At 41.0% G+C, this 72,089-nt stretch overlaps 5 long non-coding RNA genes across 6 annotated transcripts in view; 2 read left to right on the forward strand and 3 right to left on the reverse strand.

Annotated features, from left to right (window-relative positions):
* Positions 1-14,299: 14,299 nt before the first annotated feature.
* On the reverse strand, positions 14,300-24,866 carry LOC145553894 (uncharacterized). The gene is made up of 3 exons (XR_014089937.1): positions 24,072-24,866; positions 14,886-15,148; positions 14,300-14,645 (listed from the first exon to the last, which is right to left on the reverse strand). It is a non-coding gene; the product is annotated as an uncharacterized LOC145553894 (long non-coding RNA).
* Positions 24,867-41,906: 17,040 nt separating this feature from the next.
* On the forward strand, positions 41,907-46,608 carry LOC145553715 (uncharacterized). The gene is made up of 3 exons (XR_014089749.1): positions 41,907-43,537; positions 43,612-43,716; positions 43,820-46,608. It is a non-coding gene; the product is annotated as an uncharacterized LOC145553715 (long non-coding RNA).
* A 730-nt stretch (positions 46,609-47,338) lies between these two features.
* On the forward strand, positions 47,339-48,068 carry LOC145553891 (uncharacterized). The gene is made up of 2 exons (XR_014089934.1): positions 47,339-47,733; positions 47,856-48,068. It is a non-coding gene; the product is annotated as an uncharacterized LOC145553891 (long non-coding RNA).
* Positions 47,870-51,989, reverse strand: LOC145553890 (uncharacterized). Its single transcript, XR_014089933.1, has 4 exons — positions 50,740-51,989; positions 48,551-48,813; positions 48,061-48,309; positions 47,870-47,974 (listed from the first exon to the last, which is right to left on the reverse strand). It is a non-coding gene; the product is annotated as an uncharacterized LOC145553890 (long non-coding RNA).
* Positions 51,990-64,913: 12,924 nt separating this feature from the next.
* The window catches only part of LOC145553822 (uncharacterized), a 7,652-nt gene continuing 476 nt past the window's right edge, over positions 64,914-72,089 (reverse strand). The window contains exons 1-4 of one of the 2 annotated variants that reach the window (XR_014089869.1): positions 69,831-72,089; positions 67,184-67,446; positions 66,697-66,945; positions 64,914-66,610 (exon numbers count right to left, since the gene is read on the reverse strand). The exon at positions 69,831-72,089 is cut by the window's right edge and continues 476 nt beyond it. This is a non-coding gene — a long non-coding RNA (uncharacterized LOC145553822). Of the gene's footprint in view, positions 66,946-67,183; positions 67,447-69,830 lie in introns of both variants that reach the window. The other variant, XR_014089868.1, reaches the window with a different exon arrangement.

Consider the following 72,089-nt stretch of genomic DNA (forward strand, 5'->3'; position numbering starts at 1 on the left):
TCATGTTCTTCAACCCAGCTTGAAAATATGATATCATCTAAGAAGGCAACAACCTCCAACAATTTTTAATTGTTATCAACAAACATACGGTAAGTATTTGTTAAGCATAACAGTTATGTGTCACATCCAGGGTAGCTTGCTACCAAGTGAGCAGCTGGCGGGCTACCCTGGATGTGCTAACCAGCCCACTTGGTAGCAAGGTATCGTGGAGCAAACAGGTGTTTTCACACAGTTACGAATTCGAAAGTTTTCTGCTTTCAAAGTTACATTAACTCACCCATTGAATGGTAAAGTTGCACATTAAACCTGCTTCTATTCCAAACATCACATTTTACATTAAATAAAAACTTACTCTTCTGGTGAGTACATTTGTGGTGCCGCGACTCTGTTCTGCTGTCCGTGTCTGAGGAACTCCTGCTCCTCTCTCACCTCTTTTCAATTAACAGCTAATTTAATTGGACACAGGTGCGTGTGACGCAGGAAGTGGGAAGGACTTCACCTTCTCTCCGAGACTTCACAAGACTGATAAAGAAATACAGTAGGAAGTGATCATTATCCTATAATTATAAGGGTAAGAATAATTGGAAATGAGAATAAAAAGAGTGGGGAGAGATTAAACTTTAATAAGGCAGATTGGAGTAAGTTTAGATATTTGAGTGAAATGTATTTAGAAAAGGTAGATTTTAATATGCATATAAATAAAGTAAATGCAAGTATCTCAAAAATAATAATGGAAGTGTAACCAAAGAACAGAATTTACTCGGGTTCAGACAGCAGTTTACTATCAACCAGTTTATTTATTACAAATTACTGGACTGAAACACATCCAACTTTGTTTCAACACTTTGTCATAGTTTTCCTGGAAAACCCACAAAGATAAAAGAAAAACAAAACATTTAGGTCATAAGGAATCCTTTCAGGGTCCTTGGTAATAAATTAAATTAAAAGAAGCTCGCCAGCAAAAAAAAAAAACTTCATATAGAGCTCTATATTTGTGTGCGTGTCTGATGGGTACGAAACGATGAAAGAGGTTGTCCTGGCTGGGATGGCGACCCAGAATGACGATGGCAGCCGACGTCCACAGACACAGAAACCCCGCAGCCTCTCTCTCTTCCTCCGCAGGCACAGGAGCACCTTCCCAGTGTTCCCTTCCCCAATATCGGCCACAATAATGCACTAGCAGGAAAACATCATATATCAGGCATAAAAAAGTCAAGGCTATGCAGAAGGGCAGCAGAGACTAGCACGTCTCTGCTCCGCAGCAGCTCTGAAACTCTAAAGCCCGGGAGTTTCCCTAGTAACTGCAGTCGGAACGCTGCCGTAAAGTGATGTCGTACCTTGCTCTTAAAGGGACACTACCCATAAAGTAAAAACAATACAGAAAAGCAAATAACACAGAACAAACAAATAAAATACAGCTGGGTTACATCCTCCCCCACTTAAAATGTGACGTCCTCGTCACTACCAGTAGTCAGCGACTGAACTAACCCTGCAAGTTGTTGTTGCAAGGACACCAAAAAACTACAAACCAGTGTCTGCTGTGTCGGTGAACATGAACTGTGTGGTTGATAATGAACTTTAGAGCCGACCTGATAGTCACTAAGGTAGGCTGGTTGAACTCGCCGTCTTTGGGATCTTGAACGTGGACTAACTTCAGCCACTGACCCTGCCAAATCTGTTTGTCCTGAAATGAACTCAGAAGCATCGGGAATTCAGGGTATTTTGTGACTGTGGCATACTTTGCAAAGAAGTTCCTGCGACCTCCCCCTGTGGTTCCTGATCTGTATTCTCTACCACATTAGACATGTTGATCACACATTCCTCCTCCTAATTTGTCGCTGAAGAGTGAAGCAGGGGATTCGGGGCCACTCCGTCTCCAACATCTGGTCTCCAAGCTGCTGGTAGGAATCCGCAGGGGAGAAGCATGTCTCGATGCAGAACCCTCTCTCTGCCCTCTCCATCCTCCGGCGTGACTGGGATACTTTCGTCAGGCTGTTTGACAACAATATGAACAATGGCTTCCCACTTGTCAGAAATCTTGTGTTTCTTTCTTAGACTCAGATTCCTTATAAGAACTATGTCACCTATTTCCAAGGGCATGGCAGTCACTTTGGCATCCCAGCGCGTTTTGTTCAGCAACATTCTCTTCTCTGCATTTTTGGAGGCCAACTCATAAGCATGTTTAAGTCTTTTCTTTAGGTCTCTCACATACTGTGAATGCGTTTTGTGGTTGTAACCTTGAGGGTTGATGCCGAAACAAATGTCCATGGGGAGACGTGGTTCTCTGCCAAGCATGAAAAGAAAAGGAGCTTCTCCAGTCACATCATTCCTGGTGTGCACCAGAGGCCTGACATATTTTCTCCATTCTTCTTTCCTTTTTGTCCTCCAGTGTCCCCAAAAGATCGATCAGAGTTCTGTTAAATCTTTCTACTCGATTGCCTCTTGGATGGTAGGGTGTAGTTCGAGATTTGGAAATTCCAGCAAGTTTGCAGAGTACAGTCACAACTTCAGACTCAAAGCAGGCTCCCTGATCACTATGCAGCCTCCGGGGAAAACCATAGTGACTGATGAAGTTCCCCCACAACACTGCAGCAACAGTTTTTGCAGTCTGATCTCTGGTTGGATATGCCTGGGCATATTTGGTTTAGTGATCTGTTATCACCAAAATATTTCGAGTGTCTTTGGAGTCGGGTTCTAAAGATAAAAAATCCATGCAACAAGTTCAAGAGGACCACTGACTTTGATGTTTACTAATTTAGATGCTCTCTGCACCCTTGCCTTTCTTCTCACACACTTTCACAGATTTTACACTTTGCCTCGATATAACTTAGCCATTTTTGGCCAGAAAAATCTTGCTCTAGCAAGCTCGAGAGTTCTTTCTATGCCCATGTGCCCTGTCTCTGTATGGACACCTTCAAAAGCTCTTTCTCTGTGGCTGCTAGGCAGCACAAGCTGATTAAAAGCTTGACCTCTTTGGTTGCAAACTTTACGATACAGTACTCCTTCTACCAAAACTAGTTTTGACCTGACGCAGAAGTAAAGATACTTCTGACTCCTCAACCATGTTAGTGTCATAGTATCAGGTTCATTTTCTAGAAGATGGATAACTCTAGCCAAAGAATGATCCCTTCTCTGCAAATGATACCAGTCCTCTCTAGACATTTCAGGCAATGCAGAGAGACCTGGCCCTAAGACTGGGTCTTCCAGGTCCTCTGGACACACTTCATCGCACAAAAGTGGCTCAACTGCAGGTATCTCGCTATCCATTCCTGCCTATCCCTGCATCTGCAACATCGGTCACACCAAGGCACATGTACAAGCTGTCACTAGTTCTCTATCCAAAACCTAAACTCATGAGGATGGGCTGGCACGATCCAATAGGGTCGTGATTCTCCTGTCTATCTCTTGAGACTCATCATCATCTTGAGGTGGCTCGTGGGCCTCCTGGAGAGCCCGTCAGCATCAGCATTGTGTTGACCGGACTTGTAATGAATGTCAAAGTTGTACAGTGACAGTGCTGCAAGCCACCTATGGCTTGTGGCATCAAGCTTAGCACTGGTCAACACGTACGTTAGAGGATTATTATCTGTCAGTACTTTGAAACTAGCCCCATACAAATAGTCGTGGAACTTCTCACTGACCGCCCATTTAAGTGCGAGAAACTCTAACTTGTGCACAGGATAATTTCTTTCACTCTTAGAGAGACCACGACTCGCATAAGCTATCACTCTGATCTGACCATCCTGAACCTGATAAAGAGCTGCGCCTAAACCTGTCAAGCTAGCATCTGTATGAAGCAGATAAGGGAGAAGCCAGTTGGAAAAAGCAAGCACAGGAGCTGATGTTAGCTTTTCAATGATGAGCTCAAATGCAGTCTGACACATAGGGGCCCATCTGTCCCCAAGTGGATGTGACTGTTTGCGGGGCCAATAGCTGGAATTTTTATGCCTAGGGCTCCAGTCTCCTTTCAACAAATCATTCAGAGGTCTAACCACTTTGGCATAATCCCTAACAAAGCGTCGGTAATAGCCAGTGAAACCTAAGAAAGACCGCAGCTCCTTAACTGTTTGAGGTCGAGGCCATTCTTTTACAGCAGCTACCTTTTCTGGATCAGGTTCTATCCCCTGTGCAGATATCACATGCCCCAAATACTTCACAGAAGTCTGAAAGAATTTGCATTTAGAAGGGGACAGTTTGAGACCAAAATTAGCAATGCGTTGGAGGACCCTCATTAACCTCACCTCATGTTCTTCAACCGAGCTTGAAAATATGATATCATCTAAGAAGGCAACAACCTCCTGGAGGTTAATTCCTTCCATCACTTTCTCCATAGTTCGTTGAAATGTGGCTGGGGAGTTAGTTAAACCTTGTGGCATTCTGCGGAACTGCCAGGTACCAAAGGGCGTAGTAAACGCTGTCTTTGGTCGATCTGCAGGTTCAACATCCAGCTGATAATACCCACTCTTAAGATCCAGCACGGTGAACCACTTTGAACCTGACAACAGGGAAAATGTCTCCTCTATCCGAGGTAATGGCGTCTTTCTTAGTTAAATTGTTCAGTCTGTGGTAATCCACCACCATTCGCAACTCTCCTTTCTTTTTATGGACTAGAACAACAGGAGAGGCATAAGGACTATGAGATTCTTCTATCACACCCACAGCCAGAAGATCTTGAAGATGCCGTTTCAAGTCATTGAAGTCTGCAGGTGAGACACGTCTTGTCCTCTCTTTGAACGGCACATGTGGTTCTAGCTCAATATGGTGAGAGACACCTTCAATGATACCGACATCTAGATCATGCCTAGAAAAAGCACTAGCAGCTTCAGTGTTGATTCTACGTTGTATGTGTTCTTTTAATTGGGCTGGTATTGGGCTGTCACTAAAGTCAAGATTGAGAGTTTCAGTTGTTGGTGCTACTTTTACATCACTAGCTATCAAAAAGGAATGTGCCTGGGGAACTTCAGCATCTGATAAAATGTTTGGTTTGCTGGATGTGATAGGCACAACCCAGTCAATGGGAGAGCAATCAGCAATGAGAGTTTTTGGATACAAAGTTATGTCATGTTCTGAAATGTTTTTAACCGCTAGGCGGAATTTATTGTGGGATTCAGACTTTACTTCCACAATCTGGTCATAAACTATTAAGCCTCCTGGTATAGGGGCTTCCTCTGCACCACCCACCAGAGCTTGCAACTCACCCTTTTCCTGCTTAGAATGGCAGATACCCTTTAAAGTGTATAACTCACCACTCTTTAGGTGTACAGGTACTTTGCTGCTGAGTGTGACACGGAGAACTTTTGCACTCTTTGTTTGAAAATCTGTCAATTCACGACACTTGGCATAAGCCATTACCCAATTGGCCTGAATGGGCAAAGTTTCTAAAAATTTTGACCCACCTCTCTTCCTGCAATCTCGTGTCATTAGACACAAAACATTTGTACCAACAAGGAGAGGGTACTCGTTGTTGTAGGCCTGGTCTGGACTGACTAAAGCTAAGATGTGATAGCCTTGGCCTGTCCCACATGCATCTTTTGGGAACTGAACCTCCACCTCTACATATCCCACATAAGGGACCTTTTGCCCCGCTGCTCCTTCAATGTCGAGTGCCCCTTTAATAGAGAATAACTGTCGGTGGGAAAGGTAATGAGAGTAAAATGACTGAGATATTATGGTCACCTGTGACCCAGTGTCAATAATACATTTGCACTGAGCTCCATCCAACCATGCTTCACTGTCGCAGGGTTTCCTCACCAGTCCAACGGGGATCTGAGAGAGTTCTGTTACATGGGATGGCTCAGTAATACTCTGATTCAAAACAAGGGAACTAGTTTGACTTTGGGCCCCTGCCTGTTCCATAGCAGGAGCCCTTACTTGTTTAAAGCCATGTTTGGCAAAGACGTTTTGTGTTGTGGGTTTAGTGTGAGTTGATTCTGCCTGGTATGATGTTTCACACACAGTCTCTGTTGCACCAGGACAGCATTGGTTGGATTGGTGCATTGTGGCAATAAATGAGCGTCGTCTCCACAGTTATAACAAAACTTTCCAACTTTTGTAAGATTTCCTGCTGAAGTTGCTGGGGCTGCTGAAGTTGCAGGACTGCCTTTAGTTCTTTGGTGAAGCTTCCGTATGTTTCTCTTCTTTGGAAGGATGAGGGTGCTTAACAGGCAAGTTTCTCTGAAGTTCAGCTTCCAACTGCCTGGTCTTCTCTTCCAGTTGTTCTCTAGAATGGACATCTGGTCCTAGAGGAAAAGTGTTGCTACAGGGCTCTGAAGCGTCACTAGTGAAATGAGTCCTGGTATGGACTTTGGTTGAGCTTGCCCCCATATGTCGCTTCCTTCTCATTTCCTTTAAATGGCTCTCTTTTTCATATGTTCTTATTTTGAACAGTAGTTCTGAAAACGTCAAAATGGTATTTGGGCTATAATCTGACTCTTTCAGATGCAGTGCAGTTATTAAGGAATCATCCCAACAGCCTCGGAGGAACTGCTTTAACAACTGAGAGTCAAAGTTCTGCTTAGCCACACCACTGCTTTCTACAACTTCCTGCAGCAGAGTTTGAAGTCGACGGAGGTAGTCAGATGCCTTCTCCCCACTGTTCTGATGTGTCTCTAGAAACTGAATATACAGCTCCTCCCCTCCTGTAACATTACCATATGCTTTCTCTAATTCTTGAAGATAAGCACTTGGTGTGGCTTGAGCTCCAATGAAAAGAGCCACATTTAAAGCAGGGGTAAGTAAGCTATCAAGTATCATACGACGTTGCTGCCCTTCTGACAGGCTAATGTCATTTATCACTTGCTTAGCTCGAAGCCGCCATATGCTAAAATCTACTTCTGTTGGAGGTTTTGGAGAGTTGCCAGAGAAAAGCTTTAATTCTCTTGGAGGAGGCTGGTGCACTGGTGAGTCATGTTTTACAATATGTTCTACTATAACTTTTTGGACCTCAGCAGGCAGAGGGCTGATTAATATAGTCTCGTTTGCTGCCTGTGTATGATTTGATGTATGATTCTCATCATCTGCGACAGCTGGTCTTGAATGGGTGACCGGCTGGGTTTTGAGTGCAGATACTGGAGTTGATGATACAAGTTATTTTCATCATGTTTTCCACAAATGCGACTTGCAGCTACCTGACTTATTGTAGCAGGGTCCATTTTATATGTTAGGGCCAACTCGTGAACTTGTTCCTGAAAACTCATTGTCATGTTACCAATGGCACGTGCAAGAGGTATTACTTCCTGACAGAATGACTCACATTTAGGGGAACAGTAATCATCGATCTGTACAACCTCCATACTGATCAACAACTGAGTACTCACAGTCCAACAACATAGGAGTAATACCTTCGGCAAACTGGCACAGAATGGAATCAGGGAGACTGTCAATGAATTGCACTTTGATAACATCAAGCGCTGAAAAGGCCCTTTTTACATCATCCAGTTAAATTGTAGCTGGGACACCCTTAAGAATGACAATGCACTCAGGGTCAAAGTCATATATTTCACAAAGCTCCATTTTTTTTTTTTTACTCAGATGTTATCCTGGGAAAATATGGTTTGTTCAACCATATTAGAGACGAGATGAATGCCTTTCAAGTCCCTGTTCGGGCGCCAAATTTTCTCTATTACTTTGGATGTAACCAAAGAACAGAATTTACTCAGGTTCAGATAGCAGTTTACTATCAACCAGTTTATTTATTACAAATTACTGGACTGAAACACATCCAACTTTGTTTCAACACTTTGTCATAGTTTTCCTGGAAAACCCACAAAGAGAAAAGAAAAACAAAACATTTAGGTCATAAGGAATCCTTTCAGGGTCCTTGGTAAAAAATTTAATTAAATTAAAATAAGCTGGCCAGCAAAAAAAAACAAAAATCTTCATATAGAGCTCTATATTTGTGTGCAGAGACTGGCACGTCTCTGCTCCGCAGCAGCTCTGAAACTCTAAAGCCCGGGAGTTTCCCTAGTAACTAAGAGCAGTCAGCTCCATTTTAAAACAACACTTAAGATTTTTTATCAGGACTATAACTCCATAAAATAATAAGCACCTCATGAACATAGATGAAAATGAAATATTTCATTTAACACACAAACTCGACAGTCATTTTAACTCACAATACCCACGGAAAAACAGGAGTTTGGTTTCTAAAACATTACAGAATTAGCGACGACTTAGTACATAAAATTAGAACACATACATTACAAATCTCCTCTGAAAGCTCTGGAACTCTAAAGCCCGGGAGTTTCCCTAGTAACTGCAGTCGGAACGCTGCCGTAAAGTGATGTCGTACCTTGCTCTTAAAGGGACACTACCCATAAAGTAAAAACAATACAGAAAAGCAAATAACACAGAACAAACAAATAAAATACAGCTTGCTTCCCCCCTGACATTCCCTCTAACCGGCCGGACCCTCCTCATCGCTGGTGCCCCTGTTAAGGCGGACATTCGGAAGCACCCCAGAATTATTCCGTATGTCCAGCAGAGAGGGTCTCGATTAGGTCGAAGGAAGGAAGGACGCCAGCTGGCTGCTTATTGTCAATCACAACGTGGCTCATGTAGCTTTGCGGCTCACTTACAGGCTCATTTATTGGTCAGGAACAGCTAAGAGCGTCATCCCATTCGGCGGCAGCAATTTATTCCACGTGTCTCCTGCAGCTTGGTGGATTTTTAGCCTCCATCCATTTCGCCACTGCGAAATGGAGCCTTCTCCATCCATCCATCCATCCATCCATCCATCCATCCATCCATCCATCCATCCATCCATCCATCCATCCATCCATCCATGTGTAACGCTCTATTTAAATGTGCAGGTCTGACTGCAAGATTTAGTGTTGACCACTTTGTAGAATCAGAAGAAGGTACGGCATGGAGTCATGATTGGGTGGATAATTGATGCAGCTGATGCAAAGAGGTTTGTTTATATTGCCATTTATTGCAGTGGAAATAATGATAGTGACAATAATAATAACAGCAACAACTAAACAAATAAATTGTTCAAAAGAAACAAAGAAGGAAAAAACAAACCAATCAAATAATAATCAGTGATACTTCAAAACCAATTGTAGTTCAAAAGGAGTCCAAGAGCAAAGGGAGAATAGTCTTGTTCAGTAATAGTCGAGTTGGAGATTTTAGATTGTTTTATTAACAACCGACGCCACAACCAACAGTGAGCAGCAGAATAGTGGAAACCCAGAAATACACATGAGGATCCCAGAGGTTAAAGGGAAGGTGGGTTACACAAGCAACGTGTCATTTTTTTTTCACCAGCCCCCCAGCACGGACGGACGGCTTCTATAGTTTGGTGATTTTCTGACGTGGAGAGGAAGCTGCTGGTGGTGATGATGCTCCTCGCTGCTCCAAATCGCTTTCTATCAGCTGCTAGCAGCGCTATGAGCAAAGGTGACCCACTTGTGGCTCCAGTAGTCTTGTCTTTTAAGCTGCCCCGCATCGCAATGGATTGCAAGCCACGTTTGGCCCCCGCTTGCAGCGGATTTGTTGCAGCCATGTGGTTTGAGGTGGGTTGCCCCTCCACCCGACACAATTGCAGTGGATCGCAGCAGCCACGCATTCTTGGTGTTCGGTGGGGGGGTCTTCCCAATAATACCAGGGTTGCGTCGGCGAAGCTACCCGCATCCTCCGCTAAACCACAGCATCCACTGTGTGGTCGTGTACCGCAAAAAGCAGCGTTGGTACTGCTACTGCTCTTGGCATGTGCGTGCCGCAAAAAGCACCACGGGTACTTCTTCAGCGTGTGGGTGTGGAATTGAGCCGCAACAGGAAAAATAAATAAATAAATAAAAATAAAAGCGCTATCGTTTTTCACCACTGTGCTCCGGTAGTGCAGTTCCTCCGCTCTTTGGAGGTCGACGTGCGCAGAGCCAAAACATCCCCCATGGTTGGCCTCTCACACACACACACACCCACCCGCATCAGTTCACCCCACAAATACACCCTTTGGAAAATAACCAAAGGTCCATATGGCTAAACATGCTCCCTCACGGCCCCAGGACCCTCCCCTAACAACCCCGTAGAACCCCACGAGCCCACCGAGCCCAAATCCCCACTTGACGGGACCCGGGAAACACCATGACACCTCATGGCCGAAATAAACCCCAATGCTGAACCCAAAACCTCCCAGCAGCCCCACGCCGAAATCCAGATCGTCAAAAAGTAAGACAAGAGCTCCACTCGGTGGATTTTGCATGTTACTACACATGCCACCGCATGGCTCAAAACGCTCCCTCATTCCCCGTTCAAATGCCACGAAATGGCTGTTGACTCCCCCGAACCCTAATGTGTGGTTTGCTGAAGAACTTAAAACCTTTTACACTATGGTTTGTTGAATTACTTGGTGTACACAATGACATCAACCCAAAACAAAATAAATATCACTCTGTGAACTAAATAAAAAACTATATGAAGCAGTTTGTGAAGTCCATCCATCCATCCATTTTCTTGCACCCTTTTTCCCTCAGTGGGGTCGGGAGGGGTGCTGGTGCCCATCTCCAGCCAACGTTTCGGGCGAGAGGCGGGGTACACCCTGGACAGGTCGCCAGTCTGTCGCAGGGAGTTTGTGAAGTTATTTAAAGTAAAGAAAACATTTATTTTTTTCTTTTTAATTAGCTGGAACACATTCAGCTCACTGGGAGGTGAAAGTCTCACCTCCCAGTGAGACTTTCATTAGAGGGACAGTAAATTTGCCCTAAGGAGCATTTTCCGCCATGGCGTGGCATTTTACATTGAGTCGTGTTGAGACGCTTCACCAAGGTCGAGAAAGAGTCACACGTTAGACAAAGGCCCGTAGTAAAGAGTTACATGTTTGACTCTGTTAGACACTAAGGTCCATTTCTCACGAAAAAGAAACGTTTTCCCAGGCCACAGAGACATGGTGTGATTTCAGGGAGTGTCTTCAGTCCATATTATCAGCTACCCTCCTCTTCCTCCTCAGACGCTGCACAGACTTTTTTAGAAACTCTTCTCGGATGTAATGGTAAAAGCGTCTCCTTTCAGCGCTGAAAGTGAATAAAATAAGTAAAGTCTGAATGATTTTGGCTGATTTTATGCTCCGTGTGTCAATACAAATTATGATTCATTGATCGGGATTTCCATATAGAAGCTCTTACTAAATTAACAATTGGTTATATAAAATTGAATAGCTTCAATCAATATCTATTTATTTTCAGACTGATGAGTTTCCTGCATTGTTGCTCTGTGGCAGAACCTGCTGGAGTTTGATAAACAGAGGGTGGTATTTGCTGCAAGGCATCAAGAGAAATTGAACACTGGGAGGTTTTGGTCCCCCAAGAAGAGGCAGGAATTTACTCCTGGGGTTGAGAGTGTGAAGAGGCATGCTTTAACCACTCCAGCCCCATCTGCCCAATGGCCAGACAGCTGCCGCCTGGTGGAGACCATCTTTGTCCGGCTGTGCAATATCCGTCGTAGTCCAAAGAAAAGAGGGGCAGGCACAGTCTCCAGGTGGGATTTAATCCTTCAAGAGTAAAGGAAGATCAGGCAGCTCGTTCTGGCAAATGGAGCTGTGATGGGGCAGACAAACCTGCAGCTAGTGGATGTGAGCTACACCACCCTGGTTCAGTGGCATAACAGAAGGGTCAAAAGCAAGAAACCGCTGTGGTACTTCAAAGGTTAAACCTTCCAAGCCGCTTTTCTGTTCCTGCTGACCCACTTCTGCCTGCAAATATACGTCTGCATTACGGCGTACCACATTCAGGGCCACTGCATTCGTACAGGCTACCATCCAACACTGTGGGGCAGTCAAAATAAAAAAAAGCTACAATTCACTGATGGGACAAATCCATCAGGACAGCGGCAGCTTCTCCCTGCCCCACCCAAAAGGCCTCAGCTAGTGGCAATTACTCCAGTGGCACCACAGGGATCCGTTATCCTCACTACCCAACAGCAACAGAGTTTGTGGAGCCTCTCACCCCTCCTCCACATGCTTATGCTGTGGCCCCTGCTCTGGACACTGCTGTGGCCCATGCTCAACCTGGTAGAGAACCTTGAAAACTGACGTGCAAATTTTGCACAACACATGCAAAAAATGTGGGCAGTTTAGAATAGCTGAAACAGGACACAGCCAATATAGGGGGCAAATTTACTGTCCCTCTAATGAAAGTCTCACTTTCACCTCCCAGTGAGCTGAATTGTTCCAGCAGTGACTGGAACAAATTAAAAAGAAAAAAATAAATGTTTTCTTTACTTTAAATAACTTCACAAACTTTTCATATAGTTTTTATTTAGTTCACAGAGTGATATTTATTTTGTTTTAGGTTGATTGATGTCATTGTGTACACCAAGTAATTCAACAAACCATAGTGTAAAAGGTTTCAAGTCCTTCAGCAAACCACACATTTCTTGGTTAAGAAAGAAATGGGAGACTTCAATGGAAATGTGTTGCATCCAAATGCTACAATGTTTTTGGACTAACTAAAAATGTTTAATTCACCGTCTTAATTGTTGATGAATAAATATTTGGTTCTTTGAAATCGATGAGGTCTATGGTCTTTTACTGTGAGTAAATGTTAGCTGCTTCCAATTCTGAATTATTGGTAATAATTTTAAGCATACACTAGAAAAAAAATATTCACTTCACTCAAAAAGTACTTAAGGAAAGACACTTGAAAGAATATTTTAGTTTCAGTCATTGTTTAGCTGTGAAAAATGAAAATAAGCACTGGGTATGATTACGGACATTAAAATATACTGTATATAGCATACAGTATAATTTAACATCAATTTGACTATATTGGTAGAATAAAAAAAAATTAAGGAATTCATCAGTTTTAAAACGAAAGCCTTTTATTACAAAGTGTTGTGTTTTACTTTACAGTACTACACCATCTGTACAAAAAAGCATTTAAAATGTTCAAGATACAAAAAAACAAACAGTCATTACTTCATAACACTTAAACATTGATTGTGCGAAATCTTTTCACTAAAACATAGTATGGCGACTGGTAGGATCGAACTCACGACTCTGGGATCGGCCTCACTCTTCCCCTTCCTCAACCATTCAATGGGTGAGTTAATGTAACTTTGAAAGCAGAAAACCTTCGAATTTGTAACTGTGGAAACACCTGTTTGCTCCACGATACCTTGCTACCAAGTGGACTGGTTAGCACATCCAGGGTAGCCCGCCAGCTGCTCACTTGGTAGCAAGCTACCCTGGATGTGACACATAACTGTTATGCTTAACAAATACTTACAGTATGTTTGTTGATAACAATTAAAAATTGTTGGAGGTTGTTGCCTTCTTAGATGATATCATATTTTCAAGCTCGGTTGAAGAACATGAGGTGAGGTTAATGAGGGTCCTCCAACGCATTGCTAATTTTGGTCTCAAACTGTCCCCTTCTAAATGCAAATTCTTTCAGACTTCTGTGAAATATTTTAAGTATATCTGCACAGGGGATAATGGAACCTGATCCAGCTGCTGTACAAGAATGGCTACATTAAACAATTCTGTCAATTAAAAATTGATTTAATTTGTCATTGATTGATCAAATTCTTTTTCAAGAATGTCTCCCTATAGATGCCCGTTGTGTCATCACCTTACACCCAAACTGGCTGGGCATCTGAAAACGGCTCATGGTGTGGAGAACTTGGAGGAGAGGCGGATCCTCGTCAACTACGGGTCAGGGCGCGTTAACATCAGGGGACAGCCCTGTCCCGTAGAGTGGTGCAGCTATGCCGCATCCCGCCTTGACATCCACCTCTCCTCCAAGTTCCACTCGGAGTTGCCCACATTGCTGCTAAGCGATGTTCGTGAAGAAATTAAGAGGCACGTAACCATCATGCGCCTGGCGGTCCTCCGTGCCGCGACTCCTGCTGTGCCCTTGATGACCACCTGGGACATCGAAGCACTTGAGCTACATTACACTGAATGAAAGGTTCTGAGTCAGAAACTCTAGAAACTGACTGCATGTTTGTTTGGATCGACAGGAACGTGAAAAAAGACTTGACATGATCTAGTAATTATATTTAAATCCTATCTGTGCTAAATATTTAATATTTACATAATTAACTGGTGCCTGTGAAAAGTGTCCTTCCTGGTATGATGGAGGATAATGCTGTGTGAAGCCAGCTTTTCCACCAACCCGTTGACTGATCAGTGCCTCGCCTTCACTGTTTTCAGGTTCCTTAAACTCCATGCTTTTATGTCCGTGTTCCACAGGAATGGAGGGGAGCCGTCTCGCTTCTGGGAAGGAGGCGTCAGCCACGGACACCTTCGGAGGAAGTTTCACACCTTGGAGAAGAGAGTCCCTGTCTGTTCTCGTCTGCCGCTCATGTAGCCTGAAAGATAAAAACAGAAATTGTTTCCTTTCAAAGTCAAGCCATCTTTAAAGTGCAATATCTGTTGAAAATAAAGGACTTCTTACCAAGCACACACAGTGGTATTGTTGATGGTGACTAACAACAAGTTGGTCTCGTCCTGTATGGGCTGGGGGTCCTCAAGCAGTTGTTTAATGTGGCAGTATGTTTGAACAATAGACTGCGGGATGGGTAAAACCTTCCCCTTGGTGTCTTTTGGCCGGTTTCTTGCTTGCTGATATTCTTTCAACAGCTTAAGGCAAATGCACTCAGACACTCTGAGTCACAGGTCTCTGGGCAGCCTGGCCATGAAGAGTCTGTGTGACAAACGGGTCATTGAAATAGTAGAAAAACACTAAAGTTCATCAACACTGATTTGATTGGAGCAGCAATGAAGTGCAGTAGAAAAGTACTTCTCATTTTGATGAGCTCAGCAAACCCACATTAATCTCCTAAGCTTAAAACTTTACAACGCTGAGAAAAAAAAAAATGTATTTGGCTTCCATGAGTGAATATGCAAACAAGTTATCCATTGTGTCAAATATCAGACAGGTTACCTTTCAGCTGCTTGCTGACCAGGTGCAGAGCCACTTTGTTTCCGGGAAGCCCTCCATGGTCCTGGTAACGTGCTCTTCTTGTTTTTTAAGGTGTATTTGGGGGGCTGCTTGTCCATAGCATGCAGGTTAGAATACAGCTGCAAGACATTTTCTACCTCTGTTGTTGACAATGCAGTTATTGTTCTGTTGGGGCTCAAAAGGTTCTCTGCCAAGCTGTCAACTGCCTCCCATCCAGGAAAACCTCTGTAGTCACACCGGGTCTCCTTAAAAAATAAGAAATAAAAAAATTGGTACAGATATATACACAGTCATTTCTTTGTTATCTCAAAGAATTTCCTGGAACTTCTGGTTGATCGGACTGGATAATCCATATTTGTACCAAAGGAAAAGGCCAACATGCCACAGAAGAAAAAGAGAGAAATAACAGTCTAAACCAGTGGTTCCCAACAAGTGCTGCAGAAGCCTTTTAATCATTTAAGTAAGCTGTTTGCAAGCAGGACACTTAAAACATGCAGTGGAGGGGTACATGAGGACCAGACTAGGGAACTACTGGTTTAAATAAAGTAGATTAAAGTATAAAATCAAGTACCGTGTGATGGACCGAGCAGTAGAGGAACAGCCAGGCACCAGTTTTAAGTCAAAAATAATTGTTTTTTATTTAACCCAAACAACACTTGGGTAAATAATAGAAAAATGACAAAAATTGGGCCCATAAAAGAGGTCAAAGTAACAGACATCAACTCATAATAACTCAAACAAACAGACCTAACTAACACAGACAAAAGGGGAAACTTAAATACTGGCTGATCAGGCCACATACAACACACTAAGGGGAAAATACACAAAAACCTAACTGAAACTAACAGAAAAATCCCATTCCCCCCCTCTGGATGATGAGTAGTGGTATGAACCAATTTGCAGTCTCAGCTGGCTTGCTCCACCCCATCTCCACCTCTCTGCTCTCCTAAAGGATTGGAGCAGCCAGCCCTGAGGAAACTCAAAAACCAAACAAAGGTTAAATCAAGCATAACACAACAATGTAGACTAAAATGTGCGCACTTATTCTAGAATACAATGTGATGTGTTGCCTTCTAAACAAAAACCAGTTATTCTGTAAATTGAACCCTAGACTTAAAGAAACTCAAATAGAAGTGAGGTGAACCCATTTGTAGTGAGAGTGAATGTGAACCTGTTGCGTGTGGTGAAAGTGAATGTTACCACATTTGTGTGGCTGTCACGGCAGCCATCACACACTCCCCTCTTCAGATCTCTCGCTGGGACAGCGAGAGAGGCAGTCTGCGATGCAGTTGTCCTTGCCCGGGATATGGTGGATGGTGAATCGAAATGGTTGGATGGCAAGGTACCATCGCGTAATCCTTCCATTAGTATCTTTCATCTTCTCTATCCATTGGAGAGCTTTATGGTCGGTTTCTAAGGTAAACTCCCTGCCTAGAAGGTAGTACTTGAAGGAATCCAGGGCCCATTTAATGGCCAGTGCCTCTTTCTCAATGGTTGAGTATCGTACTTCCCTGGGAAACAGCTTGCGGCTAATAAAAGCCACTGGATGGCGCTCTCCAGGGGGTCCCTGCAACAGAACAGCTCCCAAACCTCTCTCAGAGGCATCAGTCTGTAGAATAAAAGATCTCTCAAAATCAGGGCTGTGGAGGACTGGACTCTTACTAAGAGATTGCCGTAGGTCCAGAAAAGCGGTTTTGGCCTCCTCTGTCCAGATGATCTTGATGGGGCTTCGGGAACCAGTGAGGTCCGTTAATAGCGCGGCCCTGGCTGAGAAATGAGGGATAAAACGATGATAGAACCCTGCCATACCCAGAAAGGATCTTAATTGTTTTCTGGTCTCCGGCAGAGGGCAGGCCTCTATAGCTGTAATTTTATTTATTTGAGGCTTTATCACTCCATTTCCTATAACAAACCCCAGGTACTCAGTTTCAGTTTTGGCAATCACACACTTGGCTGGATTAATAGTCAACCCTGCAGACTGGAGGCGCTCCAACACCTTCTCCAGACATTTCAGGTGATCTTCCCAGGTAGAACTGAAAATGACTATGTCATCAAGGTAGGCTGCAGCAAAATCAGACATGTCAGACAGTACCTGATCCATCAGTCTCTGGAATGTTGCCGGGGCACCATGTAGTCCAAAGGGCATGACTTTAAACTGGAACAGGCCCCACGGTGTCCGGAAAGCAGTAAGCTCTTTTGACCGTGCCGTCAGAGGTACCTGCCAATAACCCTTGCAGAGATCTATGGTTGTTAAATATCTGGCCTTCCCAATCCGCTCCACCATGTCATCAATGCGGGGAGCTGGATATGAATCAAATTGTGTTATTCCATTCAAATACCTGAAATCAATGCAGAAACGTATGCTGCCATCCTTCTTTGGCACCAAAACCACTGGATGGCACCACTCGCTTCTTGATGGCTCAATGATTCCGAGTGACAGCATCAGATCGACTTCCTCTTTCAGTGAAACCAACAGACGCTCAGGTATTCTGTAACTCAACCTTCTCACAGACGCTCCATCCTTTAATACTATGTCATGCTGGATAAGGTCTGTTTTACCAGGATTTCCCTGAAACATATTTGAGTTGCACAGATTTCTCACCTGAGCCTGCCTTTCTTCCGAGAGGTGGTCCAGAACCAGCAATTGAGGTGAGGGCTTTGGCAGGTACTGGTTATCCTCTTCCTCCTCCTCTGTCACATCTTGAATAAGAAAAACATCTGCCTTTGGCCTCTCCACCCATTCTTTAAGCAGGTTGACATGGAGCACTCTGGTGGAACGGGGCTGATCTGGAATGGCAATCTTGTAGGTTGTGTGCCCCAGTTTGCTCTGGATTTCATACGGACCTTGCCATTTCGCCAACAGTTTACTGTCGGCACTGGGAAGGAGCACCAGCACTTTCTGGCCAGGACTGAAAGACCTCTGGCGCGCCGACTGGTCATACCAGTTTTTCTGATGTTTCTGTGCTTCTTCCTTATGAGCTTGGGCCAACGCCATCATCTTTTCCAGTCGTTCCCGCATCTGAACAACATAAGAGACAACATTTACAGCTTGAGATCTTTCTTTGTCACCCTCCCACGTCTCCCTTAACAGAGATAGGGGACCCCGGACCTCATAGCCATACAGCAATTCAAAGGGTGAAAAACCAGTAGAGGCCTGCGGCACTTCTCTATATGCAAAGAGAAGGTAAGGTAGCCACTGGTCCCAGTCTGTACCGGTTTCATTGACAAACTTGCGCAACATTTGCTTCAAGGTCTGATTGAAGCGCTCCGTCAGGCCATCTGTCTGAGGATGGTATGGAGTGGTCTTCAAGCTCTTAATTCCAAGGAGTTGGTACACCTGCTTCAACAAAGTGGACAGAAAATTAGTTCCACAGTCAGTGAGAATTTCAGTTGGAAACCCAACTCGTGAGAAGAGCTGTATGAGACAGAAGGCAACTGCTTTAGCTTTTATTGATTTCAAAGGAAAAACCTCTGGATACTTTGTAGCATAATCCAGGATCACCAACATGTAACGATTACCTGATTTACTTCTTTCTAGGGGACCAACGATGTCCATTCCCAGCCGTTCAAACGGGGTGTTGATGATTGGTAAAGACTGGAGAGGAGCTCTGGGGGGAATTCTTAGGGAAGACTTTTGGCACTGAGGGCAGCTTTTGCAGAACAGAGCCACATCAGATCGTATTCCAGGCCAATCAAAATATTTTCTGATGCGGGCCATTGTCTTGTGCTGTCCAAGATGACCAGCCCATGGAATGGAATGTGCTAAAGACAGCACTACCTTCTGGACTGGTTCAGGAACCACCAACTGCACTGCTGACCCCTGCTGACGATATAGGATGCCATCGTTCAGAAAAAATTCCCCCAGGCCGTTCCAACCTCGTTCAGGACGTGCATTTCCCTCTGCTTTCTGAAATAAAGATGTCAGAGCTGGATCCCTGTGCTGCATTTCTCTGATGTCCGTGGGGATTTTAAACCCCAAAGGTAACTCAGGCTCAGAGCTAAAAGGTGATTTAACAACAGTGTGTTGAAATTTCTCTTGCCGTCGCTGTCTGCGGGACTTGCGAGACTTCCCGGGTGTGGTCTCCAGGTCCGCATCATAAAAAGGCAAGGCGCAGAGTGGTTGTATAAACTCCTCTCTCCTTTTAGCTTGAAATCTGGTTAATGCAACATTGCACATATTGCTGGAATTCAATAAATCACATAACACAGGCAGATCTTGACCCAGTACTGCAGGAAATGGCAGATTCTCAGCCACACCAATATTTAGAAGATAAAGTTGGTCTTGTACTTTAATATACAAGTCTGCTGTTTGATATGACAACTCATCCCCATGAATGCAGCGGACAGGAATTGTTTCCACATTAACTTTATTTGCTGGAACAAAGTCTCTGTGCACCAGGGTTTGGGTACTTCCTGAGTCAATGAGTGCCTTTAATCGTTTACCCTCAACTTCAATTGAGGTCGTCCTTAAACCAAACGCCACTTTAGAGTCCACACTTTGTCTGGGCACAAAACACATTTGTGTTATCTTTGTGGAGTTCTTCGGGCACATTGGTTTTGTGTGTCCTTCCATCCCACACAGATAACAAATCACCGTCTTGGCTGGGACTCTTAATGGTTCATTCAATGACTGGACCTTTAGAGGTTTACTCACCCCTGTCTTTTGGTAATAGGGAACAGGTCTTGCAACCTCCCTCATTTTCCATGCTTTTTGACTCCAGGGTTGTCCTTTTTTTCGTGCTGCCACAAACACGTCAGCCAGCTGTGCAGCCTCTGCAGCCGACTTTGGGTTATGTTCTTTAATCCATATCTGCAACTCAGGAGACAGCATTCTTAAGTATTGTTCCAAAATGATTATTTCACCAACCTCATGCACAGTTTTTTGTCTTGGCATCACCCACTTTCCATATAACTCCTTCAATCTTGCATACAATTCTTTTGGATTCTCCTCAGGTTTTACTTCCAATGATCGAAATCTCAATCTGTATGTTTCAGGATTAATGTACTTTTGAAGCACCGCTTCTTTAACTTTATCATACTCCAAAGAGTCATCCATGTGAACATACGCACCTCTTGCTTTGCCAGTGAGTAATGGAATCAGATAAAAAACCCAATCTGCTTTTTTCCACCGGCAAACTAGAGCCATTCGTCCAAACGTTGTTAGAAAATGTTCAATGTCATCCTCATCCATCAGTTTTTCAAGTCTCGGTTCATGAGAGTAAAACTGACCTGAGGGAGCATGCCTTTGCTCATTATTACAGCAGGTGGGCTCATCACCTTCATTTGATTCTACATCAGATTGTTGAGACTCATCCAATTGAAGCTCACGAGCAGGGTTGGTACGCGCTTGCACTTCCACCTGTAGCAGCTGAAATTGGTGTCGCAATGCTCTGAAGCACTGTTCCTGCCGATTAAACTCCTCCCTTCGTCTTGCTTCCTGGGCTTCCTGCTGGCCCATATGAGAACGAAGAATGGAAATCACTTCTGATATTGTGGGTTCCTTACCCTCATTACTATCCACCCCTCCAGAGGCTCCATTTTCCTCTCCAACTTGCTCCTCCATTCCGACAGGCTGGTTTTGAGGTTCTCCTTTTTGTCCTTTGGCACTCCTTCCTGCTCTTTGCATGGCTTGGTAAGGGGAGAGGGCTACAAAAAAAAAATAACTGGTGCCTTTAACTGCAAGATCCCACTTCTGACACCACTGTGATGGACCGAGCAGTAAAGGAACAGCCAGGCACCAGTTTTAAGTCAAAAATAATTGTTTTTTATTTAACCCAAACAACACTTGGGTAAATAATAGAAAAATGACAAAAATTGGGCCCATAAAAGAGGTCAAAGTAACAGACATCAACTCATAATAACTCAAACAAACAGACCTAACTAACACAGACAAAAGGGGAAACTTAAATACTGGCTGATCAGGCCACATACAACACACGAAGGGGAAAATACACAAAAACCTAACTGAAACTAACAGAAAAATCCCATTCCCCCCCCCTCTGGATGATGAGTAGTGGTATGAACCAATTTGCAGTCTCAGCTGGCTTGCTCCACCCCATCTCCACCTCTCTGCTCTCCTAAAGGATTGGAGCAGCCAGCCCTGAGGAAACTCAAAAACCAAACAAAGGTTAAATCAAGCATAACACAACAATGTAGACTAAAATGTGCGCACTTATTCTAGAATACAATGTGATGTGTTGCCTTCTAAACAAAAACCAGTTATTCTGTAAATTGAATCCTAGACTTAAAGAAACCCAAATATAAGTGAGGTGAACCCATTTGTAGTGAGAGTGAATGTGAACCTGTTGCGTGTGGTGAAAGTGAATGTTACCACATTTGTGTGGCTGTAACTGCAGCCATCACATACCGTTTCAGATTTATTAATTAAAAAAAACCGAGTACCGTGTGAAAGTCCTAGGCACATTCGAACCCTCAAAACCATGAAAGTCCGACTTATCCAGCCTTGCAAGAACAATAGGTGTCAGTGATCTTGTCCACAGCTATATTTATGCCGAGGGTGTGAGGATCTGCTATTTTCCTCATCGACCGGTAGCATTTGGCTGTGACACACAATGTTGGAGGCATCGCGTGGCCAAAACTCCTTGATGTCGTTCAAAAAAGATGACATGAACTTGTTGGTTCCCCTGTCCATTGTCGTGGCTGATATTTTGCGAACATGTGGCAGAAATGCTACACTAATCGACTCAGAAATTCTCTGCAGAGAGTCAGTCGAAATGAAAAATGCCATAGAAGCTTCTTCTTCTTCTTCTTCTTCTTGTATTATGGCGGTTGGCAAACAACTTATAGGTGCATTACAGCCACCTTCCAGACTGGAGTATAGATTAGATGGCCTATCGCTATAATCTTCCCATAATATCGGACTTCCTAAGAAAACCAAAAATGCTGTCAAATGCTACATCCCCAGACGATCTTTGCAGCAAATTTTTAATATCTAAATCATTTTTATTTCTATTTAACTCTCCAACACCTCTCTTTCCAGACTATACTTATTACATTCTAGAAAAATATGCTGCTCCGTTTCCGACTCTCCACAATAACTACACAAACCAGTACTGTGTTTATTAATTATTTTCAGAGTACTATTGAGCCCCGTATGCCCAAACCTTAATCTGGATATAATATCCTCTTTTATTCCCATTACCTTCCCTACATTCCCCTACTTTTTTGAATGCTATAATAAAACTTGCCTTTTCTTCTCTATCCCATAGTTCCTGCCATTTCTTTTTAATATATATTTTACTTATACTTTTCACCTCATTTCTGCTTATTTTGATATTTACCTCAACACTATCCCTTTTTGTTGCACTCTTAGCAAATTTATCCGCCAACTCATCCGACTATTCCAATATGAGCAGGAATCCAAATTAACTTAACCCTGGACCCATATTTTTTAATTCTAAAAATTAATATTCAATATGATATCTTGTCTCGTTTCTGAATTCTGTTCTAAAATACTTATTAATGCACTACTTGAATCTGAACAAATCAATATTTCTCTTTTTCTCGTTTCCTCACTCTATTCTAGAGGCATTAATATAGCCATTAGCTCACCTGTATAAACTGTCAATCTGTCTGTTATTCTTTTATTTTTCATAAGCATCTGTATATACTTGTAAATACTCAGCATATTCTTTATTTTTATACCTTTCCACCTCTTTTTTTCCATTTGTCTGCCTTTTTCCAATAAGCTTAAATCAAATTCAGGTTTTCCACTTAACCAAGATGGAGTATCGGGAATACTCACCACAGGACTAATTAAATAATGATTTATTCCCATCTTACTTATCTCATCGTTTATAATCCATCCAAAACTATTTGACATTTAAAACATCTAATTGGTCGTGGGACATACTCTCTTACATTGTAGGACAAATATCCTAAATAGACTTTTTCTGGGAGTTTTTCTTCATCAAACTCTATCAGGATACTTTCACTGTTGGTTTTTTCTCCATTTTAAAGGTTTGAAGCCTTCTTACATTTTTTTATTTTTCCTCCTTTGAGATTTGATTTGATTTCCTCATCTGACACCTCCACTGGGATCCCCCAAATCACTCCCTTCCTCCATTTACTTCCTTCTTGTACCACACTCTATATTTTCCCATTTCTCTCATCCTACATGCTCTGTCTTTTTGTTCCTCTGTATTACAACTTACCATTAAGTTTCCATCTCTTAGTACTTTTGCATTAGTGATATCCCCCACTTGATTCTTCAGAATCGTGGAAAGTTATGAGAGGCCCCAAGGGACAAAACCTACAAACTCTCTTTCATTCACTATCAAACTCTCTTTCATTCACTATCAAACTCTCTTTCATTCACTATCGTTTGATTGCAACGGAAGTTAACTTAAAATTTCAGTTTCTGATTGGACCCCAGGCAGAGTAGGCGGGTTTTCGCGGACAGGAAAATAGCTGAGCGGCAGCGACTCACAGAATGACATCGTTAGCGCTCCTACAGTAATGTCAGCAATATCAGAAGAGTTTTGAAGCCGACAGCCAGCATCAGAAACCCCATCTATCAGTGGGAAAAAGCTAGCCGCCACTTCGGAAATGGCAGTAAAGCCAGCCTGCACTTGATTTTAATGTGCGCGACAGCACAAGTTATGGCGCTCTCTTTTCAAAATAAAAGTGGATTTCCGGTTAATATTTGATTCACACGTCAAGTTTCTCTCCGGCGGCTATAAGAGGCTAAAACTTTGTGTTAATTTATTTGCAAAACGACATTATGTATCTGAAATTTTTTTATATATTGTGTAGGCAAAAAAATCCTGTAAAGCACATACGTACAACCTCAGTTAAAATTGGTCTTATAGGTGTCCCTGCGTCATCCTGAAGTGAAAGAATTATTGCTTATGTAATCCGAAAGATTTTTTGCATGTCAAATGTCAGCAATTTTGATAAAGGTAGAACATTTGTGGTTTACAGAATTTTTTACCCACATATTAATTTATTTTCAGATATATGATTTCCTTTAGCAAATCAACACAAAGTTTTACATTTTTAAAGCCGCAGGAGAGAAACATGAATCAAACATAAACCGCTCAGTGAAAGAGAGTTTGTAGGTTTTGTCCCTTGGAGCCTCTCATAGAAAGTTTAACTGGACTGATCTCCTCATTAACTCTAACAATCACTTTGAACTCTCTCACTTACCTCTCCATTTCCTCTTCAGACTCATCCCAGCTTTTCACTACTCTTCCCTTCTTTTCTCCACCTGCCGTTGCTGAAGAATTTCCTCTTTTTGAACTCATCCTTTCACTATTCGATGTTTCAGAACTCCCGTCTCTTTCACCATTTCCCCACTCTGGTCCACTCACAGCACAGCTGTGTCTACCCGCCGTAGTCTTCGTCCAAAGTTCGTTCACCAGTCCTCGGGATTTCCCGATAGAGTCTTGAACATTCCCCCGACGCCGACTTCCAGAAGTCCGAGGTATTCTTAACTCTTTATCTTCATCTTCTCCTTTTTCAGTTCTTGATTTCAACTTTTTAACCATCAATCAGCTACTTAGATTCCACCTGCTCAGACGGAACCTCCCACCTTCCTCCATAGAAGCTATTAGCTCTGCGAGGCTGTTAATGTGAGACATGAAGTCACGTGGGACTTTCGAGGGGCGTTTCTGGGCGGAGCTTGGTAAGGTCCATTTCACTGAATGAAAGGTTCTGAGTCAGAAACTCTAGAACAGTGTTTCTCAACCCTGGTCCTCAATGCCCCTGCTCTGCATGTTTTAGATGTGCCTCTATTCCAGAACAGCTGATTCAAATGATTGCATGACCATCAAGTGGTGCAGAAGCCTGTTAATCACCCAGAGATACAATTCAGGTGTGTGGCAGAAGGGAAATACCTAAGACATGCAGGACAGGGGGGCGCTGAGGACCAGGGTTGAGAAACACTGCTCTAGAAACTGACTGCATGTTTGTTTGGATTGACAGGAACGTGAAAAAAGATTTGAAATATCAAACAATTATTCCATCATCACATCAGTAATGCGTTACTCTAATTTGACCCCTTGTTTCAGTAACAAATATTCTACAATCCAATAATTGGATTAAAGTTATGCATAGTTTAATGACCATCATTCCAGGATGAACACTCACTAGAATGTTCCTCACAACTAGAAAGATAAATACTCTGGTAGCACAGACAGGCTACCGGATTCTGATATATCTTATTGGTCAAAAGACATTTGATTATTGGTCAAAATGCATTGATATAAATTGACTGGTAACTGAACTGGTTCTACCTCTTTCTAAAACCAAAGTAGAAAACAGCTAAAATAGGACTCGACAGTTTTAAACTCAATACATCAGTTTGACCAACAAAAATAAAATCTAAAAAACAAGTTTTGTTCTTCTTGAACATCTCTCTACATCAGTGCAACAGTTTGATCTACAAAATAAATTAAAATGATACTTTTCACGTCTAACAGACCTTTAGCTCCTCACTGTTAACTCAGTCTCACTTTCCAGCTCTGCATTCAGTAACTTACCAAACATGATCCATAAAAGCACTGATTCAAAAAACCAAAATGTTTTTGGTCCTGTCATTTTCAGCCGCAAACATTTAACTAAAATATCTACGGATACGTGTTTCTGTCTCTGCCTCCCTCTGACTCTCTGCAGCCTGATGTTCCTGCAGGGATTCATGGATTTACAACAGACACTACAGTAATGTACAGTGTCAGAATGTGAACTAAATATAAAAAGTATGGTTTTATCATACAGAATGAGAATTTAAACAACTTCCTTTTCAGATGTACATTATTATACATCTCAACTCTATTTACTGTGTAGCAAAAATTTTCACAAATTTATTTTTAAACCTCTCCTCCAGCACTTTTCTTATCGTCTCCTAACCATTACCCTTATAGTGTGGAAATAATGAAAACAAAAATTGAAACATTGAAAGAAATCAACCTGACATCAGTCTTCATCTGTTCTCCTTTCTGGTTTTATTGAAATTAATATAATTTTTATATCTTCACACTCTGAAACTCCACCTGGCTCTCCTATGTCTTCCCTGACCTGCTCCTCTCATAATAAAATAGTTTAGTTTATTTAAAAATTAAAAACAGTTAATACATATTTCAATAAACTAGATGAAGACCTCGCCAGAGCTTCATCACCTTTCTTCAACATCATTCTAGCTCTGCTGTTCTCCTAAATATCTAAATAATATAATATAATACAATATAAATACATGTTAAGTGGTCGAGTATGATCAGGTGTTGCTCACTTTAAATAATAAAAAGGCTAATTTTGCTGCTGTTTCAGTCTCATTCTAAATCATTGTGACTAGACTAGCTAACTTTTAAGCAGTAACATTTTGAACATGTGACTATTCCAGAATTAAAACCGCTTAACCAAAAAGATTTAGTTCTATATATAAAAGTAAACTGACAACAAGATGTTATAAACGAGCGATATTCATGGCAACATTCCTGACAGACAGTTTACTTCATTCAAACGGAGTTTCTGACTCCGTCTGCTGCTGCCTTTACTCTGAGCCGTTCAGAGGGGGGAGGGGGAGGAAGCGCTCTGCTGAATGCGCTGTTGTGCGCCTTCAAAATAAAAGCATGCGAGTGGAAGATTTTAAAATTCTTCGCAACTGCGGTGAAATTATTGGGGGGGACGAATGTGTCTCTGTCTCTCTCCAATATTTCGGGGGACATGTCCCCCCCGTCCCCCCCTCACCCGCTTCCTACGCCTATGATTGTCGGCCGATTCTCCAAACCTCTGTGACCACAGAGCTGATAAAAATACTATAGGTTCGATCGGTTCTTGTCTCCAGCCACATGGCAGGAGCAACACACCACACGAACCGATTCCAGTCACAAACATCCCGATTCCAGAAGAAAATCCACAAAACTCCCAACATAGCATACGGGGATTTAGAATAACCAAACACGGATGACGATGTAGAAGCAATAGTGACAGTTTGTTGAGTCATTTTAAGAGATAAAAGACGTAACAAAAAGAAAAGGCGGTGGATAAAAGACGACGGGAGCAGCCGCTCTAATAATGCACTATGATTTGGAGGTGACTGTTTTTTCATAGTTAACATTTTTAACTGAATAAACATAAACATATATAATAAGGACCTTTACATATAATAATAAACATTTCCACATATCTCCGATATCCACCGGACTCTCAGTTGCGCGATATGTCGATATGTCCGCTGTTAGGGATCCCCCTCTGTTCTTACGTCACCGCGCTTCCTGATTGGCTACCTGCAGGGGCGGATCTAGCGGGTGGCAACAGGGGTGGCAGTTGCCACCCCAAACGAGAGCCTCGCCACCCCTGTTGCCACCCCAGCTAGCGACAATGAATTTAATAAATAGTTATGATAAATCGGACATTAAGCGCATGAAACTCTTTTTTCCCCGACAACATTGAATGCAACACAATGTAACCTGACACCCACTGCTAAGTAGCGGGAAGTGCGAGAGAAGGACAGAGCGGGAGGCAGCAGCATTGATAGATGTATATGTTACTGGACTGGACATTATGTGATTTATCGTAAGTCACACATGATGCGCCATTGCTGTCCATTGAGTCAGGAATATTGGTGGTCAGGAAAATACTACAATCACGCAAAGAATCAGAACAATGGACGCAATGTTTAGTAGTTAATTCAGCCATAGATAATGGTAATAAGGGCTTCAGATTTCACAGGTGAGGAAAACTTTTAATTTAAAGAAAAGATTGAACAAGTGAGCAGTGGGTCAGTTATGCTAGCCTAACTGTTAGCCTGCTACTGACTTTGATAACCTTAACATGTGCTGCGCAGTTCAGTGTGTTTTGGTTCCGTTGGTACTAAAACAGGTCAACCCGCCCACCACGTCATCAGTAGAGCAGCTGTTTAAATCAGCTAATCAACCGCCGCTGTGCTCAGGCGAAAACTTATTAATAATCCAAATATAGACATTAAGTCTGACAGCATAGTGTAACAGACTGGATGCTCTGTTTTATTGTTTTTGCTACTCTTTTGTGTGGGAAATGTTTGTTCTTTGGTGTTGATTCCCCTGATCGGTAATCTCTGCTCTATGTGCCCGTTGAGCTGGTGTCTGTCGGTTGCCATGGCAACGGGTCCGTGTAAAGCGACACAGAGCGAGAAAAGGCAGAATAAAAGTTGTTGGAGCTATTTTTTCTTTATTTCTTTATCCATTTCAATTTTGTTACTTTATTCTTAAATTTCTATTTTTTGTATTATTTACAGAGTTTATTTGTAGGTTGATAATTGTTGATGTTATTTATTATTTTCTTATTTATTTTCTAAATGTAGACAGGAAGTAATCTGGGTCAGTCCACATAGATAAGTGCAGGAGCCTGGAGAAGGACCAGCAGGCATTTGGGTTTGGGGCTGATGGTTTTTAAGAGCGGTAGCATGAGAACAAATGAAAGTTTGATGTCTGTAATTGTTTGGTGAAAGAGGAAAATAAATCACCAAGAACAATCAATAAGTTTGGACATTGAACCTTGTTTTGCCCGTGTCTAGAATCATGACCCCAGTGCCTTAGTAGTGGCTTGGTGGAACTTTTATTGGATGTTTGGCTTTGCGAACAGTCAGAAGTGGTTCTGTTTGGTTCTTCACCTGTTTATCAGCTTTATTGTATGTACCTTTATTGTGGCGCCACTGCAGCCGCTGCAATTCCTAAAAACAAGCGACAAAAACTGAGCTAATCCCCTGTGTTCTCAAAACATGGTGATATTTATAACAGTTGTCAAACTACGGCTCCTACAGCATATTTAAAATAAAACCATTGACCTATATAAGTAGATATTCGCCCTTTCTTGCATCTTGACAGAACTAACAGAAACTAAACTGTTTATAGATTTGTATCATGGAGAATTTATCAAACATCAGTTTTCTAATCAGAACAAATGATGGCACTACTAATATTTTTGTGACAGATTTCTCCTTGTCCTGTGTTGGGATAAAATGGTTTTCTGGACACAATGCATGTCAATTGATATGCATATCAATTAGCAGGAGTACAAAAGATGTGAAAATAATTAATTATAATACATTAAGAAATTGTATTTAAGCCTCAGTGCTACATGAAGCTCATTTTGAAACAATGCAAGTTAAAAACTATGTACACTGCTCAAAAAAATAAAGGGAACACTTTAACATTTAAGTGAACACTGAAGTGTTCTCTTTATTTTTTTGAGCAGTATATATATATATATATATATATATATATATATATATATATATATGCTGCCACCCCTGAAAAAGTCCCTGCCACCATCTTGCCACCCCATAAATATTTTTCTAGATCCGCCCCTGGCTACCTGTCACATTCAGCAGGTCGTATTCTCGTTCCCAGTCAGGGAAAACCCCACAGGCTGCGATAAAATGTCCAAGACAACCCAAATTGGGTATTTTCAGGCTGTAGCGGGAACACCAACACCGCCTTATCTGACGGTTCGCCCCCTCCTGGGCCGCAGCAACATTTTCCAAGTCTTGACCGGTCCGCGGTAATAAAAAGGTTGGGGACCACTGCTCTAAAGCACTCGGCCGCTTTTGCCACGTCACTTACTGTTCGTTCAGCTTGTGAAGTCTCCGAGAGAGAGCAGGTGAAGTCCCTCCTACTTCCTGCGTGGCACGCACCTGTGTCCAATTAAATTAGCTGTTAATTGAAAACAGGTGGGAGAGGAACAGGAGTTTCTCAGAGCAGACAGACAGCAGGAGAGACACAGACGCGGTCCCACAAACAGGGTAAGTTTTATTTAATGTAAAATGTGATGTTTAGAATTGAAGCGGGTTTAATGTGCAACTTTACCATTCAATGGGTGAGTTAATATCACTTTGACAGCAGAAAACACGCTAGCTAGCTGCGCACGTGGTAGCAAGCTACGGTGGAGCCAACAGGTGTTTCTACACGGTTCCATATGATACTTGCCGATTAGTTTTGAATTTTATTTAACCGTGAGATGCTTATCCATGTAATTGCTCAGTTAATGTAAGCAGAAAGTCTTGGAAATTTTAACCGTCTTCTTCAGGGTAGCTTGGTAGAGCGAGCCTAGTCAGCACGGTAGCGCCCATCTCCCAGCAGCGGCCCCTGCTGGAAGATGGGCGCTACCGTGCTGGCTAGCGCCAGCTAGCCCGCCAGCTGCTCACTTGGTAGCAAGCTACCCTGGATGTGACACATAACTGTTATGCTTAACAAATACTTACCGTATGTATGTTGATAATTAAAAATTGATTTCATTTGTCATTGACAGATTCGTGTTAAGAACTTGGGAGAGGATTCCAGTAAACTACGGGTCAGGGCGAATAAATATAAGGGGACAGCCCTGTCCCGTAGAGGGGTGTGGCTATGCCGCATCTCGCCTTGACGTCCACCTCTCCAAGTTCCATTCAGAGTTGCCCAGTGTGCTGCTAAGCGATGTTTGTCAAAACGTTAAGAGGCACGTAACCATCATGCGCCTGGAGGTCCACCTCCCCTCAAAGCCCACTCCCAGGTGAGACTTGTGGATGCAAGTTGGCCCACTATGCAGCTGAAGGACTTGAACCACAACTTCAAGCAGTGGATCAGAATCTTGGAGCAGGTATGTAAAAATCGATGACCACATTCAATGACCTACCTGTGTTCTCCTTTCCTGCAGGACTGACCTGCTTCTGGTATTGACTCCTTCCCTTCCGGTAGTCTGGCTGCCATTCCCCGCTGGTTGAGTGGCTGACATCCGGGAGCGGTGGGTCCTGCTGGGGAATGGTCCCGGCAGGACCCGCCGCTCCCTGATGGAGGCGGTATCCCAGCGGGCGTGAGCGCTGGGAGACGGTAGCCATTAGGGAGCCGAGGGTCCTGCTGGGGAATGGTCCCCGCAGGACCCGCCTCTCCCTGTTGGCGGCCGTCTCCCAGCGAAGAATGGCAGCCAGACTACCAGAAGGGAACGAGTCAATACCAGACGTGGTTCAGAAACTACCACCAGGGTGACTGAGAGCTTGGAGCCCTGGGAGGTACCCACAGAGCCATGGGTCCAGGAGGGACCTGCCTCTGCTCCAGAGCCCGCCGTCCAGGAGGGACCTGCCGCAAAACTCATGTCCCCTCCTCCTGTCCGATGACTGCAGTCCGTTAGAACTTTTTTTGTCCAGCGTCAGCGACGACGGTAGACAGGAGGCGGAAGAGCACCTTGAAGTTCTATTTTAAGGAAGTAGAACTTCCTTGAACTTTATACGAGTGGCTTTTGTAACCATTTGTTTTTTTTTGTCATGTGAATTTCCCCTGCACTTTTTTTTTCTATTCCACTTATTAGGTTTGAAGTCTTTTTTTTTTTTTACGTTTTTGCACCTTATTTTCTTTAATATTTTGCACTTTATTATAGTCCATCGAGTCTTTGTGTGCGTTTTATTTTTTCATACAAGTACTTGCATTTCCTTTTTTGCACTTGTATTTTGAGTCTTTTTGTGTTTTTTTTAATACATGTACTTACCATGTCCTTTTTTTGCACTTTATTTATAAATAAAAAAATGTGTCAAAATCAAAACTCTTATCATTTAAAATGGCAACAATCCGGTAGCATTGTGTCGTGTTGGGTAAGTGGCATTCCTCTCCCAGCAGGTCTGTGGTGGGGACACATCCGCGTCATTTCGTGCTGTGGAAATCGCGGCAATGTCCCAGCAGGCGTCAGTGGTCGCATACGGCTGTCTGCCAAAAAAGTCTCAAAGTAAACTAAGTGCCTTCCTTTCCAAGACTTTTTTTTTGTACATGAAGGGTTCTCTACTCTTCAGCATGTGGACCTCGAACCGGGGAGTCGGGCTACTGGACCACTTTGCTGATGGGGTCGGTGCAAGATTGTTTAAGTGAACTTCAGTGTTCACTTAAATGTTAAAGTGTTCCCTTTATTTTTTTGAGCAGTGTATATAGTTTTTAACTTGCATTGGTTCAAAATGAGCTTCATGTAGCACTGAGGCTTGAATACAATTTCTTAATGTATTTTCATTATCAATGTTTTTGGCAGTTTTGGGGATAAATTTGATACAACTAGATTTATTAAATTATATAATTTTCAGGTTAGACCTTTCTGCATGACTTGGTTAAAAAGATTATTTTTATTTATAGCCAGAGAGAAGCAAACAATTTATTCCCTGTTTTAAACAACTCTATTTTGTAGAAATCTATTTGACACATGACATCATTGTTAATTTTAATGTATACAATTCAGAATATTCAGTATTACTTTGGAAACTCATTCGAATAGTTAAAACAAAAAAAGAAAAAAAAAGAGTATTTTTCCTAAGATTTGAAATGGATTCAAATAAACTTAAATCAAAACTTGAGATACTAGTCCTCATATTTGTAGCCACTGTAATTTGAGCCAAATAGATTTTAGACGATCCTTTTTTGTATTTGAAGTGTGGCTGGTTGTGCTTTTGTAAATCAGGAAATTAACAATTTTTACCGTACTTTTATCCTTTTTCAATCGTTGTCATGCTGGAGGAGAAAAACACATTAGCCAGATGTTGGACAATCAGTTATAATCATTCAGGCAAACAAAATATTTCTGTAACCTGCAGAGGGTTCTAACACCCTGCTGCATCGAGCCTTCACTTGTACCGTTAAACTTATCCTGGGGGTCAAACAGCAGAGGTCAGAGTGCAAAGACAGTAGACCATGAATGTGCTGTAAATGTTGAGGAATATAATTATGTTAATAGTTAAAAGTTGTGTTAATTCACATTAAGATATGTTTTACTGAAAAGGAATGTGTTATGTTGTGCTGGTTCAACACCAAATAAGGTGTTGTACGAGACATCCTAGCAGGCAAGGGACTCAGCCAGAGTCTCTGTTTGGACAGATAAGAACTAACAATCTGACTAATGGTCCTCCTGAGGGAGCAGATTTAACTTCCACGAGGTCGGCCCAGAATTCTCGGAACTTCCAACACACACTCAATGTAAAACAGAGCCAGAAGCAAGATTCAGAATGCCATTGGTCAGATGGTTTCCAATACACAACAGCAGACTGAAAGCGGTATAAATGCTCGAAGCCAGAAGTAGAAGACAAGACATTTTGGATTCTGAGACGATGAAATGAGATGATGAAAATGTAATATGTGATTCCGCAGATGTGCATTAAATGTCTTCCTGGTTGTCAGTGAGCCGGAGAGAATGGAGTTTTGTGTATCGTCTCTTAATTCATGAGTTTAGCACCTTTGAATTCCTCCATAAAGTGGTGACCCCGACGTGCCGATTGAACTGATTCAAGTTAAGGAGGATGGAAGGTGACTCTTCGGACTGGCTGCAGAACAGAACCGCGGGCCCAGACACAAAAAGAGGTGAGAATTTATCTCTTATCTCTTACTTATTAAATTGTAGAGTGGTTTCCTGTCTGCTGCCAGTTTGAAGAGCTAAAAAGAAATGAAGTTCTTTCCTGCTCATTGACAAACAGAACCTTGCGCAAGGTGGGGTTGTCACAAAACGTTAGACTCATAGGTATCTAGTACATTTTGGAAACACAGACAACCTAAAAAATAAGCACCTTAGTCAGTCTGGCACCGCCCGTTTGGCGATGGTAACATTTAGGAATTTTATTCCACGTTATAAGTTACCACATATCAGCAAGCCTGGTGTAGCTCTTCTGAGCAGGCACTTTCGCGAGCTGACTAATTAATAATATATCACGATTTGTTAGATACGGCAGGAGGCCGTGAGTTAATAGTATGGCAAGAAGCCATGAGTTCAAAAGTACGGCAAGAGGCCGTGAGTTAATACTAAGCCAGCTGAATCTGCGAAGAGAGATTGGGATCTCTGTGAAAAGCGCTATAGAAATAATAAGAGGCCAGGAGGGACGTTTATTCTGCTGTGTGAAAGCCATCGTGTCTCTCGGGAGAGAGAGACGGTGAGTTTTCCGTAGCGGAGGAGCGTGTGTTTTTTCCCTCCATGGAGTGACCAAAAAGCCTATTTTCCATTCATGACAGAGCAAAAGCCGTTTGGTGGAAGAGAAGCTGTAAAATCCTCCATGTAAGAATGAGTAGGCCTGAAGTTGAAAAATGAAAAATGAGAAGTTCAAGTGAATAAAATAGAGTTTTTACAGATTATTTTGTGAGTTAAACTGCAGTGATTGTTCTTTAATTTTTGTTTGAGATTTTGGTGAGGAGTTAAAGTATTTCTGTTAGCTAACTTAAGTTCTAATCTAATTAAATGTGTGCACACAAAACTTGGACAGTGGCTGGATCACAAGCAAACTACATTTATATACCTTTCATAAACGAGCATGCTAACAAATTGAGCTCATATTAACTAATTCCCCGGGGAAGAATGGAAGGCAGGGAGAAATAAAAATAAATAAATAAATGAATAAATGGCCTAAGCTGCAGTGAAATCTGAGATCTCTGAGTTAACTCAAATAAACAAAACTTGAAGTAATGATTTAATCAATTGTTCAAAAAGAAGAAAAATTTTCAATAATGTACATACACAAATTAGGGAATGAACTAAACTTCCATGAGACTAAATTATGTGGATGTGTGTGAGATTAGGCCTATGTGAATGATGTGGATGTGTGTGCGATGGGTGTATATTGAATATATGTATGAAAATATGTATGTCTGGATGAGTGTTTGATGAAATGTGGCTGCATATGATGTTTGCATGTTTTGACTCTAAGCACTAAGAGCTTCGCTTGACATATATCAGCAGAACAAGTTTGAGTGTGTGATCGCCTGCAGTTAGTGTGTGATGCATGAATATGGTAGACATGTGCATGCTTTGGCTTGGCTGCATGAATAGCGGGTTGTGAGACTCAACTATCTCCATGAAGGGTTAAACTTAAGCAGAGCATAATTAGGACAGGCAACGCATATACAAACTAAGACAGAAATGCACTGCCTCGCTCTGTCTCCATCTCAGGAATAAAAATAAGGCAGCCTGAGAGCAGCCGACGATTGGAATTTTTGCTCGCTCTCTTGCTGGAGCGTGTGCCATAACCTTACACACACACACACACACACACACACACCCTGCCACGACCATGATTATATGTGCGAAGCAGTGGGATGAGTGTGAGCGAGATTATTTATGATATTGTTTCCATGTCGTCTGTCTAAGTGTTGATTTGTTGTCATAAGTACACACTTACAAATACAAATACAAATACACTTACAAATATCTGTACAAACCTGTATAGTTGGTTATATTGCTGAGGTACAATTTCAATTTCACTTTGACGGATCCACATGAAACTACAATTTTAAATATGTTTCAAGGCCTTTAGTCATCCACACAGGCCTGATTTCGCAGTACTCAAAAGTCCGGACTGTAGAGCAGGTTGGCAGGACACCTTTAAGATTCTGCAATTGATCATTTCAAACCTGTATGAGTACTGGGTCGACAGAGTCAAATGTGTGGATCTAAATTGTTTCCTACTTCAATAATTATTATCAAGGTTTTGGGGAAAAATGGGCATAAAGCGTACGGAATGTGAAAGATGCTGTATATTGAGCTGTGAAAAATGCTGAATATTGAGCTGTATATTGAGCAAAGAGAATTATTTTATTTTTAAGATTTATGATCATGAGACCCAAATGTGTACATTTATATTTTCGCATTTTGGATGAGTCGAAAGTGTTTGTTATGTTGAGTTAATTGTCATGTGAAAGTGTAATGTGACTTATGAATTGTGTTTCAGTCTCTGCGCCTCTACGTCACACGAGGCAACAGGCCAGCAGCTGCACACAGGACGCAGCTCAGGCAGAGAGAGAAAAGCAGAGAAAGCAAGAAGGGGGGCTTAGCTCCAGCTGCATCACGGGCGATCCAAAGAAAAACAGGGCCCTCACCTACCCATTCAGTTTGAGTGAATCGGAATATAGATTCTTAATTATAAGAAATACAATCAACAATTTAAAACAACTAACTGGCAAATGACTGTTGATTACGTAGAAATTAGTTAATGGAACAGCATACACTATTAGGAATTTGTTGCTCATGATTACCATTACTCATTAATATACACAGGAAACACAGTGAATTATTGAGGAATTGAAGGGTGGCTACTCTCAAATATATAAGTAAGGAAATTAATACAGAGAGACGTAGTTCTTGCTGCTAGGCCATAGACTGCCAAGAGATTTATTACCCCCACGGAATCAGTTTTGTCAGTTCAACACATAAATGTTACATACCAAAAAATCTCTCCTAAGTCTCAAATTCAGCAGTCTTTTTCAACCAATAGGGAAAGGGTGCTGTTTCTGCCAACAGACTCTCAGCTTGTTTTTCTACAGTGGTTGTTGGCCGACCTTTAATACGAGTCCAAATAGGGACATAAGACCTCATGATTTCAACAGACCTAGTCATCTGCTCCTTCTCAGAAGTACCAAATAGACCAACTTGTTGATGCTATCCGTCGAGACCGCATTCCTTCCGAGTCCGTCTGTGCACTTTGTACACAATTGGAAGGAAGGGAGTTAGGTCAGTTTGAACTAGAGAATCCTTTCGCAAAAACAACTCCTTAGATGGTATTTCAGCTCCAACATAATCAGTGCAATAATAGCTAATAATAGGTTATGGAAAACATATTCTGGATAGAAAAATAAGACTTTCTGTAATAAACTACTCACTGCTTTTAAATTATAGTTAATATGAGGGTGAATTGTTTTGTTATGGGGACCTCTGCAGTTTGGAACATTAAGACACGGACAAAGCAACAATTATAATTGATCAAAATTAAGTGTGGCAGTGAATAAAATTTAATAAAACAATTAATTGATCACAGGTGGAATACAACAACTCAAATAGTTACAATATTACTCACTCATCACTAAGAGATGGAACTGTTGGCCATGATAGAGTTGCATATGGCAACTTTGACAACTTTGGCACTGGAGGAAAAGTGCCTATAAAGCTGCTGACTGGTGACATTGGCTCCTCACAGCATGTCAACACGGAGAACCAAAACTCCTCTCCACAGCAGAAACCTGCGTGGACCATGGAGCACTGGCACAACGCCTGCTCAAGGAGTGATGCTCAGGCCAGCAACAACAACGGCTGAGCACAGGAAACGGTCTCCACTGGTTGACGACAGCCTTGGACGAAGGAGCAGCAGCTCAAGAACCATCATACAACCCAGGCCAACAGACTGTCCATCAGGAATATCATAAAATTACCAATTAATTACATAAGTCTTCATTAATACCCTCTGAACCTTCCTTAACCTTAATTTGGCAATCTTGAAGTTAATTTAATAGATTATCACTTTGAGCATTCCAACAATAGAAATGAATCAAAAATAATTGAGAGGAAATTGAATCAATTTCACAAGTGGGCGTAAATGCTATTTTTATTCTAATAATTTTTCTCCCAATTCTAGTTCCAAGGTTGCTGGTTAACACTTTGTCTAAATTGTTCTAAACTAAACTGACATATTCTGTCAAAATTGGAGGTCATGAGTTCTCCCATGACTAAATAATTTATAACACTATACTCTGCTAAATAGGAGACAGATAGTGTTCCTTTAGGAGTGAAGGAAAAAGAATGAAGAAACAACTGGATAGTAAAGGAGTCAGATAATAATAATAATAAAAAAAAAAAGCTCAAGTGAACCTGACAAGGTTGAAGTTCCTATCTTAGAGCCAGGATTACTTTCAAGGGGGGTCAGCAGGTTAAAGGTTAGACCAAAATATATTTAATTCTAGGAACTGTGTCTCAATAGGGTTTTTACATTAAACAGTTGATGTTAGAGACAAAACAATTGGTAGAAACCCAGCTATATTCAGTCTTCAATATGGCAATACTACATAAACATCATACTCAAAACAATGCTAAGAGACACATAAATCAGAAATTGTTTTGGAAATTCATAATTTTATTTGAACTCTGCAGTAGGTGTTTCATTTGTACCCTTTCATCAACAGACAGAATGTACACTTCAGTTCATTTTTCTCTCTGTATTTTTATTTGAACTCATGTAGAGAACTTGAAATTTTACTCTAAGGTTAAAATATCAAGGGTTTCTGTTTGATTGGTCATAAATTTGTTTCTTTCACTATGAATAAGTTGTATCTGGCATCAATCTGATTTTGCTATATTTGTCAATTACAAACATTTTGTCAGCATTACATTATGGGAGAAGAAATGTTTCATATTCCGACCAGGACAACAGGTTCAGCCTTAGTATAGCAAAGTAAAGACAGGACCAGGGTTTGATTGCATGCTTTGTCTAATCAAAAGCACTAATTGTTTCTGCTTTTAGATCTGTGTTTCAGAAGCTGTAAATCTGTCCTATTCTAGCCGCCTTCTCCTGGTGGAAGACACCTAAATATCTCCAGAACAGGAGGAGTGAAATCTGGAGAGACGGTATGATGAAACACAAAGTGAAATATGGATAATGTTAATTCTTGATTTAGGTCATCAGAACCGCAGGGACCTAGAACAGATCTCTCCTGATGTTTGGTCATTAAAACTCAATATAACAGCTTTCTATTGAACCTATGCTATTGGACCGAACAAACATTGGAGTCACTTCTGACACACAGTGTACATTTAATATTATGACAGTTCTTCTTCAGATAGAAGAATTTTTAATAAATGGGTTGGCAATTAGGTAAGATTACTCTAGTGGAATTAATTTAAAGTTCTCAAGGTAATGTAATTTTAATTCACAAGCACCTTTTCAGCACAAAAGCAAATCCAGAGAGTTTAAGAAGGGTTAACATTTTCTAAGCTGGGGAGGCAAAACATTTCACAGAGGAACGAAATTCAACAAGCTTGCTGAGAGACTAGGTTGAAAATTTAAGAAGTAAACTTAAGTCAAAGCTTCTTTTACCTATGGCATAAAAACTACCATGACAACTGAAGTTAGAGACTATGTAAAAGAGTCAAATGTAGAATAAAACTGCAACAATCTTATTTAATTCCAAATCACAAACCAGTTAAATTTAAATCAATGGGTTTGACATAAGACCTGTATGCGATCAAATAGGAAACGAACTGCTGACAGGCTGAAGTACAACTTTTAGGACAAATTCCTTATATGGCCTTTAATAAATAAATGGACATATTATATTCTAAATGAGTAGCATAGTGTTGAATTGAAGGTGGAATCAGGAGAAGAGATTTTATGACAGTTATGTTATAAGATGTACAGGGAAAAGTTTCATCACATTTGTAAAACTAAATTGAGAACTATCAATAATTGACAGTTGTGGCACTAAAAATAAACTAAATAGTTGATGGATATTGATTTGGACACTTCAATTGATAATTTCCTTTTCCATAGTTGGGTAGTTATGGTCATGGGGGGTATTTTCACAATTTATACCTAGCCATTACATAAGCACTGTGTGGTAGAGATGGCTCATGTGATAATGTGAATAGTTAAGCTTCACAGCGCTGGATTGAACTAAAGGTACCCAGCATATCTGAACAAACTATGCTTCTACATACATACAAACAACTTAAATGTTTCTATATCCTTTGAGAGAAGATGGAGGTCTTCCAGAGGATAAGGGGGTTTCTGATTCTATCGCTGTTTACCTTTGCTTCTTTCCTTGTTCTTTCTCTTGCATGAAAACCCTGATCAATAAATTTAAATAATCCCATACATAATTCAATCCCATTTGATGTATGTTCCCATCAGAACTATGTTTCAGGAACTGCAATCAGAGTAGGGCTGTTTGCCAAGGACAATGGCTGAATCTGGGTACTGGCTGAGTGAGTTGAAGCAACAATATCCTTTGAGTTGAGAATTGATAATTCATAATTGTTACATCCTTCATGAAATGTTCCGTAAGGTTGTGATTGTTACTGTGACGTTGTTTTGAAAGGTTTTTTTATTGATGTGTTTATATTTTTCTTTTGTTATTTTACTTCTCGATGGAGTCGTGGTTCCTGGACAACCATGGGACAGAGGACAAGCGGATTGTGATAACTGGGGGAACTGACACCGTTAGGTTGCAAAGGTGATGTCATTATTATGCATCTAGATGGATAATTTGATTCTGTAGTGACATGATTCGGTTCAACCACATTGGATATTGTGTGAACTGTTTTCTTTTTATCAAATTCCCTTATTGTATTGTCACAGGTTGTCCAATTCTGATTTATGATGAACTTTCGCTGAGTGATGGTGGGGAGGAATGTTGAGGTGGTAATAATATGACTTGGACAATATGTTAAATGAAATGTATATGGAAGGTCATCATGCGCAGGTCACATGTGAGTTATTAATAGGACTTTAGAATCCAATAAGGAGCATCAAGGATTTCTCCATGCAAGCAATGAAGACCTTTAATTGGAACATGTTGTACTATAAGATACTGCTCAGTTTTCCTGTCTTCTCAGGGCAACCAGAGTGACTGGCGGTTCAGGGACCCTATGTGTGTTGGACTCAGAGACTCATGGACATGGGAATTTGTTGGAGCCCTGAACCGGGACAGTTAGAAGGCAGAGTAATAAAATCAAGGAAACATCAAACCGGAACAACAATTTGCATCTGCGACCGAGGACAGGAACTGTACTACACAACGCTGCACCACATCGCTGCTGAGAAGTCAAGCTTTACTACTACTTGGTTCAAACCAAGCCGATTGTCCTATGATGGTGTTTGAGCAGAAATTATTGTGGGTACCATGGTCATTGATTTCATTGGTGCCTGAGGGTGGTTGCCTAGAGGGCCATAGGATAATTTTTCCCTCGGATGAAAGGATTGTCATGAAGGGTTTTTTCGATCCTATATCAATGAAACCTATGACCATGGGAGAGCAATGCCATACGAATTAACTAGAAAATAAGTGTACTTATTTTAGGGGGGAATGTTGAGGAATATAATTATGTTAATAGTTAAAAGTTGTGTTAATTCACATTAAGATATGTTTTACTGAAAAGGAATGTGTTATGTTGTGCTGGTTCAACACCAAATAAGGTGTTGTACGAGACATTCCTGGCAGGCAAGGGACTCAGCCAGAGTCTCTGTTTGGACAGATAAGAACTAACAATCTGACTAATGGTCCTCTGAGGGAGCAGATTTAACTTCCACGAGGTCAGCCCAGAATTCTCGGAACTTCCAACACACACTCAATGTAAAACAGAGCCAGAAGCAAGATTCAGAATGCCATTGGTCAGATGGTTTCCAATACACAACAGCAGACTGAAAGCGGTATAAATGCTCGAAGCCAGAAGCAGAAGACAAGACATTTTGGATTCTGAGACGATGAAATGAGATGATGAAAATGTAATATGTGATTCCGCAGATGTGCATTAAATGTCTTCCTGGTTGTCAGTGAGCCGGAGAGAATGGAGTTTTGTGTATTGTCTCTTAATTCATGAGTTTAGCACCTTTGAATTCCTCAATAGATGCAGGAAACTCATCAGTCTGAAAATAAACATGGCATAGATATTGATTGAAGCTATTCAATTTTATATAACCAATTGTTAATTTAGTAAGAGCTTCTCTATAACTCTGTATTTCAGTCATGCAGGAAGGCCCAGTATAAGAGCTCATTAAATGAACTCACAATATAACAATATTAAATGAATACATTCATAATTAACCATATCTTTAAACCGAATAGTAATAAGAGTCTCTTTCTTCTCCACCCCCTGTTGACATAATTTAAATATTTGAAAGCGATTTTGCATTTACTTTTCTCCAAAACTAAAATTTTACAGGATTTCACAAGTTTTCCAAATCATCTATCTGGAATTGAAAGTAGACTATCAGATGTTTTAAATGTAAAGTTTTATCAGAAATGTTTTATGTTTATCTTTTACCATTTCCCCCTTTTTATTTTCTTATGTAAATAGAAAACAAACATTTCTGACAACATTTCTATTGTCCTCAGAAATATTTTTCAGAGATTCTTTTTCTGTACATATTTCTAAAATGTCCAACTGAAACTGTACTGCAAAGGCCAAAAGTTTTATTATTTTAAAGAGTTCAGATCAGAATTTGGATTGCTTTCCTAAAAGGCCGTGTCAATGTTTATTCTGAACTGACAAAAGAAAAATTGATCAGATTTTTCTTTTGTGGCAGAGGATAAAAAAAAATGTAGACAAATATTGTGCAGTACTGTAAGATGTCATTACGTTTCAAATCAAATGTTCTGTTGGACTTGAATTTATGCATCAATTCAATCAAAATTTAAGGCACAAAGTGCTGTGAGCCAGTTGTTGTCCAATCAGTTTGTTTTTACATAATCAATCATATCCACTTTAAACGTTTCATCATGTCCAATTTGTGCCTTTCTACCAAGACAAGCATGTGTTTCGAAAGCAGCAGTTAGTTAGTTAGTTAGTTAGTTAGTTAGTTAGTTAGTTAGTTTTGTTATTAGAAAATAAAAACAACAATATCAATAAAAATGAAAAGAAAATAAAACATGTCAAACTAAATGAAAAGTCTCGTAATAAATGCTGTCTGGATTTAAACCAAAGCTGAAATGTGATTACTCCTTTTCGAACATATTATTTCCCACTTTGAAGTAAGGTAACTGAATTATCTAGATCTATAATCATTAATTGTCTTTCAGACAAGAATATGTTGTAACCAATGTAATGAGCCATAATTGAATCTAGAGCTGTTTCATAATCACCCTTTGAATCAAACACATACTCATATTTATTTACCAATTCTGTTCCTTCTTTAGATATTTTAAGGTGATCAAGTTTCAAATGAAAAGAAATCTTGTTTTTGATAATAAGAGAGAAAAATATTGATTAATCCATGATAAAGTTCAAGTCTGCTATAAATCTCAATTTTTCAAGTTTCATTAAGTTTAAATTTAAACCTGTCTACAGCTAAGCCGAATCTCAAAAACTTCAACACATTAGATGTCACTTTATTTTGTTTATAATTTTGCTTGTTATGTAATTTAATTCATCTTTCATACAGTTAATTTTACCACATGTGAAAATAGTGAATTGTGCAGGATTATTTTAGTTTCAACCAGTTTTCCCTTAGCGTCATTTATTCCTTCCAGCCGGTATTTTCCCAAAGGCCGTCTGTTTAACAAGTCGCCTCCTTTCTTCTGCACCAGGTATTCTATCCTTTTTTGTTTTTCTCTTATTTTGATATTCATCATGCTCTGCCAAATAAGTTATTAGTGCTTCTATTTGCTCACTGAGCGTAATCCATGTCCTGGTGTCCCACTTTGGATCATATCTGTTTAGGCTCAAAATTTAGACTCAGAAATCACCTCTTCTCTCTTTTCTCTTTTTCTTTTTATTGCAGTTTCGCTCGCACGGCGGCAAAGAAACCAAACACAGGAGACAAAATCAAAAACCTCCCACAGATTATAATCTCCCAATGTTGACCATGGTTTTAAAACACATTGCAATAAACAGAAAAGAGTACATTTAAACACATAAGGTCTGCTCAGCGGCAGAAGCTTACACACACAGCTGACAGACACACACACACCTGACAGACACACAGAAATGGATCCACGCTTTCCAGCTCCTATGTTCTCTTTTTTCTCATATTTCACTTATTACTTCACTTATTACTCTTTAGAGGAACAGATCGCGATCAACCTTATCTCATTTTTCATCTCTTTTTTTTCCTATGGTGGACCCTCTCAACCCTTTTGTGTTTCTCGAGTAAGTCACAGATTGGCTAACGCGTTATTTTCCGAGGGCAGCACTCCCCGAGGATAAAACCGACAGAACCTAGCCTGTCAGAGGTGGGCATTCTTAGTAAGCTGTAGAATTGAAGAAAAATAAAATATAACTTCAAAATCTTTTGTTGTTTTCTCAGGGTTTAGATGAGGTCGGTGTACCAGGCCTGGACAAAGTTGACAGCTTGGCTGAGTATCTGGTGGAGCTAAGGAGCAAAACCTCACTGGTGCTGACCAACCAGGAGGTGAGTCACATGCGTTGTTGCTTGCTGCAGACATGCACACACCTTTCACCTCACTTGCATATTGCTGTGTCCTCATGCATAATTGTTTTATTTTCCTGTTTAGGTGAGCTGCATTGTTGCTCTGTGGCAGAACCTGCTGGAGTTTGATGAACAGAGGGTGGTATTTGCTGCAAGGCATCAAGAGAAATTGAACATTGGGAGGTTTAGGTCCCCCAAGAAGAGGCAGGAATTTACTCCTGGGGTTGAGAGTGTGAAGAGGCATGCTTTAACCACTCCAGCCCCATCTGCCCAATGGCCAGACTGCTGCCGCCTGGTGGAGACCATCTTTGTCCAGCTGTGCAATATCCGTCGTAGTCCAAAGAAAAGAGGGGCAGGCACAGTCTCCAGGTGGGATTTAATCCTTCAAGAGTAAAGGAAGATCAGGCAGCTCGTTCTGGCAAATGGAGCCGTGATGGGGCAGACAAACCTGCAGCTAGTGGATGTGAGCTACACCACCCTGGTTCAGTGGCATAACAGAAGGGTCAAAAGGCAAGAAACCGCTGTGGTACTTCAAGGGTTAAACCTTCCCAGCCGCTTTTCTGTTGCTGCTGACCCACTTCTGCCTGCAAATATACGTCCGCATTACGGCGTACCACATTCAGGGCCACTGCATTCGTACAGGCTACCATCCAACACTGTGGGGCAGTCAAAATAAAAAAAAGCTACAATTCACTGATGGGACAAATCCATCAGGACAGCGGCAGCTTCTCCCTGCCCCACCCAAAAGGCCTCAGCTAGTGGCAATTACTCCAGTGGCACCACAGGGATCCGTTATCCTCACTACCCAACAGCAACAGAGTTTGTGGAGCCTCTCCACCCCTCCTCCACATGCTTATGCTGTGGCCCCTGCTCTGGACTCTGCTGTGGCCCCTGCTCTGGACTCTGCTGTGGCCCCTGCTCAACCTGGTAGAGAACCTCGAAAACTGACGCGCAAAGTTTTGCACAACACATGCAAAAAATGCGGGCAGTTTAGAATAGCTGAAACAGGACACAGCCAATATAGGGGGCAAATTTACTGTCCCTCTAATGAAAGTCTCACTTTCACCTCCCAGTGAGCTGAATTTGTTCCAGCAGTGACTGGAACAAATTAAAAAGAAAAAAATAAATGTTTTCTTTACTTTAAATAACTTCACAAACTGTTTCATATAGTTTTTATTTAGTTCACAGAGTGATATTTATTTTGTTTTAGGTTGATTGATGTCATTGTGTACACCAAGTAATTCAACAAACCATAGTGTAAAAGGTTTCAAGTCCTTCAGCAAACCACACATTTCTTGGTTTAAGAAAGAAATGGGAGACTTCAATGGAAATGTGTTGCATCCAAATGCTACAATGTTTTTGGACTAACTAAAAATGTTTAATTCACCGTCTTAATTGTTGATGAATAAATATTTGGTTCTTTGAAATCGATGAGGTCTATGGTCTTTTACTGTGAGTAAATGTTAGCTGCTTCCAATTCTGAATTATTGGTAATAATTTTAAGCATACACTAGAAAAAAAATATTCACTTCACTCAAAAAGTACTTAAGGAAAGACACTTGAAAGAATATTTTAGTTTCAGTCATTGTTTAGCTGTGAAAAATGAAAATAAGCACTGGGTATGATTACGGACATTAAAATATACTGTATATAGCATACAGTATAATTTAACATCAATTTGACTATATTGGTAGAATAAAAAAAATTAAGGAATTCATCAGTTTTAAAACGAAAGCCTTTTATTACAAAGTGTTGTGTTTTACTTTACAGTACTACACCATCTGTACAAAAAAGCATTTAAAATGTTCAAGATACAAAAACACAAACAAACAGTCATTACTTCATAACACTTAAACATTGATTGTGCGAAATCTTTTCACTAAAACATAGTATGGCGACTGGTAGGATCGAACTCACGACTCTGGGATCGGCCTCACTCTTCCCCTTCCTCAACCATTCAATGGGTGAGTTAATGTAACTTTGAAAGCAGAAAACCTTCGAATTTGTAACTGTGGAAACAAACGTTTGCTCCACGATAGCTTGCTACCAAGTGGACTGGCTAGCACATCCAGGGTAGCCCGCCAGCTGCTCACTTGGTAGCAAGCTACCCTGGATGTGACACATAACTGTTATGCTTAACAAATACTTACAGTATGTTTGTTGATAACAATTAAAAATTGTTGGAGGTTGTTGCCTTCTTAGATGATATCATATTTTCAAGCTGGGTTGAAGAACATGAGGTGAGGTTAATGAGGGTCCTCCAACGCATTGCTAATTTTGGTCTCAAACTGTCCCCTTCTAAATGCAAATTCTTTCAGACTTCTGTGAAGTATTTGAAGTATATCTGCACAGGGGATAATAGAACCTGATCCAGCTGCTGTACAAGAATGTCTCCAAGATGCCCCATCTGCCAACGCCTAACCTGCAAACTGGCTCGCCATCTGAAAACGGCTCATGGTGTTGAGAACTTGGAGGAGAGGCGGATCCTCGTCAACTACGGGTCAGGGCGAGTAAACATCAGGGGACAGCCCTGTCCTGTAGAGGGGTGGGAGACAGGAGTTCCTCAGACACAGACAGCAGAATAGAGTCGCAGCACCACAAATATACTCACAAAAAGGGTTAATGAGGGTCCTCCAACGCATTGCTAATTTTCGTCTCAAACTGTCCCCTTCTAAATGCAAATTCTTTCAGACTTCTGTGAAATATTTGAAGTATATCTGCACAGGGGATAATAGAACCTGATCCAGCTGCTGTAAAAGAATGGCTACATTAAACAATTCTGTCAATTAAAAATTGATTTCATTTGTCATTGATTGATCAAATTCTTTTTCAAGAATGTCTCCATATAGATGCCCCATCTGCCATCACCGAACAACAAAACTGGCTCGCCATCTAAAAACGGACCATGGTGTTGAGAACTTGGAGGAGAGGATCCTAGTCAACTACGGGTCAGGGCGCGTTAACATCAGGGGACAGCCCTGTCCCGTAGAGGGGTGCAGCTATGCCGCATCCCGACTTGACATCCACCTCTCCTCCAAGTTCCACTCCGAGTTGCCCAGTGTGCTGCTTAGCGATGTTCGTGAAGAAATTAAGAGGCATTTTATTCAATGTAATGGACCTCAAGTGTGTCGATGTCCTAGGTGATCAGCAATGGCATTGTTAGAGATTTTTTGGTATTATCATTTTGTCATTACTTTAGTTCATATTCAGGTTAAAGTGTTCTCTTGTTTAAACTGTATGTGTGAACTGACCTGGAAGTCACAGCTGCCTGTTATCTTCATGTGAAACAGTTTGACCGAGATTTGAACCGGGCTCAGATCAGGGGCCAGATGTTAAATTGTTTTACGACCTTTGCTTTGTTTAGGTAAAATGTTTTACGACCTTTGCTGTTTTTCCTCTGCTGTCTATCTTGCCTATCCTCCCTCTTTGAAGTTTGAGAATAAAAGACAAGCTGTATCCAAAGAGAAGCAGAACGCTCTGTGAACAGCTCTGAGAAGCAGTTGACAGAGTCTTCTCCTTTTGCTTGCAGAAGTTTAGTCATAAATTCATATACGTTGTCTGTGGTTCTTTTATGTAGGTTCTAGGAAAATACCTATCAGGCACAGTAGGCCTGGCGGCACGGAGGACCGCCAGGCGCATGATGGTTACGTGTTCTGAGTCAGAAACTCTAGAAACTGACTGCATGTTTGTTTGGATCGACAGGAACGTGAAAAAAGATTTGACATGATCTAGTAATTATATTTAAATCCTATCTGTGCTAAATATTTAATATTTACATAATTAACGTTATGTTTTTGACTGTTGTTTGGGTAGGAATTGTCCTTGTCCAAATGAGGTCAAAACTGGAGCTGGTGGACCGTAGCAGAAACCCAAAGAAGTGGATGGCGCTTGTGGCACCTGGTTCTGCTCACAGTGGGACCAAGCAGATGATGGTGGCTGATCAGTCTGTGGATACAAGAAGCTGGCAGGAACTGGGGCCTGTGAAAAGTGTCCTTCCTGGTATGATGGAGGATAATGCTGTGTGAAGCCAGCTTTTCCACCAACCCGTTGACTGATCAGTGCCTCGCCTTCACTGTTTTCAGGTTCCTTAAACTCCATGCTTTTATGTCCGTGTTCCACAGGAATGGAGGGGAGCCGTCTCGCTTCTGGGAAGGAGGCGTCAGCCACGGACACCTTCGGAGGAAGTTTCACACCTTGGAGAAGAGAGTCCCTGTCTGTTCTCTTCTGCCGCTCATGTAGCCTGAAAGATAAAAACAGAAATTGTTTCCTTTCAAAGTCAAGCCATCTTTAAAGTGCAATATCTGTTGAAAATAAAGGACTTCTTACCAAGCACACACAGTGGTATTGTTGATGGTGACTAACAACAAGTTGGTCTCGTCCTGTATGGGCTGGGGGTCCTCAAGCAGTTGTTTAATGTGGCAGTATGTTTGAACAATAGACTGCGGGATGGGTAAAACCTTCCCCTTGGTGTCTTTTGGCCGGTTTCTTGCTTGCCGATATTCTTTCAACAGCTTAAGGCAAATGCACTCAGACACTCTGAGTCACAGGTTTCTGGGCAGCCTGGCCATGAAGAGTCTGTGTGACAAACGGGTCATTGAAATAGTAGAAAAACACTAAAGTTCATCAACACTGATTTGATTGGAGCAGCAATGAAGTGCAGTAGAAAAGTACTTCTCATTTTGATGAGCTCAGCAAACCCACATTAATCTCCTAAGCTTAAAACTTTACAACGCTGAGAAAAAAAAAAAATGTATTTGGCTTCCATGAGTGAATATGCAAACAAGTTATCCATTGTGTCAAATATCAGACAGGTTACCTTTCAGCTGCTTGCTGACCAGGTGCAGAGCCACTTTGTTTCCGGGAAGCCCTCCATGGTCCTGGTAACGTGCTCTTCTTGTTTTTTAAGGTGTATTTGGGGGGCTGCTTGTCCATAGCATGCAGGTTAGAATACAGCTGCAAGACATTTTCTACCTCTGTTGTTGACAATGCAGTTATTGTTCTGTTGGGGCTCAAAAGGTTCTCTGCCAAGCTGTCAACTGCCTCCCATCCAGGAAAACCTCTGTAGTCACACCGGGTCTCCTTAAAAAATAAGAAATAAAAAAAATTGGTACAGATATATACACAGTCATTTCTTTGTTATCTCAAAGAATTTCCTGGAACTTCTGGTTGATCGGACTGGATAATCCATATTTGTACCAAAGGAAAAGGCCAACATGCCACAGAAGAAAAAGAGAGAAATAACAGTCTAAACCAGTGGTTCCCAACAAGTGCTGCAGAAGCCTTTTAATCATTTAAGTAAGCTGTTTGCAAGCAGGACACTTAAAACATGCAGTGGAGGGGTACATGAGGACCAGACTAGGGAACTACTGGTTTAAATAAAGTAGATTAAAGTATAAAATCAAGTAACGTTTCAGATTTATTAATTAAAAAAACCAAGGACCATGTGAAAGTCCTAGGCACATTCGAACCCTCAAAACCATGAATGTCCGACTTATCCAGCCTTGCAAGAACAATAGGCGTCATGTTCTTTATTTATATACCTTTCCACCTCTTTTTTTCTATTTGTCTGCCTTTTTCCAATAAGCTTAAATCAAATTCAGGTTTTCCACTTAACCAAGATGGAGTATCGGGAATACTCACCACAGGACTAATTAAATAATGATTTATTCCCATCTTACTTATCTCATCGTTTATAATCCATCCAAAACTATTTGACATTTAAAACATCTAATTGGTCGTGGGACATACTCTCTTACATTGTAGGACAAATATCCTAAATAGACTTTTTCTGGGAGTTTTTCTTCATCAAACTCTATCAGGATACTTTCACTGTTGGTTTTTTCCTCCATTTTTAAAGGTCTGAAGCCTTCTTACATTTTTTATTTTTCCTCCTTTGAGATTTGATTTGCTCTCCTCATCTGACACCTCCACTGGGATCCCCCAAATCACTCCCTTCCTCCATTTACTTCCTTCTGGTACCACACTCTATATTTTCCCATTTCTCTCATCCTACATGCTCTGTCTTTTTGTTCCTCTGTATTACAACTTACCATTAAGTTTCCATCTCTTAGTACTTTTGCATTAGTGATATCCCCCACTTGATTCTTCAGAATCGTGGAAAGTTATGAGAGGCCCCAAGGGACAAAACCTACAAACTCTCTTTCATTCACTATCAAACTCTCTTTGATTCACTATCGTTTGATTGCAACGGAAGTTAACTTAAAATTTCAGTTTCTGATTGGACCCCAGGCAGAGTAGGCGGGTTTTCGCGGACAGGAAAATAGCTGAGCGGCAGCGACTCACAGAATGACATCGTTAGCGCTCCTACAGTAATGTCAGCAATATCAGAAGAGTTTTGAAGCCGACAGCCAGCATCAGAAACCCCATCTATCAGTGGGAAAAAGCTAGCCGCCACTTCGGAAATGGCAGTAAAGCCAGCCTGCACTTGATTTTAATGTGCGCGACAGCACAAGTTATGGCGCTCTCTTTTCAAAATAAAAGTGGATTTCCGGTTAATATTTGATTCACACGTCAAGTTTCTCTCCGGCGGCTATAAGAGGCTAAAACTTTGTGTTAATTTATTTGCAAAACGACATTATGTATCTGAAATTTTTTTGATATATTGTGTAGGCAAAAAAATCCTGTAAAGCACATACGTACAACCTCAGTTAAAATTGGTCATCCTGAAGTGAAAGAATTATTGCTTATGTAATCCGAAAGATTTTTTGCATGTCAAATGTCAGCAATTTTGATAAAGGTAGAACATTTGTGGTTTACAGAATTTTTTTACCCACATATTAATTTATTTTCAGATATATGATTTCCTTTAGCAAATCAACACAAAGTTTTACATTTTTAAAGCCGCAGGAGAGAAACATGAATCAAACATAAACCGCACAGTGAAAGAGAGTTTGTAGGTTTTGTCCCTTGGAGCCTCTCATAGAAAGTTTAACTGGACTGATCTCCTCATTAACTCTAACAATCACTTTGAACTCTCTCACTTACCTCTCCATTTCCTCTTCAGACTCATCCCAGCTTTTCACTACTCTTCCCTTCTTTTCTCCACCTGCCGTTGCTGAAGAATTTCCTCTTTTTGAACTCATCCTTTCACTATTCGATGTTTCAGAACTCCCGTCTCTTTCACCATTTCCCCACTCTGGTCCACTCACAGCACAGCTGTGTCTACCCGCCGTAGTCTTCGTCCAAAGTTCGTTCACCAGTCCTCGGGATTTCCCGATAGAGTCTTGAACATTCCCCCGACGCCGACTTCCAGAAGTCCGAGGTATTCTTAACTCTTTATCTTCATCTTCTCCTTTTTCAGTTCTTGATTTCAACTTTTTAACCATCAATCAGCTACTTAGATTCCACCTGCTCAGACGGAACCTCCCACCTTCCTCCATAGAAGCTATTAGCTCTGCCAGGCTGTTAATGTGAGACATGAAGTCACGTGGGACTTTCGAGGGGCGTTTCTGGGCGGAGCTTGGTAAGGTCCATTTCACTGAATGAAAGGTTCTGAGTCAGAAACTCTAGAACAGTGTTTCTCAACCCTGGTCCTCAATGCCCCTGCTCTGCATGTTTTAGATGTACCTCTATTCCAGAACAGCTGATTCAAATGATTGCATGACCATCAAGTGGTGCAGAAGCCTGTTAATCACCCAGAGATACAATTCAGGTGTGTGGCAGAAGGGAAATACCTAAGACATGCAGGACAGGGGGGCGCTGAGGACCAGGGTTGAGAAACACTGCTCTAGAAACTGACTGCATGTTTGTTTGGATTGACAGGAACGTGAAAAAAGATTTGACATGATCTAGTAATTATATTTAAATCCTATCTGTGCTAAATATTTAATATTTACATAATTAACGTTATGTTGTTTTTGACTATTTTTTATTTAGTTCACAGAGTGATATTTAGTTTGTTTTAGGTTGATTGATGTCATTGTGTACACCAAGTAATTCAACAAACCATAGTGTAAAAGGTTTCAAGTCCTTCAGCAAACCACACATTTCTTGGTTGAAGAAAGAAATGGGAGACTTCAATGGAAATGTGTTGCATCCAAATGCTACAATGTTTTTGGACCAACTAAAAATGTTTAATTCACCGTCTTAATTGTTGATGAATAAATATTTGGTTCTTTGAAATCGATGAGGTCTATGGTCTTTTACTGTGAGTAAATGTTAGCTGCTTCCAATTCTGAATTATTGGTAATAATTTTAAGCATACACTAGAAAAAAATATCATTCACTTCACTCAAAAAGTACTTAAGGAAAGACACTTGAAAGAATATGGCGACTGGTAGGATCGAACTCACGACTCTGGGATCGGCCTCACTCTTCCCCTTTCTTCTTCCCCCACCCCCTTCTTTCCCTTCCTTCCTTTCCTCCCCCCCAAGCAGACTATTGTTCCCCAGCTTTAGCTCAGACTAAATCACACTTTGCCACATCACCTACTGTTCGTACATCTTGTGAAGTCTTCTTCTTCTTGGTTTTTATTGGCGGTAGGCAACAAACTCAGTAGCATTACCGCCACTTACTGGTATGGAGTGTGGTTCGTGATGATCCATATACACTCTCACACACACACCTACTTATATAACTTTACTTTTATATAGCTTATATACCTCTCTTCATTGTTCTTTGCACATTCACAACCATCTTACTCTACTCAGATTCTATGAAATATCTTTGTTTTTTTTAAGAAACCGAATAATTATTTGAATATGTCTACTCCCCAAATCCCTCCTCAAAAATCTGATAAATTAAACCTTTCTTTAATACCTACACACTCTCTCAACATGCATCTTCTCTCATCTTCATATTTACAACGCTCTAAAATAACATGCTCTGTTGTTTCAAACTTCTCACAATAATCACACTTTCCAGTTTTATGCTTTCGTATTTTAAAAAGTGAATAATTAAGCCCTGTATGTCCAAACCTTAACCTTGTTATTATTCTTTCCTCCTTCCTGTTTCTTCTACACTTCCTTTTCCTTCCTACAAACGTTTGAATTTTATAAAAACCATCTTCCTGTTAAACCTTCATCCCACCTTCTCTGCCATATTTTCATCAGCTCCTCATGGATTTGACTTTTCCCTTCAGATTTACTTGTCCTAACAGTAAAACTAATAGAATTATGTATTGCCTTCTTTGCCGTTTTATCAGCCCTCTCGTTACCTACTACCCCTATATGTGCTGGAACCCATACAAAACAACTAATAACCCCATATTTTGTATTCTAAATAGAGTATGATATATTTCTAATAAGATGTCCATCCTACAATCCGTATTGTTATATTTTATGCTTATCAAAGCCAAGCTTGAATCGGAGCAAATTATTGCTTGCAGTGGTTTTACATCCTCTATCCATTGTAATGCTAATAGTATAGCTAATATTTCTCCTGTATAAATTGATAACCCATCCGTAATTCGCTTCCCTATTTTCAAATTGAATTCTGGGATTGCAAATGCTATTCCTATTTTTCCGGCTATTTTTGATGCATCTGTGTAAATTTGGACGTGTCGATAATACTGATTTAAATGTGATTGTGCTGAATATCTATCTACAACATTTGATTGGTCTTGTTTCTTTACCATTAATGATATATCTACTATTGTTTCTGGTAGAATCCAGGGTGATATAATTGATATTGGATCTGTTTACTAATTTCTAAAACATTCATTTTAAATTCCTTTACGTCCTTTTCAATTTTCCATCCATAACTTCTTATGTCTTTCTTTTCCTTTTCCCAACATGACTTTAACATTTCCCGAGTTGGATGATCACATTTATTACCCAATGTGGAAGTCAGCAGAAAAAGACGAAAAAGATTTGAGTCTTGTTTAATTCTCAATGTCTTCCAACATAAAACCAAAAATGGAATGAACCACAACCGTTGGTCACTTCACACCTCACCTTCTCTCCTTCAAAATAAAAGCATACATTCTGGTGTGAAATATATACATTGTATCCGCCACACCATCAAATTTAACCAATAATTAATTCCTAGTTTAGTTCTCCTTAGATCTAATGGCATTTCTCCCGTTTCTATTTCTAAGGCTGCTATAGGTGTTGTTTTGAATGCTCCAGTACACAATCTTAATGTTTGATGTTGAATATTGTCTAATTTATCCAGATGAGTTTTATCTGCTGAACTGTAAACTAAACAACCAAAATCAAAGTCAGATCTTACCATTCCTGTATAAATATGTTTTGGCGATTGTCTGTCTGCCCCCCATTCACTACCAGCCAAACACCTTAATATATTCAACTTTCTCTTACATTTATCAACAATTTTTTGAATGTGAATATTCCATTTTAATTTTTCATCAAACCACAAACCTAAAAATTTTATACTCTTTACCTGCTCTATTTTTTGATTATATAATTTTAATTCTATTACTGTTTGTTTTTATTATGAGAAAATATAATTACTTTTGTTTTATCCACTGAGAATTTAAATCCCCATTTCAGAGCCCACACCTCTATATCAATAATGACCTTTTGTAATTTCTTTACTATAAACTCAACATTTTTTCCTCTTTTCCAAAGTGCTCCATCATCTGCAAAGAGTGAACAACCCATGTCCTTTCCAATGTTTTTGAATACGTCATTTATCATAACCGAAAACAATAATGGACTTATAATACTAACCTGTGGCGTACCATTTTCCACTACATATTTATCTGAAACTACTTCTCCAATTCTTACCTGTAATTCCCTGTTTGTTAAAAGTCTTTAATCCATTCATATATTTTTCCTTTAATCCCCAATTTGTGTAACTTAATTAATAACCCCTCTACCCACATCATATTATATGCTTTTTCAATATCGAAAAATACTGCCACTGCACTTTCTTTGTTTACTTGAGCTCTTCTAACTTCATGCTCAAGACATAATTTTGAGTCATTAGTGCTACTCCCTTTACGAAAACCACTTTGATAATTAGAAATATATCCATTTGTATTTAAATAATAAACTAATCTATTATTAATCATTTTTCCATTATTTTACATAAGTTTGAAGTTAATTCTATTGGCCTATATCTTTCTGGTTTTGAATGATCTTTTCCTGGTTTAGCTATTGGTACAATAATAGATTCCTTCAATAACTCTGGTAATTTTCCCTCCTCCCATATTTTATTGAATAATTGTAATATTATAGCTTTTGACTTATCACTTAGTTGACTTATCATTCTATACCAAATTTTATCTTTACCTGGCGCTGTATTTTTGGTCTTTTTAAGCACACAATCTAATTCCACTTTGGTAAAATCAACATTCATAAAATTATTTGTATCTTCCTCACTCTGTATTAAATTTTTATACTTAAGAACAGTATTTTCTCTTCCTTTTCTTCCCTCTTCGCTAATGTTATTTGTGCTATGTATCTTACTAAATAATTTTGCCAATACCTCAGCTTTATCCTGATCTCTAATTATATCAACCTTCTCTACTTTTAATACAGGATAATCAAACTCTTTTTTAATACCATTCATTTTTTTAATTACTTTCCATATCTTCTCAATTTTTGTATCTCTCCCTATTGTACTACAAAAATTTCCCCAACAGTCTCTCTTAGCTTTCTTTATAATCCTCCTTACTACTGCTTGCTTCCTTTTATAATCAATTAAGTTCATATAAACTGGGTTATGTTTTAATACATTCAATGCTTTATTTCTTAATTTAATTGCTTCCTTACACTCACTTGTCCACCATGGCACCTTTTTCTTACCATTATTACTCCCTGACTTTTTAATAGAATTTTCTGCTGCTTCTGTAACCCAGCTGTATTTTATTTGTTTGTTCTGTGTTATTTGCTTTTCTGTATTGTTTTTACTTTATGGGTAGTGTCCCTTTAAGAGCAAGGTACGACATCACTTTACGGCAGCGTTCCGACTGCAGTTACTAGGGAAACTCCCGGGCTTTAGAGTTTCAGAGCTGCTGCGGAGCTGCTGCCCTTCTGCATAGCCTTGACTTTTTTATGCCTGATATGTTTTCCTGCTAGTGCATTATTGTGGCCGATATTGGGGAAGGGAACACTGGGAAGGTGCTCCTGTGCCTGCGGAGGAAGAGAGAGAGGCTGCGGGGTTTCTGTGTCTGTGGACGTCGGCTGCCATCGTCATTCTGGGTCGCCATCCCAGCCAGGACAACCTCTTTCATCGTTTCGTACCCATCAGACACGCACACAAATATAGAGCTCTATATGAAGTTTTTTTTTTTTTGCTGGCGAGCTTCTTTTAATTTTATTTAATTTTTTTACCAAGGACCCTGAAAGGATTCCTTATGACCTAAATGTTTTGTTTTTCTTTTCTCTTTGTGGGTTTTCCAGGAAAACTATGACAAAGTGTTGAAACAAAGTTGGATGTGTTTCAGTCCAGTAATTTGTAATAAATAAAGTGGTTGATAGTAAACTGCTGTCTGAACCCGAGTAAATTCTGTTCTTTGGTTACACTTCCATTATTATTTTTGAGATACTTGCATTTACTTTATTTATATGCATATTAAAATCTACCTTTTCTAAATACATTTCACTCAAATGTCTAAACTTACTCCAATCTGCCTTATTAAAGTTTAATCTCTCCCCACTCTTTTTATACTAATTTCCAATTATTCCTACCCTTATAATTATAGGATAATGATCACTTCCTACTGTATTTCTTTATCAGTCTCTGAGAGAAGGTGAAGTCCTTCCCACTTCCTGCGTCACACGCACCTGTGTCCAATTAAATTAGCTGTTAATTGAAAAGAGGTGGGAGAGGAGCAGGAGTTCCTCAGAGCAGACAGACAGTAGAACAGAGTCGTGGCACCACAAATATACTCACAAAAAGGGTAAGTTTTTCTTTAATGTAAAATGTGATGTGATGTTTAGAATAGAAGCAGGTTTAATGTGCAACTTTACCATTCAATGGGTGAGTTAATGTAACTTTGACAGCAGAAAACCTTCGAATTCGTAACCGTGTGGAAACACCTGTTTGCTCCACATAGCTTGCAACCACGTGTGCTGGCTAGCACGCTAGCTAGCTGCGCACGTGGTAGCAAGCTACGGTGGAGCCAACAGGTGTTTCTACACGGTTCCATATGATACTTGCCGATTAGTTTTGAATTTTATTTAATTGTGAGATGCTTATCCATGTAATTGCTCAGTTAATGTAAGCAGAAAGTCTTGGAAATTTTAACCGTCTTCTTCAGGGTAGCTTGGTAGAACGAGCGCTAGCTGGCGCTAGCCAGCACGGTAGCGCCCATCTCCCAGCAGCGGCCCCTGCTGGAAGATGGGCGCTACCGTGCTGGCTAGCGCCAGCTAGCCCGCCTGCTGCTCACTTGGTAGCAAGCTACCCTGGATGTGACGCATAACTGTTATGCTTAACAAATACTTGTATGTCTGTTAATTAAGAATTAATTTTATTTTGTCATTGACAGATTCGTGTTAAGAACTTGGAGAGGATTCCAGTAAACTACGGGACAGGGCGCGTTAACATCAGGGAACAGCCTTGTCCCGTAGAGGGGTGCGGCTATGCCGCATCCCGACTTGACATCCACCTCCCCTCAAAGCCCACTCCCAGGTGAGACTTGTGGATGCAAGTTGGCCCACTATGCAGCTGAAGGACTTGAACCACAACTTCAAGCGGTGGATCAGAATCTTGGAGCAGGTATGTAAAAATTGATGACCACATTCAATGACCTACCTGTGTTCTCCTTTCCTGCAGGACTGACCTGCTTCTGGTATTGACTCCTTCCGTTCCGGTAGTCTGGCTGCCATTCCCCGCTGGTTGAGTGGCTGACATCCGGGAGCGGTGGGTCCTGCTGGGGAATGGTCCCGGCAGGACCCGCCGCTCCCTGATGGAGGCGGTATCCCAGCGGGCGTGAGCGCTGGGAGACGGCAGCCATTAGGGAGCGGAGGGTCCTGCTGGGGAATGGTCCCGGCAGGACCCGCCTCTCCCTGTTGGCGGCCGTCTCCCAGCGAAGAATGGCAGCCAGACTACCAGAAGGGAACGAGTCAATACCAGAAGTGGTTCAGAAACTACCACCACGGTGACGGAGAGCTCGCAGCCATGGGAGGTACCCACAGAGCCATCGGTCCAGGAGGGACCTGCCTCTGCTCCAGAGCCCGCCGTCCAGGAGGGACCTGCCTCTGCTCCAGAGCCCGCCGTCCAGGAGGGACCTGCCTCTGCTTCAGAGCCCGCCGTCCAGGAGGGACCTGCCGCAAAACTCATGTCCCCTCCTCCTGTCCGATGACTGCAGTCCGTTAGAACTTTTTTGTCCAGCGTCAATGACGACGGTAGAGGAGGCGGAAGAGCACCTTGAAGTTCTACTTTAGGGAAGTAGAACTTCCTTGAACTTTGTACGAGTGGCTTTTGTAACCATTTGTTTTTGTTTTTTTATCATGTGAATTTCCTCTGCCCTTTTTTTCTATTCCACTTATTAGGTTTGAAGTCTTTTTTCTTTTTTACGTTTTTGCACCTTATTTTCTTTAATATTTTGCACTTTATTATAGTCCATCGAGTCTTTGTGTGCGTTTTATTTTTTCATACAAGTACTTGCATTTCCTTTTTTGCACTTGTATTTTGAGTCTTTGTGTTTTTTTTAATACATGTACTTACCATGTCCTTTTTTTTGCACTTTATAAATAAAAAAATGTGTCAAAATCAAAACTCTTATCATTTAAAATGGCAACAATCCGGTAGCATTGTGTCGTGTTGGGTAAGTGGCATTCCTCTCCCAGCAGGTCTGTGGTGGGGACACATCCGCGTCGTTTCGTGCTGTGGAAATCGCGGCAATGTCCCAGCAGGCGTCAGTGCTCGTGTACGGCTGTCTGCCAAAAGTCTCAAAGTAAACTAAGTGCCTTCCTTCCTTTCCAAGACTTTTTTTTTGTACATGAAGGGTTCTCTACTCTTCAGCATGTGGACCTCGAACCGGGGAGTCGGGCTACTGGACCACTTTGCTGATGGGGTCGGTGCAAGATTGTTTAAGTGAACTTCAGTGTTCACTTAAATGTTAAAGTGTTCCCTTTATTTTTTTTGAGCAGTGTATATAGTTTTTAACTTGCATTGGTTCAAAATGAGCTTCATGTAGCACTGAGGCTTGAATACAATTTCTTAATGTATTTTCATTATCAATGTTTTTGGCAGTTTTGGGGAGAAATTTGATACAACTAGATTTATTAAATTATATAATTTTCAGGTTAGACCTTTCTGCATGACTTGGTTGAACAGATTATTTTGAATTATAGCCAGAGAGAAGCAAACAATTTATTCCCTGTTTTAAACAACTCTATTTTGTAGAAATCTATTTGACACATGACATCATTGTTAATTTTAATGTATACAATTCAGGAATATTCAGTATTACTTTGGAAACTCATTCGAATAGTTAAAACATTTGTGAATTTTGATTTAACCTCTTTTATATTTTGCTGAAGCCCAAAACTGAAAACTTTCTCAATAGATCAGATTAACTCACAATTTGTAGATTAGATTAATTCCATGCATCTCCCCGTTTCTGTATTGAAACACTGTTTAAGTGTTTCAATACAGAAACTCCCAAGAAACCCACTCAAATCATTTAGCCCACATTTCTTTCATTGCTAACTATAACAGTTGGATTTAATTTGAACAGGGTGTTTACACCTCAGTGAAAGAATTGAATATTTGGTTGACAATATGTGCAGTAAACCCACAATTTGGTTCAGTAATTTTCTGAAGAGTATTTTTCCTAAGATTTGAAATGGATTCAAATAAACTTAAATCAAAACTTGAGATACTAGTCCTCATATTTGTAGCCACTGTAATTTGAGCCAAGTAGATTTTAGACGATCCTTTTTTGTATTTGAAGTGTGGCTGGTTGTGCTTTTGTAAATCAGGAAATTAACAATTTTTACCGTACTTTTATCCTTTTTCAATCGTTGTCATGCTGGAGGAGAAAAACACATTAGCCAGATGTTGGACAATCAGTTATAATCATTCAGGCAAACAAAATATTTCTGTAACCTGCAGAGGGTTCTAACACCCTGCTGCATCGAGCCTTCACTTGTACCGTTAAACTTATCCTGGGGGTCAAACAGCAGAGGTCAGAGTGCAAAGACAGGAGACCATGAATGTGCTGTAAATTAAACAAAGGTGAGAAAAAGTGGCATCAAAAATTCAAGAAAAACCTTTAAAAACTACCAAGTTTTGTTGGCAGCCATTTTGTCTCCAACCTGTAGACTGAGTGGAACCCCAGGGGCCCCGGAGCCCAGGTCACATGACCAGAGGCGTAGAACCAGGACCAACCAGGGCAACAGGCAAGCAGGACCGCCTCTGAGTCTCAGGATGACTTTACATGTGATGCTCCATTTGCCCCATCAGAAGCTGTTCAGGGCAGCATTCAGTCCTGCTGTGCAGAAAAATCTGGACAAAGTGTGTGGCCCTCCTTGAGAGAGCGAGGGAGAGACGGAGAGATACAGCATGTCATTGTTTTCAAACCTCCGTATCACGTCGGGCAGAATCCGATGGTCTTTTCTGCCATAGGAGACCCTCACAAATCACGCCTGGGTCTCGTCCTGTAGCCAGGTGTGTCCTCAGAGATCACAGTCAAACATCCAATGCGAGATCCTGTAAGCTGCAATCCGTCCTCATGTGACAACAGGAAAATCCAACCTCACTGACCTCTGTAGAAGCTGTAGGAATCGACCAATAGGTCTTTGCCCTCAAACAGCAGTCCAGCAGAAGATGCTACAATTCATAGGTGTAGAAAGTGCAAATGTCCAAATCAGCACGGCTAAGAACAGCAGAGGCCTTTCTCCTCACCTCCTCGCACGGCCCTGAACCCGTAAAACCCGCAAAACCCGGCCCCCATGGTCCCCGTCAGACCACAGGAAGCAGCTCTGCTAGAGTAAAACAAAAATTAAGAAAATAGCAGTGTGTGCCACCTTTTGCTCACATAATTATAAATTAACTGTCTTTTCTGTAGCTGGTGATGTAGATGAAGAGTTGCCTCTTTTTTGTTTGTTTCTTTTGTTTCAGCCAGGCTCAGGGTCACTGGAGCGGCTCAGATAACGTCCACTGCCTCAGACCCTGAGCTCCAAAGATAAAATAGAAATGCATTAAGATGATTCACCCTCAGATGTTTCAGAATTAACCGGTTGTGGAACCAACTCCTTTCAAAAATCAAACTTCAAGAAATTATTAAATTTTGTCAAAATGTTTAATATTTCCAGCTTCATACACTTTTCATCTATTGGTTATTCAAATGCATATGTAAAATAATGAATTCAATATTGTACAATTTTACACAAAACCATCCTTGTGATATTGCCACACTTTAAGACAACCAGTTAAATTTCCTTAATAGGACCTGAGAAACAGTACAATGGTGTATATGTCCTTACCTTTCATGTGGGCCCTACACCATAGTACTGTTCTGGAAAGTCTGCGCCTGAACGGCCAGTCCAATTTCTGCTCATGTGTCAACACAAAACCATCCTCTGCTCCCAACTGTCGGGAATGGAAATCCCGATCGATGAATCATAATTTGTATTGACACACGGAGCATAAAATCAGCCAAGAAAATCATTCAGACTTTACTTATTTTATTCACTTTCAGCGCTGAAAGGAGACGCTTTTACCATTACATCCGAGAAGAGTTTCTAAAAAAGTCTGTGCAGCGTCTGAGGAGGAAGAGGAGGGTAGCTGATAATATGGACTGAAGACACTCCTTATTATTGTCATTATCATTATTTCCATTGCAATAAATGGCAATATAAACAAACCTCTTTGCATCAGCTGCATCAATTATCCACCCAATCATGACTCCATGCCGTACCTTCTTCTGATTCTACAAAGTGGTCAACACTAAATCTTGCAGTCAGACCTGCGCATTTAAATAGAGCGTTACACATGGATGGATGGATGGATGGATGGATGGATGGAGAAGGCTCCATTTCGCAGTGGCGAAATGGATGGAGGCTAAAAAGCCACCAAGCTGCAGGAGACACGTGGAATAAATTGCTGCCGCCGAATGGGATGACGCTCTTAGCTGTTCCTGATCAATAAATGAGCCTGTAAGTGAGCCGCAAAGCTACATGAGCCACGTTGTGATTGACAATAAGCAGCCAGCTGGCGTCCTTCCTTCCTTCGACCTAATCGAGACCCTCTCTGCTGGACATACGGAATAATTCTGGGGTGCTTCCGAATGTCCGCCTTAACAGGGGCACCAGCGATGAGGAGGGGTCCGGCCGGTTAGTGGGATTGTCCAGGGGGGAAGCAAGCTGTATTTTATTTGTTTGTTCTGTGTTATTTGCTTTTCTGTATTGTTTTTACTTTATGGGTAGTGTCCCTTTAAGAGCAAGGTATGACATCACTTTACGGCAGCGTTCCGACTGCAGTTACTAGGGAAACTCCCGGGCTTTAGAGTTTCAGAGCTGCTGCTGAGCAGAGACGTGCCAGTCTCTGCACACAAATATAGAGCTCTTTTTTTTTGCTGTCCAGCTTCTTTTAATTTTATTTAATTTTTTTACCAAGGACCCTGAAAGGATTCCTTATGACCTAAATGTTTTGTTTTTCTTTTCTCATTGTGGGTTTTCCAGGAAAACTATGACAAAGTGTTGAAACAAAGTTGGATGTGTTTCAGTCCAGTAACTTGTAATAAATAAACTTGGGAACTTGGAGGAGAGGCGGATTCTAGTCAACTACGGGACAGGGCGAGTAAACATAAGGGGACAGGGAGGTGACCCCCAGGCAGTTGGCAGCGCTACGGGCATCGAACCCTCATGTTCCTTTGGTGACCACCTTTGACCTGGAATCCCTGGATCAGGAGGTGACCGGCCCGGGACCCTCGAGCTTCTCCTCGAGACCTTTGTGTTCAATGGACCTTAAGCTTGGTAAGGTCCATTGCACTGAATGAAAGGTTCTGAGTCAGAAACTCTAGAAACTGACTGCATGTTTGTTTGGACCCAGCCAGCTGCCTCCAGGCCGGAATAGATGGAATCAGGACCGGGGTTCTGCAGCTGTGACCAATAAACCATCGTCTCTTCTGACATATGCTGGAGACATGACTCGGTCCATAAATCAGAACAGCTTGAAGGTGCTGGGACGAGGGTAAGTCCCACAATTTAAGCCTCCTTCAAAGTACACAGGTATTACAAAATGAAATATGTGAAGGAAAAACAGTTTTAGATGAACTATAGTATTAAAAAAATCACTAATATGTAACATGTTTTGGACTGTTTTACTATCAATGTGTTTGATTTTCCATAGGTGAGCTACTGGGCGTTGACTACCTTCTAAGTCAAACAGGAAAGCCACTGAAACCCGGGCCTGACTCAGAACAGACAGGTGTTCTGCTGGAAGGTGTGGAGGCAAATGTAGCGAAGGAAGATGAAGGCTTTGTGGACGAGGAAGCTTGGGACTTTCTAGTATCGGAGCTAGACGATGAGACCCTTTTCTCTGCTACATCACAGCTCGAATCCTCCACCCAGCCTGGCATTGCTGTGCCTATGTCAGAGGTGGGCATTCTTAGTAAGCTGTAGAATTGAAGAAAAATAAAATAAAACTTCAAATAACTTCAACATTTTTTGTTGTTTATGTTTTCTCAGGGTTTAGATGAGGTCGGTGTACCTGCAAGGCATCAAGAGAAATTGAACATTGGGAGGTTTTGGTCCCCCAAGAAGAGGCAGGAATTTACTCCTGGGGTTGAGAGTGTGAAGAGGCATGCTTTAACCACTCCAGCCCCATCTGCCCAATGGCCAGACTGCTGCCGCCTGGTGGAGACCATCTTTGTCCGGCTGTGCAATATCCGTCGTAGTCCAAAGAAAAGAGGGGCAGGCACAGTCTCCAGGTGGGATTTAATCCTTCAAGAGTAAAGGAAGATCAGGCAGCTCGTTCTGGCAAATGGAGCCGTGATGGGGCAGACAAACCTGCAGCTAGTGGATGTGAGCTACACCACCCTGGTTCAGTGGCATAACAGAAGGGTCAAAAGGCAAGAAACCGCTGTGGTACTTCAAGGGTTAAACCTTCCCAGCCGCTTTTCTGTTGCTGCTGACCCACTTCTGCCTGCAAATATACGTCCGCATTACGGCGTACCACATTCAGGGCCACTGCATTCGTACAGGCTACCATCCAACACTGTGGGGCAGTCAAAATAAAAAAAAGCTACAATTCACTGATGGGACAAATCCATCAGGACAGCGGCAGCTTCTCCCTGCCCCACCCAAAAGGCCTCAGCTAGTGGCAATTACTCCAGTGGCACCACAGGGATCCGTTATCCTCACTACCCAACAGCAACAGAGTTTGTGGAGCCTCTCCACCCCTCCTCCACATGCTTATGCTGTGGCCCCTGCTCTGGACTCTGCTGTGGCCCCTGCTCTGGACTCTGCTGTGGCCCCTGCTCTGGACTCTGCTGTGGCCCCTGCTCAACCTGGTAGAGAACCTCGAAAACTGACGCGCAAATTTTGCACAACACATGCAAAAAATGTGGGCAGTTTAGAATAGCTGAAACAGGACACAGCCAATATAGGGGGCAAATTTACTGTCCCTCTAATGAAAGTCTCACTTTCACCTCCCAGTGAGCTGAATTTGTTCCAGCAGTGACTGGAACAAATTAAAAAGAAAAAAATAAATGTTTTCTTTACTTTAAATAACTTCACAAACTGTTTCATATAGTTTTTATTTAGTTCACAGAGTGATATTTATTTTGTTTTAGGTTGATTGATGTCATTGTGTACACCAAGTAATTCAACAAACCATAGTGTAAAAGGTTTCAAGTCCTTCAGCAAACCACACATTTCTTGGTTTAAGAAAGAAATGGGAGACTTCAATGGAAATGTGTTGCATCCAAATGCTACAATGTTTTTGGACCAACTAAAAATGTTTAATTCACCTTCTTAATTGTTGATGAATAAATATTTGGTTCTTTGAAATCGATGAGGTCTATGGTCTTTTACTGTGAGTAAATGTTAACTGCTTCCAATTCTGAATTATTGGTAATAATTTTAAGCATACACTAGAAAAAATATTATTCATTCCACTCAAAAAGTACTTAAGGAAAGACACTTGAAAGAATATTTTAGTCTCAGTGATTGTTTAGCTGTGAACAATGAATATAAGAACCAGGTATGATTACGGACATTAAAATATACTGTATATAGCATACAGTATAATTTAACAATTTGACTATATTGGTAGAATATAAAAAATTAAGGAATTCATCAGTTTTAAAACGAAAGCCTTTTATTACAAAGTGTTGTGTTTTACTTTACAGTACTACACCATCTGTACAAAAAAGCATTTAAAATGTTTTCAAGATACAAAAAAACAAACAAACAGTCATTACTTCATAACACTTAAACATTGATTGTGCGAAATCTTTTCACTAAAACATAGTATGGCGACTGGTAGGATCGAACTCACGACTCTGGGATCGGCCTCACTCTTCCCCTTCCTCAACCTTTCAATGGGTGAGTTAATGTAACTTTGAAAGCAGAAAACCTTCGAATTTGTAACTGTGGAAACACCTGTTTGCTCCACGATACCTTGCTACCAAGTGGGCTGGTTAGCACATCCAGGGTAGCCCGCCAGCTGCTCACTTGGTAGCAAGCTACCCTGGATGTGACACATAACTGTTATGCTTAACAAATACTTACAGTATGTTTGTTGATAACAATTAAAAATTGTTGGAGGTTGTTGCCTTCTTAGATGATATCATATTTTCAAGCTGGGTTGAAGAACATGAGGTGAGGTTAATGAGGGTCCTCCAACGCATTGCTAATTTTGGTCTCAAACTGTCCCCTTCTAAATGCAAATTCTTTCAGACTTCTGTGAAGTATTTGAAGTATATCTGCACAGGGGATAATAGAACCTGATCCAGCTGCTGTACAAGAATGGCTACATTAAACAATTCTGTCAATTAAAAATTGATTTCATTTGTCATTGATTGATCAAATTCTTTTTCAAGAATGTCTCCAAGATGCCCCATCTGCCATCACCGAACAACAAAACTGGCTTGGCATCTAAGGATGGAGCATGGTGTCAGGAACTTGGAGAGGCGGATCCTCGTCAACTACGGGTCAGGGCGCGTTAACATCAGGGGACAGCCCTGTCCCGTAGAGGGGTGCGGCTATGCCGCATCCCGACTTGACATCCACCTCTCCTCCAAGTACCACTCGGAGGTGGCCAGGTCGCTCCTTAGTGACTATATTCAAGGCGTCAAGAGGCACGTCACCATCATGCGCCTGGCGGTCCTCCGTGCCGCGACTCCTGCTGTGCCGTTGATCACCACCTGGGACATCGACACACTTCAGGTACATTACACTGAAAGGTTCTGAGTGAAACTCTAGAAACTGACTGCATGTTTGTTTGGATTGACAGGAACGTGAAAAAAGATTTGACATGATCTAGTAATTATATTTAAATCCTATCTGTGCTAAATATTTAATATTTACATAATTAACGTTTTGTTTTTGACTGTTATTTGGGTAGGAATTGTCCTTGTCCAAATTAGGTCAAAACTGGAGCTGGTGGACCGTAGCAGAAACCCAAAGAAGTGGATGGCGCTTGTGGCACCTGGTTCTGCTCACAGTGGGACCAAGCAGATGATGGTGGCTGATCAGTCTGTGGATACAAGAAGCTGGCAGGAACTGGGGCCTGTGAAAAGTGTCCTTCCTGGTATGATGGAGGATAATGCTGTGTGAAGCCAGCTTTTCCACCAACCCGTTGACTGATCAGTGCCTCGCCTTCACTGTTTTCAGGTTCCTTAAACTCCATGCTTTTATGTCCGTGTTCCACAGGAATGGAGGGGAGCCGTCTCGCTTCTGGGAAGGAGGCGTCAGCCACGGACACCTTCGGAGGAAGTTTCACACCTTGGAGAAGAGAGTCCCTGTCTGTTCTCTTCTGCCGCTCATGTAGCCTGAAAGATAAAAACAGAAATTGTTTCCTTTCAAAGTCAAGCCATCTTTAAAGTGCAATATCTGTTGAAAATAAAGGACTTCTTACCAAGCACACACAGTGGTATTGTTGATGGTGACTAACAACAAGTTGGTCTCGTCCTGTATGGGCTGGGGGTCCTCAAGCAGTTGTTTAATGTGGCAGTATGTTTGAACAATAGACTGCGGGATGGGTAAAACCTTCCCCTTGGTGTCTTTTGGCCGGTTTCTTGCTTGCCGATATTCTTTCAACAGCTTAAGGCAAATGCACTCAGACACTCTGAGTCACAGGTTTCTGGGCAGCCTGGCCATGAAGAGTCTGTGTGACAAACGGGTCATTGAAATAGTAGAAAAACACTAAAGTTCATCAACACTGATTTGATTGGAGCAGCAATGAAGTGCAGTAGAAAAGTACTTCTCATTTTGATGAGCTCAGCAAACCCACATTAATCTCCTAAGCTTAAAACTTTACAACGCTGAGAAAAAAAAATGTATTTGGCTTCCATGAGTGAATATGCAAACAAGTTATCCATTGTGTCAAATATCAGACAGGTTACCTTTCAGCTGCTTGCTGACCAGGTGCAGAGCCACTTTGTTTCCGGGAAGCCCTCCATGGTCCTGGTAACGTGCTCTTCTTGTTTTTTAAGGTGTATTTGGGGGGCTGCTTGTCCATAGCATGCAGGTTAGAATACAGCTGCAAGACATTTTCTACCTCTGTTGTTGACAATGCAGTTATTGTTCTGTTGGGGCTCAAAAGGTTCTCTGCCAAGCTGTCAACTGCCTCCCATCCAGGAAAACCTCTGTAGTCACACCGGGTCTCCTTAAAAAATAAGAAATAAAAAAATTGGTACAGATATAGTCATGTATTTGTTATCTCCAAGAATTTCCTGGAACTTCTGGTTGATCGGACTGGATAATCCATATTTGTACCAAAGGAAAAGGCCAACATGCCACAGAAGAAAAAGAGAAATAACAGTCTAAACCAGTGGTTCCCAACAAGTGCTGCAGAAGCCTTTTAATCATTTAAGTAAGCTGTTTGCAAGCAGGACACTTAAAACATGCAGTGGAGGGGTACATGAGGACCAGACTAGGGAACTACTGGTTTAAATAAAGTAGATTAAAGTTTAAAATCAAGTACCGTTTCAGATTTATTAATTAAAAAAACCGAGTACCGTGTGAAAGTCCTAGGCACATTCAAACCCTCAAAACCATGAAAGTCCGACTTATCCAGCCTTGCAAGAACAATAGGCGTCAGTGATCTTGTCCACAGCTATATTTATGCTGAGGGTGTGAGGATCTGCTGTTTTCCTCATCGACCGGTAGCATTTAGCTGTGACGCACAGCTAAATGCTTCTTACTTTTGACCTCATTTCTGCTTATTTTGATATTTACCTCAACACTATCCCTTTTTGTTGCACTCTTAGCAAATTTATCCGCCAACTCATCCTACTATTCCAATATGAGCAGGAATCCAAATTAACTTAACCCTGGACCCATATTTTTTAATTCTAAAAATTAATATTCAATATGATATCTTGTCTCGTTTCTGAATTCTGTTCTAAAATACTTATTAATGCACTACTTGAATCTGAACAAATCAATATTTCTTTTTCTCGTTTCCTCACTCTATTCTAGAGGCATTAATATAGCCATTAGCTCACCTGTATAAACTGTCAATCTGTCTGTTATTCTTTTATTTTTCATAAGCATCTGTATATACTTGTAAATACTCAGCATATTCTTTATTTTTATACCTTTCCACCTCTTTTTTTTCTATTTGTCTGCCTTTTTCCAATAAGCTTAAATCAAATTCAGGTTTTCCACTTAACCAAGATGGAGTATCGGGAATACTCACCACAGGACTAATTAAATAATGATTTATTCCCATCTTACTTATCTCATCGTTTATAATCCATCCAAAACTATTTGACATTTAAAACATCTAATTGGTCGTGGGACATACTCTCTTACATTGTAGGACAAATATCCTAAATAGACTTTTTCTTCATCAAACTCTATCAGGATACTTTCACTGTTGGTTTTTTCTCCATTTTTAAAGGTCTGAAGCCTTCTTACATTTTTTATTTTTCCTCCTTTGAGATTTGATTTGATTTCCTCATCTGACACCTCCACTGGGATCCCCCAAATCACTCCCTTCCTCCATTTACTTCCTTCTTGTACCACACTCTATATTTTCCCATTTCTCTCATCCTACATGCTCTGTCTTTTTGTTCCTCTGTATTACAACTTACCATTAAGTTTACATCTCTTAGTACTTTTGCATTAGTGATATCCCCCACTTGATTCTTCAGAATCGTGGAAAGTTATCAGAGGCCCCAAGGGACAAAACCTACAAACTCTCTTTCATTCACTATCGTTTGATTGCAACGGAAGTTAACTTAAAATTTCAGTTTCTGATTGGACCCCAGGCAGAGTAGGCGGGTTTTCGCGGACAGGAAAATAGCTGAGCGGCAGCGACTCACAGAATGACATCGTTAGCGCTCCTACAGTAATGTCAGCAATATCAGAAGAGTTTTGAAGCCGACAGCCAGCATCAGAAACCCCATCTATCAGTGGGAAAAAGCTAGCCGCCACTTCGGAAATGGCAGTAAAGCCAGCCTGCACTTGATTTTAATGTGCGCGACAGCACAAGTTATGGCGCTCTCTTTTCAAAATAAAAGTGGATTTCCGGTTAATATTTGATTCACACGTCAAGTTTCTCTCCGGCGGCTATAAGAGGCTAAAACTTTGTGTTAATTTATTTGCAAAACGACATTATGTATCTGAAATTTTTTTTATATATTGTGTAGGCAAAAAAATCCTGTAAAGCACATACGTACAACCTCAGTTAAAATTGGTCTTATAGGTGTCCCTGCGTCATCCTGAAGTGAAAGAATTATTGCTTATGTAATCCGAAAGATTTTTTGCATGTCAAATGTCAGCAATTTTGATAAAGGTAGAACATTTGTGGTTTACAGAATTTTTTTACCCACATATTAATTTATTTTCAGATATATGATTTCCTTTAGCAAATCAACACAAAGTTTTACATTTTTAAAGCCGCAGGAGAGAAACATGAATCAAACATAAACCGCACAGTGAAAGAGAGTTTGTAGGTTTTGTCCCTTGGAGCCTCTCATAGAAAGTTTAACTGGACTGATCTCCTCATTAACTCTAACAATCACTTTGAACTCTCTCACTTACCTCTCCATTTCCTCTTCAGACTCATCCCAGCTTTTCACTACTCTTCCCTTCTTTTCTCCACCTGCCGTTGCTGAAGAATTTCCTCTTTTTGAACTCATCCTTTCACTATTCGATGTTTCAGAACTCCCGTCTCTTTCACCATTTCCCCACTCTGGTCCACTCACAGCACAGCTGTGTCTACCCGCCGTAGTCTTCGTCCAAAGTTCGTTCACCAGTCCTCGGGATTTCCCGATAGAGTCTTGAACATTCCCCCGACGCCGACTTCCAGAAGTCCGAGGTATTCTTAACTCTTTATCTTCATCTTCTCCTTTTTCAGTTCTTGATTTCAACCTTTTAACCATCAATCAGCTACTTAGATTCCACCTGCTCAGACGGAACCTCCCACCTTCCTCCATAGAAGCTATTAGCTCTGCGAGGCTGTTAATGTGAGACATGAAGTCACGTGGGACTTTCGAGGGGCGTTTCTGGGCGGAGCTTGGTAAGGTCCATTTCACTGGATGAAAGGTTCTGAGTCAGAAACTCTAGAACAGTGTTTCTCAACCCTGGTCCTCAATGCCCCTGCTCTGCATGTTTTAGATGTGCCTCTATTCCAGAACAGCTGATTCAAATGATTGCATGACCATCAAGTGGTGCAGAAGCCTGTTAATCACCCAGAGATACAATTCAGGTGTGTGGCAGAAGGGAAATACCTAAGACATGCAGGACAGGGGGGCGCTGAGGACCAGGGTTGAGAAACACTGCTCTAGAAACTGACTGCATGTTTGTTTGGATTGACAGGAACGTGAAAAAAGATTTGAAATGTCAAACAATTATTCCATCATCACATCAGTAATGCGTTACTCTAATTTGACCCCTTGTTTCAGTAACAAATATTCTACAATCCAATAATTGGATTAAAGTTATGCATAGTTTAATGACCATCATTCCAGGATGAACACTCACTTTAGAACAGGGGTGTCAAACTCCAGTCCTGAAGGGCCGCTGTCCTGCAGTTTTTAGATGTGCCACAGGTACAAAACACCTGAATCAAATGGCTTAATTACCTCCTCAGTTCTCCAGAGCCTTGCTAATGACCTAATTATTCTATTCAGGTGTGGTGCAGCAGAGGCACTTCTAAAAGTTGCAGGACACACCGGCCCTCGAGGACTGGAGTTTGACACCCTGCTTTAGAATGTTCCTCACAACTAGAAAGATAAATACTCTGGTAGCACAGACAGGCTACCGGATTCTGATATATCTTATTGGTCAAAAGACATTTGATTATTGGTCAAAATGCATTGATATAAATTGACTGGTAACTGAACTGGTTCTACCTCTTTCTAAAACCAAAGTAGAAAACAGCTAAAATAGGACTCGACAGTTTTAAACTCAATACATCAGTTTGACCAACAAAAATAAAATCTAAAAAACAAGTTTTGTTCTTCTTGAACATCTCTCTACATCAGTGCAACAGTTTGATCTACAAAATAAATTAAAATGATACTTTTCACGTCTAACAGACCTTTAGCTCCTCACTGTTAACTCAGTCTCACTTTCCAGCTCTGCATTCAGTAACTTACCAAACATGATCCATAAAAGCTGATTCAAAAAACCAAAATGTTTTTTTTCCTGTCATTTTCAGCCGCAAACATTTAACTAAAATATCTACGGATACGTGTTTCTGTCTCTGCCTCCCTCTGACTCTCTGCAGCCTGATGTTCCTGCAGGGATTCATGGATTTACAACAGACACTACAGTAATGTACAGTGTCAGAATGTGAACTAAATATAAAAAGTATGATCATACAGAATGAGAATTTAAACAACTTCATTTTCAGATGTACATTATTATACATCTCAACTCTATTTACAGTGTAGCAAAAATTTTCACAAATTTATTTTTAAACCTCTCCTCCAGCACTTTTCTTATCGTCTCCTAACCATTACCCTTATAGTGTGGAAATAATGAAAACAAAAATTGAAACATTGAAAGAAATCAACCTGACATCAGCCTTCATCTGTTCTCCTTTCTGGTTTTATTGAAATTAATATAATTTTTATATCTTCACACTCTGAAACTCCACCTGGCTCTCCTATGTCTTCCCTGACCTGCTCCTCTCATAATAAAATAGTTTAGTTTATTTAAAAATTAAAAACAGTTAATACATATTTCAATAAACTAAATGAAGACCTCGCCAGAGCTTCATCAGCTTTCAACATCATTCTAGCTCTGCTGTTCTCCTAAATATCTAAATAATATAATATAATTCAATATAAATAC

This window comes from Poecilia reticulata, chromosome 11, assembly GCF_904066995.2.
Source record: "Poecilia reticulata chromosome 11, P_reticulata-male-v2, whole genome shotgun sequence".
Taxonomy (NCBI): Eukaryota; Metazoa; Chordata; class Actinopteri; order Cyprinodontiformes; family Poeciliidae; genus Poecilia; species Poecilia reticulata.